The sequence below is a fragment of the Melospiza georgiana genome, chromosome 7 (assembly GCF_028018845.1).
Source record: "Melospiza georgiana isolate bMelGeo1 chromosome 7, bMelGeo1.pri, whole genome shotgun sequence".
NCBI classification, from domain to species: domain Eukaryota; kingdom Metazoa; phylum Chordata; class Aves; order Passeriformes; family Passerellidae; genus Melospiza; species Melospiza georgiana.
The window spans coordinates 16,400,731-16,472,819 of record NC_080436.1 but is presented as its reverse complement, the minus strand read 5'-3'; the positions used below and the strand labels follow the sequence as shown (position 1 = coordinate 16,472,819).

At 41.9% G+C, this 72,089-nt stretch overlaps 1 protein-coding gene across 1 annotated transcript; it reads left to right on the top strand.

Annotated features, from left to right (window-relative positions):
• The first annotated feature begins 40,639 nt into the window (after positions 1–40,639).
• Positions 40,640–50,391, top strand: CD28 (CD28 molecule). The gene is made up of 4 exons (XM_058028333.1): positions 40,640–40,703; positions 46,829–47,182; positions 47,441–47,559; positions 50,254–50,391. The coding sequence occupies exons 1-4, from the start codon at positions 40,649–40,651 to the stop codon at positions 50,389–50,391; spliced, it is 666 nt and encodes a 221-aa protein (XP_057884316.1). The 5' UTR covers positions 40,640–40,648.
• Positions 50,392–72,089: the final 21,698 nt, after the last annotated feature.

The window sequence follows — 72,089 nt, the reverse complement described above, 5'->3', positions numbered from 1 at the left end:
TTTGTGCTATACTACTGAACCAATACAGTTTGTATTTTCACTCTTCTTTAAAGATCTCAAGTTTCAATGATCCGATGGGCAGCTTAGAGCTCTGACACACTTCTTGTCCTCAGTTATCCTTATATGCAGCTTGGAAGGGCTGGGCAGTGGCCAACATCCCTTCCAGTCCCCAATGACACAGGCTCAGACATGAGAGCTGCATCAGAGCTGCCCATGAAACCACAGGGTAATCACACTGTACACTGTGAATGGCTGCACCATTCAAATAGAACTGTTTCGTGCATTCATTACATGTTGTGTTTGGAGAGTGCACTCAGGATCTAAAGGCACTGCCTGGCAGCTCAGCTTCACTTCAGAATGAAAATAAGGTGTATCTTCTATACTGCAGCAGACATGACAACTGAAACCATGCCTCAAGACACAGCTGACCTTCTCTGTGTTACTTTTTTCCTCTGTGCTGCTTTAGTCTTTTCAGACTGCTCCTTATGGGCAGCAGGCTGTGGGTATGTGTTTCTCTGCAGATAGCACCGTTCCCTGCCTTTGAAGCGCCCTCATGTTGTGGTTTGCTCTTTTCTTTATTCCTTCCCATGTAAATAGAGGGGCGAGTGCTTTATAGATAAGGGCTGGGAAATGGCTGAATGTGTGTCTATGAAACATAATCAAACAAAATGAAAGCTGGGGCTGACCCTTGAAATTTCACTGAAAACATTTTCATCCATACAAGTGACTTAGTTGACTTCAGATGGGCTGCTAGTTTCATAAAGGCTATCTGTGTGGAAGAGAAAGCAAGATGGACACTTTGTTTATTGATGTGATAATGCAGCTAGCTTGAGGCTGCTACACTGAGACTGTGATAAAGGAAAGATAGCAAGTTCATAAAGTGTTTCATTTTAAAGCTTGTAGAGTATTATTAGCAGAGCAGCTGTAGCTTTTTATATCATTTCGTAATGCATGTGATTTGGCATTTTGAAATTAAAACCCTTTTTATGGCTGTCTTTTGTCCCGTACATCGTGGCCAAGAGCTCTCCTTTTCCAGGGCATTCTCTAACTGAGCGTGCACTAAGACTCAGACATCTTTGAAGGGTAAGGACCTTTAAAGCACAAAAGAAAATTAAGTGACTTTAGCAGATTGAACAAACTAGCACTAAGGAAGAGGCAGCCTCTGTTTTTGCATCCCTGCAGTGGAAGAGCTGAGACATTCCAAGGCGTGGCCCTGGCAAAGTCCAGTGCCCACGTATTTCTGGAATTTGCCAGCTGCCTCCACCTCTTCTCACTCACACATTGAAACACTGTACAGTCCGAGCCATCAGGACTTGCAGAGAGCCCTGCAAATAATCTCAGGGGAAAGTAATCTAGGACCTTTTGCTCCTAAAAAAAGAGACCCCAGAAACTGGACTTGCATTACTAGAGGATAAGAGAGCCTTTTGAATGAAGAACAGAACCTGAAAATTCTTTATGTTTTCACTCCTGAAGGACCTCCTGGGCATTTCACCTCAGCCATTAGTTCTTCCAAACAAAATCAATGCACATTTAGAACTCATCCTGATTGCTTTAAACAAAAGGATGGGCTCATGGAAGTACCTAACTGTAATATAATTCCTAGGTCACAGAAAGGGTAAAGGTCTCCTGCCACTAGATTCAGCCACAAAACCTGCCATCTTCCACCAGAGATATGAAGTAGGTTCCAGATCATTCTGTGAACTTGCAAAAATCACTGAATCATTTCTTGGTTCAGTTTTCTCATCTCTGAATAAGGAAATCTTTTTGCAGAGAGAGATTTAGCTTAAAGAAACACGGAAAGCTCTTTCTAGTCTGAAGGAAAATATGACAAGTATATGACAACGTTGTGGCATGCACAAAAAAAAGCAGCACTCAACCCAGCTTCCCTGTAACAGTCTTGTAAACAATCAGCACCTTCCAGTGGATATGCTAAAATCAATGACATCTTCACATATACAGGTCCTTTCGAGGCTCAGCTGCCAAACATGACCTTGTAAAAACATTACATTTCTATGAAAAACAAGTCTGGACGCTGATAAGCAGTACTGGAAAATTACACTTGATCTGGTAGATGGAGAAGCATTAGATTGTTAATCTCTTATCCCTTCAAAGATCTTGTCCACTTAGAAATGAAAACCCATTGTTACCTTCTCACTGGATTAACTGTTGACTACATAATGTCTTTCATTCATATACCAAAGCCTGTGCTGCATTGTGCCTTCTCTTCTCCCACCTAAATTACTGCTGAAGATAAAGAGAGCAACTGCTCCCTGTAAGCTTCTACTGCCTGCAGGCCATCCTCTCTGAGCCACCTGTGAAACCAGTCATTTTGCCTTCTCTTCCTGCAGCAGAAGGCAGGTTCATACAGGCTCCCCCAGTCTGTCACTGCATATCTCTCTCTCCCCCTCCAACTGCAGTAATACCTTTGCCTGCTGTGTTTGTTTGGGGGGGCTACAAACCAGCACAACCCTGCCCAGGATGGCATCACCAGGTGCAGGCATCACCCTGCATCGGTGCCTCTTCTGCTGCTTGCCTGTGTAGTTCAGGGACACCATCTGTCCCTTCCCTCACCTTCCCAGGCTCATTCCAATCCCCACCCACCTGCACCCTAATCTAGTATCTGGCATTTAGGTTTAACTGACTTTCAAAGTATAAATGGGTCAGGTCATTTCGCATAGGCTGATAGGTTGTGATTGCAGCTCTTCATGTGCTGAGTCACCCTGGCAGCAGATGTCATCTGCTTCTCGTTTGAGGGAGAGGCACACAGTAAATTAAAAATGCAATATGCACTGCTAAAATCTTATACAGCTGTATTCAGTAGAGATGAGTGGGAGTTCAAGACAGTAAAATTACAGGGGGTTCTACTACGAAGGCAAAAATTCAGGGGAAAAGCTTTTGTATAAGCACTTAGTTCAGTTACCCACGTGTGCTTCAGTAACTGGCTAAATATAGAACACCCAAACTATTGGAAAAGCAAAGAAAATGGAGACCTAGGAAAAATAAGCCACTGATGGTGATGCAGGAAATACTTCTGAATTAAACCATTCCGCTGCAGCCTTTGTAATAGTCTCAGAAGACCACAGTTGTAAAAAATGAGTCATTCCTGGGCTCGAGTGTAACATCAGCTTGACATTATTGATGAGGGATTGCAAAGGATCCGTGTGGTAATAGGGTAAACTGTGTTTGTTTTACAGACATGTATAAAAATACACATCACTAGAAAATCAAAGCAACAACCACAACATACCAAAGAGTTTCCATAGGAGACAGAGAGCCTAATTCTCTGAGAGCTGGTGACCCCAGCTGCTCTCAGAGCTGAGAACGTCAGTCGCTGTCAAGACCTGACCCAGAAGAAAGGAAATCAGGGCTGCATTTCATTATTTTGGCACAACAGACTTCAACAGCTGCAACTAAGGTTAACGAACTGCAAGTCAACTTCCAGAGGCACAAACCACATCAGCCTTCCCTCAGAATCAGACACACTTGTTTCCCTGAAAATCTATCAAAATCATTGCAAAAACAAGGTCCTTTGTATGTGGCTCAAGCTGCTGGAGTGGAAAAGACACCCTGAGTAAGCATAGGTCAAATGGGGTTAAGCTTGCTTTCTTCCAGGAGTTATCTGGAAAGGATTAGAATCCAGCAGCACCACTGGCCACCAAATGTGCTCAGACATCTCAGCTGAACTCTTGGTATCTTCCAGCAAAAAGATTGTTTTTTGTTCCTCTATTTGTTCTCATATATGTTTACAGTACTTACTGGCAGTTAACATTGGAAAAAAAACTCCATACTTCTAGATTTGTATTTGTTAGAAAAAGGGAAGTTTTTGCCTCTTTTTCATAGGAAAGAAATCAGTAGTTTTTTACTGGACTGTGCAGCTTGTTGGCTGACTAGCTGGGTTCATGGTTACAGCCCTGTTGCACTCCCACACTGCAAATTCTCAAAGCAGTTTTTAACCTTTAAACAGTCATGATTGTAACTGTAAATGTCCTGTCTTCTTCCTCTCCCTTTAAATCACCTTCAGCCTGGTATCTCACTCCAAATGCAACAGGATTTCAGGAGAGAGCAGCTGAGCACTGTTCGGTCTTTTACAGCCTTTAAGACAAAGATTTTAGAAGTTTTTACAAGATTAAGGATTTGTTGGGCTAAGTAGTGGATTTGAAATACTTAGTTCAAATGAACAAGATTCAAGGCAGTAATTTCCCAAAAGGTGGCTTAGAAATGCCCTCCATGTGACAAAGAATCCCCTCCATCCCCTCCAAAAACCTGGGACACTCACATGGCTGAGGTTTGTCAAGCTTCCTACAGCTTCACCTCACCCCAGTCCGCCTCTACACTGCCCCTGCAGGAGTCAAGCTTGCAGAGCTTCCCACGTGTGTTGGGAGGCAAATTTTACACGGTGGAACTGGAAAGTACTTCAGATCCTACCATGAGATTTGGATTATTTTAATTTTGTAGGGCTTTTTTTTCTACTGAGATCTATTAATTAGCACATTTGACTAGACTGGAGGAAAAAAAAATTTAAAAAATAGACTCCAGGGAGCCATCTCAAATTAGAGCTCATGGATGACTTCTGTCTTCTTTTCCAATGATATTTGCTCTTTGAAGGCTTGGCACTCTCTTTCAAATTTACCAAAGTGAAAGCTATTATATTACTGAAATCAAAGTCCTTGTAAGTAATTTAAGAAGGTGAGCAATAGTTTTCTTCAAATGGTCATGGATTGCATGGTCTTGTCTGTGAAATTTCACTGGAGAGAATGTCATGTCCTGCAAACTTGCCCTAAATTTCCACCATTTTATTCTGCCAAGGACAAGATTGGCCACAGGGCCCTCCTCCTGCTGCAGTTGCTGTCACCCCCACAGCCTGGACAGAGCCCTGGAATAGAGTCCTTTGTTCCAAAGTGGTCCTAAATCAAGCTTTGTACAGCAGACAGGAGGTATTCACATCCAGCATTTTGGTTTGAGGCCTATCCTGAAATCAAAGATTTTTCTTTAAAATACAGTATTTGAATTTAGTAGTGAACAGAACACGTTGAAAATGACCATGCCAGTGTGCCATACCCTCCCTGTACTGTATTGTCAGGGAGGAAGTGCCCAGGAAACAAAAACCTGAGCTATACTGAATCCTGGTGTTAGCTCTTGCATCCATTTTATCTCATTATTTATTTTGCAGCCCAGAGTACAAGCCTAATCAGAGCTCCTATCCTCACTGCTTACATAACAACTTTCTCTGCTCCCCCTCTCCTTCTGTAAGCTTTACTCTGAAAAAAAAAAGAAAATTAGAGGATACAAATATTCTCCTAAAAATGCAAGTTGCTTGATCCTTGCTACCTTTTAAAGGATCTGGGTCTGTGGGAGACCATGCTTCTAGCAGTCAGGGCAAGTAAACAGGAGTTTAGGGCATGCAATTCTGTCTGATGGCACTAAGTCTGTCTTTTGGCTTAGTTAAATCAACATGAAATGTGTTTGGCACAGTATTTGTTGTGATTTTCTCTCCTCTTCCTTGCTATTTAGACTCGGTGCCTCTATGTATCTGACTGTTTTTAAAGAGCCAATGGGTGAGTTTTCCACATTTTTTCAGCTCTCAAAGTTAGATCACTGAAGCTATTTTCCTTGGATGAGTTTCATGAATACAGGCTATTAACTACCTTCTTGATCTGGTCTTCTGCCAGTGTGAATATTTTTGTCCAGGGATCTCACTTCTGTTGTAGTGCAGGCATTGCAGGTGGGCGCTGGGAGGTGTCCAGTTGTCTTTTGTGAAGTAACCAGAGGTGTCAAAAAAGAGAAATTCAGGCTATTCTGGAAACAGCTTGCACTCTCAGTAGCAAATGTGAGAAAAATAAACGGTCAATTTTCTGCTTTCTTGTGAAAGGTCTTAATAAGAATATAGAAATTCAGTTAGTGAAGAGTTGAGAGAGCCCCTGGTGTCAGCAAACTGGGGAGGCTTATACAATGTGGCTCAGTCATTCTTGATCTCTCATGTTAGAGATAGAGAGTTACAGTTTTGCAAGAGTCCTAGAAGATTATGTAGTTCTCAACAAATTAAAACATCCAGTAAATTAGCCCTAACTACTGCTTTCAGAGACAGCTTCCTTCTCCTCCCTCTTGTCTCCTTCTGACAAAACCAACATGGTCAAATTTATGATTTGTAGCTGGGGGCCCTATTTTAAATTTAGAGCCATAGGAAGCCATTTAAACCTTTAGCACAAGAAAAACTGGCTGACAGTCATGGGTTTATAGGGCAGCACCAGAGCTAGCTCACAAAGTATCCAGCATTTCAAACAGCTCATTCACAAAAATCTGTGTACTGCTTTCTGGAGGGAGTCAAATCCTATTTGCCTTTTGGGAGTTGTCACACTGAAGCCAATTGGATTACTCATTTGTTTGAGGCACGCAGGATTTAACCCTCCAAGAAACAAAATGGATTTGCTAAATGAAAGGGATTAGTTTCTTCAATGTAATACTGTGATAACAAAATAAAAAACAATAAAAAGAAAACAAAAGGCATCTCTCTTCATTCTTTTTTTTGGCCCAATATGAAGCAAGGACTCATCTGTGCCCTATGCATCTTAATTTTAGTTAATCGACATCTTGATTTCATTTAAATCAGCATGCAAGTGCCGGAGTATGCTTTTCAGTATGTAGGTCATAACAAGCTAAATTGGTTTAGGAGGGTGGAGCTCCTCTCTTGTGTTTGGGACAGGGTATACAGTTTGGTCTTAGGCCCAGAGTAATCTGTAGTGGATTTAAAGTTGGACATAGTTTCTGATCTGTCAGTGCTAGAGGCTGGCAAACCAACTGCCGGTACTTGCCATTCTTGGGATGTGCTGATGCTGGAAAACAGGCTGCCTATGATGATGGCTTACAACATAACAGATCCAGTCTTTGACCCTTTCTGGAAAGTGAAATAAAGTTTACATTCAAGGTATTAGTCTGAGTTAGCACTGCATATGGATTCATTCAGCACAGGAGGAAAAGGTAAAAAAATAGGCAACAGGTCCTTTTGTACTGGAGGAAATTTCATCTCCTGAATCAGCACACGTGAGAGAGGAATGGTGCTGTTCTATAAATGAACAGCCTCTGCATGGCTGGAGTTAAAGAATTTGCAGCCACACTGCACTACAACTCTCACCTTTTGTCATCCTTCCCCAACACCCAAGACTGAAGTCACTGAGCATTCCTAGACTCCCATGGTGTTCCTGGAAGATGCATATGCTTCCCGATGCATCCTGTATCATGGTCAGTGCATACTGGGCATCCTCTGGTGAGCTCTGCTGCAGTGCCAGCAGCCCCACATTTGATAAGCTGGGCTCTGACAGGTGGCGGGAGACAGATCCAGACCTTCCCCTCTCTGCTTTTACAGAAGCAGGGAGTGGCAGTCTCTACAGCAAGCCTCGTGGGCAGGGTGAGACCATCCATGCTGAAAGGAACCACCAGATTCAGCCTGTGGTCTGCCTGGTAGTCTCTGCATTTATACCCTCATGTGGCTCAATGATTCCCTTTTTTTGCTGGATCTGTGTTCTATCATGAAGCTTTTTGTCTTAGCGCTTAGGGTCTGTTCTGAAATCTTGAAACCCCAAGTACAAATGTGGAGCAGCACCTGTATCACATGTAATGAAAATTCTTTACAGGATTGGAATAAGCTTTTACAGCAAATTGAAATTTATGCTTCTTCTCAAGACAAGGGGCAATATTCAAATGAGTGAGATGGGAACCTGGCAGAATTATAAGGACCTCTGCTTGGAAGATCCCATACAGATTAAAAGTTCTTATCCTCCATCAATTTATGTAACAGCATTTAGGCAGAGAGAGAACAGTCTGCAGCCTTTCAAGATGAAAGTTTCTTAATCTGATCAGTATGAATCTATTACTGATTACAATGCTATCTTTAAATTAGTTTTTATTCCTCCCCCAATTGAGGGAGACCCAAAAGAGGAGCTGCTTCACAGTGGGCAGTGGCTTCCATTAATGCTCAAAAGTTCTGTTGTATCAGTTCATACCAAGTCCAAGATTCAACACAGGAGAAGGCAGTATATATGGGGAAAAGATTTATATGTACATTAGTTCTCTACATAAATCTGTCTCCCTCCTGAAAAACAGCTGTGAGTTGCACAGACTCAGAGTAACTGTATGACACAGAGGATGGAAGATTTATTATTTCTTTTAAAACTTTAGCAATGATGATATCCATCTGCCAAATGACAGATCTCTTGGTGGCAAGGATTTCATGTTCAACCAGACTGCTATTTGAAGTAGCCTGAAAAGTTTGCAGTCTGCTATGCAAATAAGAGAAGGAGAGAAAAGTTTGCTCAGGAGCAGCTGTAACCCATGAAAAGCAGAACAAATTCCACTCTGGCAAGGGGCTGCCCCTCTAAGTCCAGCTACTACAATCTGCACAGCAGACTAGGGACCTCTGTTTTCCTCTCCAGAAGGCTTCTGTTTTACTCTTTACTCCTGCTGGTACAAAGGAGGAGCAGAAGGCATTAACTGAGGAGCACGTGAGGTCAAAGGTAGGTATTTCCCATCAGTTGAATGATCAAACTGTGCTGCAAGCTAAATTCAGGCTGGTGTAATAGATCCCTCAAACTACCTCACTTTTCCTGTTGCTGCTCAGGCAACCAAAGCCTAAGGCCTCTGTTGCTGAGGAACAGACAATGCAGGATTGCTTATATCTCTGCTGTACTAATTATTTTTCCCCAGCTGCTGCAGAAAACATCTGCCCAGTGATGATAGCCCAGGTTGTTGCATCATCAGACAAGGTATCAGGAAAAGGCAGCTCTCTCCCCATCTCTAACACCTCAGAAAGATATAAAGAAGTTCAGCCAGGAGAAGAGCTCCTGCAACACTAGTCTTGCAATGGCTAGTGTTACAATGTTGGCTTACGGATTTCCCACCATTACTAGGAGGAGGAGGAAAAGCTTGTCCTTGCCTCAGAGGAACAAGGAAAGCACTGTGTGTGAGGGGATGCAGCAGCTGGTAGGAAGCAAGAACAGGGGCTCAATAAAACATGAGAGATGCTTTGCTGTGCTGGGTGCTGTACCCAGTCCTCAGTCTGTTACATGAGGAGAGAGCTTTGCCCACCCACAGCCAGCATTGAGTGTTCTTGCCCAGCTGAGCACTGACCCTCAGGCATTTACCCCTGTGGTGTTTCCCTTCTCTGCTCTGTTGCCCTGAGGCACAGAGGCACCAGCCACTGTACAAGCATAGCCTTCTTCAAGGTTGGTTTCACTGATATTTTAAGTCAGATGTGGGTGATGGTGCCTGGGTACTGCATTAAAACTGCTTATTTTTTCTTCTAATCTATCAGAAGACTTTGCTAAGGTATCTTCAAATGCAGCAGAAATGCCTGTTATTCTTGGGCTTTCCTGGTGTCCTTAGCTCCTATAAATTACAGGAAGGGTGACCAACACAGAATGTGCATTATGTTCTAAAGGAGGCTTTTTATTATTACAGTGCCAAGCAAGGAGAGGGCATGAAAAGAGCAAGGCAGGCAGTGACTATTTGAGTTGTTGTGCTCTTCAAGGCTTGAAAAGGGTTTCTCTGAGCTGTTGTCAAATAACCCTTGCTTTTGGTGCAGCTGAGTGGCTACTCCCCAGTACAGGGCTGGTGGGCTGAATCCAGCCCTAAGGCTTTGAGAGCAGGGCTGCTGCAAAGAGTGACACACAGCTTTTTCCTACATGGGAATATCAAGACAGGAGTAGCGTTAAATAAACCAGGTCAGAATATTTCTATTTAAAGTACTTGTCAAGAAACAAAAAGGTGCAGCTTGGTTTTTCTGGTTTGCATTTCAACATTTGTGAGGACTGTGATTGTGCCAGAGCTGAACTGGCAGCCTCAAGTCCAGGACACCTTTGATGGGGTGAGGCTGCCCAAGGCCACCCTGTGATACCACCTGCAGCCCAGCCACTTGCAGGCTCCTGTGCCTGGGGAGTAACAGGACACACAGGAAAATGTTTGCAATAGGTAAAAAAATGCTCTTACAGTCCTGGCTTTGTTGGGGCTAAATATCTGCCAGGCTGATCTGGAATAAAATAAAGCACAGGATCAGATGAAATGCACTAACAGCAAAATCCTATTAACTGTGCATTTTCTCACATACAAAGGCTAGTCATGGGGTCCTCTGTAACAGTGGTCTCATTCTGCACAGCAGATCTTATTTTACCTTCTTGGGGCCAGACACTCAGTTGATGTAAGTAACTATATCTGCAAGCTGTAGCCACCCAGAATTACGCCAGCTACAATGTTGACCCACAGTGAACTGCACACATTACAATTCTCTGGAATTTCTCTTGCCACAGACTGCAGTAAAAAAGCATTTTCTGGTGGTGAAAGGTCAGTAAACATATCTGAGATGAAACAATCTCTTTGTGATTATGCTTATGCTTTACGAATGATTTCGTCCTTCCACAAACATAACATATGTGGTCTGTCTAGAAGTTTTGAGCAAAAATGTTTGCGTACAATGACTACAAATAAAACAACAAATAATTTCCACTTATAAACACAATTGCTGTTCCTGAGTTGAAACCTATTTGCATGTGATTCATCCTCCTAGGATTTGCTGATGATTGCTTGCCTGTTTCCTTTACTTATGGGTTGTAAGACCATCCCCAGGGCAATGCCTGTTAATTTCTAATTTAGCCTGGTTTAACTAGCCCTGTTATTCAGCAACCCTTAGACAGACAGAACTAGATTTCTGAACTTGCTTTCCCTCAAGTCAGCTGCATTCAGGCTGAAGGTGAAGAGGCTGTAATCTCTTAACTGCAGTATCAATTTAAAGGCCTGGGCCTGTGTCCTCCCTGGAGCTGGATGGTTTGGCAGGAAGATCAGTCCCTGGTGCCAGGGCAGGGGCTAAAAGCCACTACAGCTTGTATGGAAGAGCTCACCTCCCTCCCTAGCCCAAACTGCTCTGGTTTTTCATGAAGTCATTGTTCCAACCTCATCTGCTGTTCTTGGGAGAAATGCTGAAGCAGCAGTCTAGGGAGCAGGGACTTGTGTCTCCCCACAAGGGGCAGGAGCAGGACAAGAACCCTTGGCCCACCTGGCCTGGCTGATTTGTCCTGCAGCCAGACAGTGTGGGTCACCCTCCAGACTGTTTTCTGTGAAGAGCTTCACTGCGGCCTGTGGCAGTGGCAGCCCAGGAGGAGACTGGCAGTGCACTTGAGCTGTTCTGAGCCATTAGGATACTCTGTGCCTTTGGTGTCTCCTCTTTGCCTGCCAGGAAGGCCCCTTCCAGTTATGTCTTGTTGTCCCAGGACAGGCAGGAAAGGCTCAGACACAGACCCTGTGATTGACAGACACCATCCCATCTAACCCTTCATCTGCCCAGCCAAGTAAACATTACGAAGCTATTAATATCCTGTGTTCCTTCCACCCTTCATGCCCACCCTGTTAAAGCACCAGTGCCTTTTTACACAGCTCAGAGACTGCCCCAGACGTGTGGAAGCCATGCATAAAAGCGCCTGTCAGGCAGTGTGCTGTGCAATGATCTCAGACTTTGGAGCAGGGGCTGTCATTCTGCTTGACGTGAGGCTGTTTCCCTTACTCTAACCTTACTAGTGAGCACATTCAGTAATCAGCAAAAATCTCCTGCATCACCTCCAAGAGAGTGGCAGAGGCGTAAGGCACACACACACAGACATTCATTAGTCCTCATCTAGAAAAGAGAGCTAAAATCAGCAGTAGACTTTACTGCTTAATATTTCCTCCTTGGATTTCTAACTTAATGGTATGTAATGAAAAGTGACTTTGTAAAAGAGAAGGAAAATAATTAGATCCCTTCAGTTTTTGCATCTAAATTGATGCAGACATTATAAACAAGTATTAGTCTAAGAGCTCCATAGGCATCTTCAATTTCAGAGACACTTTATATTTTACAAATCACAGAACTGAGTCTAGATTTTCATCAGAAGTATTAGCAATGATTTCTTACTAACCCTCAATCTAGTTGCAAAACAGAATAAATTTAATATCCTCTTTCCCTGGTTTGGATTTTAGCCCTTCCATCATGCTGCAAGGAGGTATGATTTATTTGTCCTTGTAAGAACCCATAATTAAAGTACACATTGATTACACAATGTCTGACATAGCTACAGACTCTGTGCACTGCAAGTGGGTTTTGAATCTAGCAAATGTGACACAGCTGAGACTGCATATGGTTTGGTGTTACATGGGAGGAATTTATGGCAGATACTTGGAAGCAGAAATCAGATTAAAGGAGAGAATTATCATTTTTTACTCTCCTAAATATGAACATAAAGAAGGTTGTACACAGATTTTCCGCATTAGTCAAGGAAAAGGATTATGAACGCTTCCTCTAAGGGATGGCATTATTAAATGCTCATTTGACATGTGAGAAGCTTTATTCTGTGATTTTAAAAACAATGACATAGTTATTAGGCCAAACAGACCTGTATTACTTGACATGTTAGAGTACCCATGAATTTAGATCATTCATTGACAGATGAATTCCTTCTTTGAATAAAGTTTCAAAAATACCAAAGAATGTAATCAATTTAATACCAGGAATAACCCATCAACAAAGCAGATATAGTATTCACTCAGACACTGTAAACACTTTGAATATGGAAATGTATTTCAGCCTCAGACTTCCATTAATTCCTTATATAGGATGGGGAGAAAATGGCTGTAAAATGCCAGATATCTTGATGGTCTTTCTATTAGGTGATGAATAACTTGAATCTGTTTTTCATTTAGATCTGGATTTACCTGTGTCATAAGAAATGATGGGAAGCCTTTTCTGTGAGTTATTAAAAAATGTAGAGGGTGAATTCAGTCCCTTCCCTGTCCAGCACTTGCTGAGCCTTTGTTAGGCAGCATTGTTCACATCTGCTTACAGGGAGCACACCGAGGAGCATGTGATCCAGCTGTTGCTATGGTATCTAGAGGGATTTTAAGAAAATAACAGAAGAAAATGTGTCAAGAAAAGAACCCCTCCAACTGACACCTGAGTTAAAGGGACATTGCCAAAAATGATGAGTTGAACATACTTAACCTTTATTTGTTATGGTTTTTTTTGTTTTGTTTTTTGGTGTTTTTTTTTGTTTTGTTTTTTTTTTTTTTTCCTGAAGAAATTGAGCATTTAGCACTCCAGTGAGAATTAAGAGCACCTGGAGCCTCTGGGGGCTAAGGATGTCGATATCAATACTAATAATGTGATTTATTTTTAAATGTCGCATTAATTTAGCGGAACATCTGCTTTGAACTGAGCTCTTAAAACATCAAGTAAGCTCAGCTTATCATCAGTGCAAGAGAACAGACACCAGTTTCTAACAGAAATCAATGTGTGGATGAGGATACAACAGCCAGCACCTTGAACCAACCTTTCCCTGCCTCCTGTTCATTCCTGCCAGGTTACAGACAATATAAAGACATCACAACATTGTTCCTCAGATACTTTCCAAAGCAATATCTCTTACACTGATGTCCTGCTGCTGCATTACACCTACAGCCCATCAGAAAAACTGACATACAGAACGAGGTACTGGTTTTCCATTTTCTCTTCAGAAAAAGGTTTTCCAAGAGTTGACCAATGATCAGGGAAATTCCAAGGGGCGTTTGGCTGAGTTCAATACTCAGCCTTTTGTGAGACAGACAACAATTTGGAGCCTGCAAAGCCTAAGGAGAGTGGGCTTTCCCCTCGTTTCTGCTGGTACTTCCCTGAAGTGTGTTGGTCAGAAATACTGGGATTACTGTTCTGGCTTTCTTGCATGCTTGTGGCCAGCCAGGCTCAGCCTATGATAATCAGTTTTGTAAAAGCAAGGTACTACAGATAGAGTAAACTTCTCCAGGGGCAAGGACAGCTGCTTCACAACCACTTTATGACCAAATATAATGTCATCTCAAATAGGTATTCTCTTATCCATGGATGTATTCCAGGGCCTGGAGCAAAGGATACTCTTTCTGTCATCCCATCCTTAAAGTCTCAACACCTGGGCATTAACTTACAGTCACCCAACATGCTCCAAGGTGGAGGGACTCTGAGGCAAAAGCCCAAGGGAGATCAGAGCAATGAGCACTGAGGAAGTGGCTCACAAGAACTCGCCAGTTCTTGTAAGCCACTGTACTGGGGGGTGCCAGCACCCTCCCATCTGGGAAGAGCTGAAGTTTGGGGTCTCACCTAGTTGTGCGTGAAGGTTCAAGTGAGGTTGATTTTCTCCTGATGCTTCCTCCATTTCTAGCATTAGCCTAATGATGAAAACCTCCCAGGGCCATCACCATGGCTTCTGTGTAGCTGCAGAACCACTATGTGTTCCTTGCAAAGACAGAGGACTAGACATGGTGCTAATGATAGAACAATGCACACTGTCTTGAATGAAAATTATCAAATAATCTGCTTTCCTGACTTGAACACAGATAGTTTGCTATGCCAAAGCTAGGAGAGGGCTTAAAATCTAATTTCTGCTCCCTAGTTCCTTTTGATTATAGCCTTCATGAATTAATCAGGAGAATACTTGGTGTAGTAGGTGGAGATATGAGAGGCTGTTTATGTTTAGCAGGAACACAAAATGCTTTGTAGAACTAATCTATAAAACAAAGACTTGGAAGAATTGTATGTAGTTTAATAGCTCACTTATACAACTTGATGATAAAATATGCATAATCCAATATTATATGGCTTTTTTTTTCCCCTGACAGGATATGAATAATTGAAGAATTTTTTTCAACCATAAACCTCTTGTCAAAACCCAGTCAAAGTTTATCATCTTAGAATGTTTTACCCTGCAAACCAAAGTATGAGACATTGCACTCTGCATGAGTGGTCCTGCTATGCACACATGACAGAGCAGCAAGGCTGGGATAAGAAGTGACTCTCAGGTGCTTCCAAGATATTCCTTATAATGGGCTTTGAAAGTTCATATGCTAATTCCACAGCAAAGAAAGGCTGTAACTTTTCTTAACACAGAAAGAGGCACTTCATGGAAACACTCAGTTCAGGAGTACCAACAAGCTGCCTTATCAAAATGCTGATAAAGAAGCAACGGCAAAGAAGTTTGGGAAGTTCTGCCAAGGGGTTGTTCAGAGCAGTGCTGGGCACAGGGAGCAGCAGGCAGGAAGCTGCAGTTTGGGAGGCTGCTGCCTGCCCTGTATCTGCCCCTTGCTCTCCCCCTAACTACTCAATCCCTCTCCCACCAAGCATGGCACTCAGCTCTTGTTTGCAAGCTTCTTCCTGTGGATTCCAAATCAATAATACTGATGCCTGATTTTCCTTGTTTTGATTAATTTTTGTCATCTAGGGCAAAATCACGGCCTTTCTTCAGAAAAGAACTTTGAGAGGGACACCACTGGATATGGGAATTTGTGCCTGATATCCACATATCTTTCTTTTTTATATGGAAGCTATTCAGTCCCACTGTCTACTGGCATCACAAATTACTATTTCCAGAGTCCAATTCCTCCTTTTTCAATGTATTTTTGCATCTTTGCCTTGGCTTTCTTAACTTTCAACCGGCAGAAGTGCTTTTCAATAAAAAAGACTATGTAAGCCAAAAGAATATTCCCTGCCTTATACTTCTGTATATCCTATGGACTTCTCCTCTTCCCACATCCTCTGCACCTTTGATTTACCTTTCTGAGCTTCTATTGCTGAGCCTGTGTACTCGTGTGATCTCACCTCTGCTACAGCTCTTACTCATTTCCTCCTGCCCCTTGAAATCCCATTTCCCTTCATTCCCTAGCTGCCAGCTCTCTACTTCCCTGCATATGCAGTAGACTCCTATTGCTATTTCCACATATACAGTGGGAGTTCTCAAATACATATATATTGATTCAATCAGCCCTTGAGTGGCTGCTCAGCTGCAGAGATCTCAGTACCTCCATATTCCAATGGGCATGTAGAATAGAAACCCACTGACATGGGACAATATGAAGGCACAGATTGGCCTGAGTTACACTAGTTACAGGTGACACTGTGCATGCCCTGTGTATCTCCAAACATATTCTTGTCTATTTTAAATTCCAGCTCATTTGGAGACCCAGCATATTACTCTCAAGAAACAAATTGCTTGGAAAATATATTTTGTATTCTTGGTGGTTTAGTGAATATTGCTCAGTTATCTAAAATTATTTCCTTTGTTACATTTTTATTAAGATGCTCAGTGTCTTAAATATGAAGTAGGATCCCAGGAATTAAAGATTAACACCACCACCATTTCTCTGGAGATTTCAGAACATGAAAGGGCAAATTGCTGGTGTACAGAAGGCAAACTCCTGTTGTGGCAATGTGTTCACAGCTGTTATGAAGGGAGGCAAAGCCTTGCAAAGTGAGGTCAATAAACCAGACAGTAAATCAAGTTTACTCTCAAGTCATGGCCAGTGGGACTACATTAAAATGTTATCTGTAAAATGTATGTCAGCCATAGATGAAATAACTTTTGTCTCAGGAAGGCAGGTGGGAACAGATCAATTCAATCTGTTGAGAAGCAAGGAAGAAACACTGAATATTGATACTTTGGGAACTATGGAATAAGTGACAGGGAGAATCTGAGGTACAACAAAGTGTAGTGGCAACACACAGAAGGTTGTGTTTAAAATTCAAATGCAACAAACGGAAATGAAGTTTTGCAAATAGAAGTTCTTCTGGAGAATCCCAATCTCTTTTGTTTCCCCTGTGTTTTACACTTTGTAGGGCTCATTATTATTTTGTTTGCCAAATGTACCTATCTGCTGCCCAATGAAGAAGCAATATTTTTTTGACAATACAGAGGGCAGGTGATTAGAAATTATCCTAAGCATGATTGCAGGGAAGTTGACTTTGTTGGATCTTTATATGAATTTTACATATGGTTTTCAGAATTATCTCTACTGAACATGAACTTTTGTTAAGAACTTAAACTTCAATTAGTACAATTTACATTAATGCTTAAATAGACAAATTGTAAAGTTAGTAAATCCAATTATTTCCTTTTTAAATACTTTAAACAGGCCTGAAATCTGGTAACTGACTGCAGTGATTTACTTGAAAAGTAAGTGGGCAGCTGGCTGGTGTATGGGAAGCAAATGTGCCTTCCCAAGAATTGCTAACTTCCCTGGAAAGCTGTAACTGTTGCTGTTTCACAGGGAGATAATCTGGATACAAAAAAGAAAGTGTTAAATGGCTTTGTTCCAAGCACACCTGGTAGTGGCTTTATTATGACCTAACTATACTTTCTGTGAGACAGTGTTTGTAAGGAGCAGTAATAACATTAATTAGACCAATATAATTGGAAAATCAGGCAAGTTTTCTTGAAGTCTAGAATAAAAGGTGCTGCCCTTAACACTAAACACAGTTTGAGAACAATTGCTGTGATTTTAATTTCTAAATCCCTGTAAGATTGTTTCTTTGAAGTTCCCTTAAGATTCACAGTTCCCAAAGAGAGAACTAATTTTAGCTTCAAATTTGGGTGTTTGCCTGATTTTCTGCATGCAGTAGTTTTACTTCCTGGCAGCTGTTTTAATCTTCAGGCATTAACAGTACACATGATATGTTGTTTTATAAAGAACACTTATTGTACAGCACTTAAGGTATAAACTCCACTGACAAAGCAGTGCTGTGGTTTCAACCCCAAAGAACTCAGGCACCTTTAAAACTTACAGCCTATGGCTATGAGCAAACTGTGTGCTGGGTTCGGGCTTGTTCCCCACACTGCATGCTATGGGAAGCTACAGGCATCCACAGAAACAAGACCAAACTGGAAGAAGCACAAATTAGAAAAGGAGAGATGTGCCAGGGAGCTCTCTAACCTGTTTCTGCCCCAGAGGGGGCTTGAAATGCACTACCATGGAGAGTTCACTACTCTGTAAATACTGAAATTTCAAAGATGCGTTGCCCTCAGTTACTGGAAACTCCTTCTAAAGCAAAGAAGTCATCTATCCTAAAAGCATTAACACTGGCAGATCCAAGTTCTTTGATCAAATAGTGACAGCCCAAAATATTACTCTGAGTGGCACCAGTTCTATCCTGTCCTTCAAGGGAATAGCAAAATACCATTATTAGAATTACACATTTAGTCCTCAGGCTGCACTACATCCTTAGAAAAGGCACTCAAACTTCATATCTCTTGATATGAAGTGGATGATAAAAAGAAAAACATGAAGGAAAGGGAAAAGAAAAGAGCTCTACCAAATGAGAAAAGACATATTAGACTTTGTTTCTCCTGAGAATGCTGTCTGCCAGGTTGGTCTAAGTGCTAGTGTTCAAACACAGATTTGCTCATTTAGAGTTCAGGCTGTAGGAGAGCACTTAGCCAGCAGATGTTTCTGAATGTAAAAGGACACTATTGTCTGTAGGACTTGCATGCTTCAATGGTATCTAGCCATTAAAATCAAATTATAGAATCAGGGAGAACCAAACCTCGTGTAGTAACATCTGTTGGATCCAGAAGTGAGGCAAGAGCCATTTATAATCACCCTGCTTGTCCTAAGAGCTGTATCATATTACACCAAGATTTTCTGTAGATGCTTCAAGCACAAGGAAACAATGAGAACAGAAGAGAAATGTGTTCAGCAACGCCTGCTCTTTTAGAGTCAGTATTACATACACAGGCTCACTTGTCTTCCTTGTCTCTCTGGAGTCAAAGACTAAAGCAGATTCAGCCAGAAGGTGGCCTAATTAGATTGCTTTTATATTTAAGGTGGCACCACCTGGAGTCATTAAAACTCAAAATTATAGTAGTTCTCTCATGACAGAGCACTACAGTACTTGGTAAATAGGAGGAGACAGAGATGAGTGGCTTTAGAAATCAAGAGGGAAGAAATCAGAAGAACATGGGAGACTTCTGGGGCTCCATTGTAGTGGGTTTTATGAAACACCATTATGTATTGAGAATTACAGGTTTAGACAACAGAAAACATCTACATGAACAGTGTTTCTGATTTATGTACTCATGAAGTTTTAAGCTCTAAATGTGCCATAATAGAGGGGGGGAAGAAGGCAAAGGTTTATCAGGTAGATAGTATTTTTAATACAAACAACACTGTTATTATGGATATCTTATCAAAATACCTGGGCCACATGTAATTTCCGCCTCCTCATTTTTCTGAGACAGTTCCAGTAGATACATGATCAGGTCAGCAACAGTCTTTGCCCATTATTGCTGCTCTTCAGAGGGATGAGAGGGCTAGGACATTACACAGAAGGTCCCTCAGCAGGGACTGGGGATACAGCATAGCTAACTTAAAACACTTTTGTGTGGTCTACTTTATAAAGACCTTGGCATTTAATATCATGTGAAAATAAGGCCTTGTTCTGCTGCCTCTCCAGGTGCACCCACAAGTCAAACCACTATTCAAATACATCCCTGTTAAGAGCTTTATTCACAAACAGCTCGTGCTACCTGCAACTGTCAAAAGTCTGACATCCGGCAAGTGCGCAGGTTAGCCTGCATATATGAACCAGACATAAACTAGAAAATTGAGGAAGATACAAAACAGCATCAGGAAGAAAAAGGAAGGTACAAATGTAGGAGTGTGTCTGAGAATGGACTGGAAAAAATCCTTGCCAAATTACTTTAAGTGGTATTTTACTATTAGAATCCCAACAGAGCAATAGACCACAGAAATTCCATACACAGGATATTATTTGCATATCTGAATTTCCAAATGTTGGAAGTATGGGATATTTTTTGAGATTCACAAGAACTGTGTGACCCTGCCACACCTTCCGTGGTGTGGCAGATCCATCATCTTAGGCAGGAACAGACTTCTGGTTTTTTGCAGTGTGGGAGCATTTGAGTTGGATGCCTATGAAAAAAAATTATATAATGCTTGGGAAGCACTTTCAACAGGAACTCAACTTTCCTTCACAGAACAGGAATGGTCATAGAGATGACACTGAAGGCCAGATTCTGCAGCCTGTCTGTATCAGCACACAATGGAGAGAGAAGAACAGGCACAGAAGTGGGTTTTGAGAAAGAATTAGGCATTTTTAACATGACCAAGCTTTCCATACAGTAAATGATGTGGTCATTTTTAAAATTACTTTCAAAGGCAATGGTGTGAATTAGCCCTTTGGGTATTTTGGTTTTTCCTTCCATTTCCCTTTGTGTCTTCACTGCTAAACATTACATAGTTTGAAATAAATAAATGTCAGTTCCACTGTGTTAGCCAAAGGTATTACAAAGCATAAAGGGGTTGTCATGGAGACAGAAATTCATAAGTGAAGCAATTGAATCACTAAAATATTTAAGCAACACTTACTCTGCAGTACAAACATGAAGCAGAATATTTGTGACAAGAAGCTAGTTTGGAATTTCTTATGTTGGAATTGAAAAATGAAATAAACCTAAACCCATCCTGAAAAATAAAACCAAGTGGCTGCTAGATATGTTTAAATGAGAAAAAAAAAATGTATACAGCCACCTACGTGTCTATACAGGGACAAGCAACTCATCACAAAAATAGAAATAAGCATAGCTACATCTCTGACTTTCACCTGCTTCCTGGCTCAAGTGCTGCAATGTGTCTCTTCTCATGAGGAAAACAAGTTTCTCTAGTGGTTCAAATCATCCATAAGAATTAATTATATTTTCATTTTGCCTGCCATTTCTTTTTGAGTGGCTGTTTAACCTGCTGAGTGGATGCAGTGAGTACAAAAGCATAGGCACCCTCTGAGAGGACACTTAAAAGGCAGCTCAGAGTTACAGAAATCCAGTCCTTCCCTAGTGTTGCTTTAGGACCAAACCTTCCCAGACCTGAAATAATGCAAGGGGCAGCTGCCCATTCAACAGATGCCTTTTTCATCACATTTAATTAAACTAATTTTGACCTGGTAATTACATCTACAAGGCAAGAGGATGTGTTTAGTGAGACAAGAATTGGATAGCCAAACTCAAAGTGTATACACCAAACCAGCTGTGTCCAGAATTGCTGAGAGGTATTAGGAAATTAATTTTTCCCAGGTTCCAGTCTTTCCCATTACTCTGAGCCCTTTCTGTTCCTTTCTGACAGGTTTCTTTGTCTCTTTACTTGGTATCACCTAGACATTTCTTCTCCTCACTTTGCACTAATCAACAAAGAGTCAAAGGAAAGGAGCAAAACATTGGCTGAAAAGAAGAACTAGAAATCTGAACAGATGTCTCAAGCACAACTCCCATGGCCCTTCACTGGGATATCTGCCTAAGTAAGAGAGCATGGGGAGGGCAGGAAACAGCCTAGAGAGATCTTTAAAATATCGCAGAGCTCATAGTTAATTCAGATCAAGTGTTCCTGAGGAGAGTTTGTGGTAATGAGAAGAATGTACTGAAGGTGTAGGAGGGGCACATGGTTTTTGCAATATCATTGCTTTCCCAGGCTCTCCCAAGTCTGTCACTTTGAGAGCTGTATGTTTTAATCCTCAGGAGAAAACTGAGTGGACTTTGTTGTGAGACAATTTATGGCAGGCCAAATACCATAAATATATCCATTTAGCCTTTTAATAATTTTCCCACTGATCAATGCAACTTCCTAAAGTTACTGCCCAAGGAGCCCCGTGTTACCTGACAACACTTCAGGGGTTTGAGTGCTGCAGCTCTGACAGCTGATATCCAAAGCATGCATCAAGCAACTCCCTCAACATCTCCCCTTCCTAACTGACAGAGCAAAGGAGAAATGGGCAGAAAGCAAAGGTTCCTCATCTGAGAACCAGCCTACCCACACATAAAGCATTGATAGCTGGTGATTCTTGGCATCCAATGCATGGGAATATGGGACCTTGAGCTTGAAACACCCAGACACCTCACAGTGTGTGCCCTCTCTTAATCCTGGCTTCCTGCTGGCTCTGCCTCCTGCTTCCTCTCCCTTTTGCAGCAAGCTCCAACTTCCTCTCCTTGTTTTCATGGCTGTCAATATTTCAAATCTTGCTCCTCTGTTTTTATTTTCTTATTTCTGATGAGGGCTTCTTCACATCTTCCAAATATCAAGTACTTTTTAGCACCAGCAGTTATACCTCCTGGTAGCAACTTGTCTTCCTTTCTTCTTTACATGCCAAATTTTATGCCACACTTTTTTTTTTTTATGCTTATTCTACTTGTACTATCTCTCTGACAAAGCATTTACAACAATGATGCTCCCCCAAAACACACTGAGTGTCTCAGTGTATTTTGTTATATGTCTCAGTCATTCTGTTATATGCAGAAGGATCCTACAGACTTGAAAATCAGTGGTTATCTCACACAGATCAGTGAACTGACCTCTGTATATGTGCAGATTAAATGCAAGGATTCCCTTCCTGAGCAGAGCACAATGGGGCTTTCAGGAGAGCAAGTGAGCAGCTATGTAGTGATTTCAGCAGTGCATCCCTGCTCTGTGTCCTCTGGGCTACTCAATTAGTCCAGAGCAATCAGGGTGCGAAGGCCTTCCTCTCAGTCCTGGTGCTGGTTTTGCACCCTGGGGAGCAGCAGGATCATCCTGATCACCACCATCCTTTACTCCATAAGGTCAGCCTGAGCAGGCGTGTCAGGCTGCCCTACCCCTGCCTCTGGGATATCCAGCATGCTTAGAATCAGGGCCTGGATCTTATAACTCACATCAGTATCTGCAGTCCTTGCACAGCCTTAAAACAGCCACACTTGGCTGAGCCAGCACAAAGATGACACTAATTAAACACTTATGCCAATAAAAAAAGCTGCTGATTAGTTTATCAGGCCTAGACAACATACCCAGCTCCCACCAAGCACTCCTCTCCTCATGGAAACACTGTAAATTTTGTATTATGCTGTTTCAGGAACAGATCATTCAGTAACCAGTCATTAACTGAAACATGCATGTCCAAGAGCATTGTAGTATCTCATCTCTGCATGTTCAGAAACTCTCAAGAGATGATTAAAAAGCCCCAAGTCCACAGAAATGTCTGGGAATCCCTTTGTTTTAAATGAAACTAAAGACCAATCATTTCCCTGAAATGCCCAGCTTGTTCCAAATGTCTGTTTAAATCAAATACAGAAACGCTCTATTCCTTCTGCAGAGCTGTTTGCCTGCTCAGAGACAGAGAAAAGAGAGTTGCAATGTAAGTGAACAGACACCTCCATGTAAAACAAACCCCACACCCGAGCTGGTGATCAGCTGGGTGCCCCAGAGGATGAGGAGGTATCTTAAAAATGCTTCAGCTTGTTGGAAGAGAAAGAAGGGAAGTGGAAAAGGCATGGAGGTGCAGAAAAAGGAGAACAGATTTTTCATTTTAAGGATGACATTTACAAATACCATTCCCTTTGGGTGAGGTTACATTCAAGAGACAGCTCAAGGAATAATTAATCTGAGATGAGGTTCTACTTCTATTTGCTTCTGAAGAAACCTGAAATTCTTTCAGAGGAACATGAATTAAGTCTCACAGCAGCAGCATGTATGAAGCAATGACTATTCCCCATTTAGTAGACAGGAATAAAAATGGGTATAAAAATGCAAAGGGGCCATGTAACTGGTAGAAAGGCGTACAGGAAACCTTGGAACAGCACAGAAATAGAATCCAGACCTCTTGACTCCTACACTTGTGTTTAACCACCAAGTCATTCTTTCCTTAAATATTCAAGAAGTTGAAATCTACACAGCAACAACAAGTCAAAGATCTGAGCAATGCTTGCCTTAGGTTTTGTTAGTATATATCTAAAATAGTATATGCATAGACAGGAAGAGATAATTATCTCAGGTATCACATAGAAAGTGTAGCATAAATGGCAAGTTTGGTTCTTTTTTCTTGGTGTGCTGATGGAGCAGGACTCTGTAAGTTCATTCTCATTCCCAGCTGGGAAAGGATTTCAGGAAATGGAGTAGGGGGCAGACAGTTAGTGCAATCTTGTTGACCTTGGGCCTTTCTAAGGACAATCAATCAGATATTTACAAATAAATATATAAATAAATAAATACACAAGTGTTTTGCTTTGATAAAGACAATGCTACAAGGAGGAGGAAGGACCAAAGATGAACTTTTTATCTCTAGTAAAAGCTTCTGCAGGGTTTTAAATATATAATAAATTATAAAAAAAATGAAACAACAAATAAAACTGTAAAGATTGCTGCTTATTATCATGTTTGAATGGAGGTATGGCAGCAAAGGTCATCTACTTCTGAATGATAGGTGAATTATTAACATATTATTAACAGTATTAAACAAGAAAGACTACTCTCAAAAAAGATTTCTAGAACTAAGAGTTGCTTGTATTTTGACTGGTTAACATTTAAAATCTCTCTTCTGGGTTCAATTCACTGAGTTAAAGCATCATACAAAGAAGGCAATTTTAACAAGTCTAACCTTTCATGACTAAGGAAAACATCTAGTTATGTTTTCCAGCATTTAATCACTATGCAGGTTTTTGTGACACTGGCTATTTACTTTTGGTCTGAAACAAGGCCCTTCAGAGAGGGTGGTATATGCTCTTTACTGAGATATCTTTGAATTCCAAGACAGCTGTATATCCAGTACTGCTAACTTAGTTCGAAGGCATCAGTCTCAGAAGCAAGGAGAGACAGAAAACATTTGCCTCCCCTAAGTGGTTAGCCTAGAGTGACCCGAAATAAAGATGAAGAGAAGGAGAGGCCACTTGTTTTTCGTTTCAGTTTTGTTTCCTAGCTCTGGCATTAAAGATCTATTAGCCTGAATGCATGTGTGTTCTGTGTCCTGATTTCTAGCCTCACTATTTTTCAGTCTGTTTTGAAAACACATAACAAATTCCTTTCAATTGCTGAGCTCACTTAGTGAGCAGCCTATTGCACCCAGTAATTGAAACACCAAATTAAACAAGACACCAATGCTTCAAAAGCAGTGTTCCAGCTCAGAGATATGCAGAAAAAAAGCTAATTTCTTCATACAGGGATAAAGACACACCTGGTTTTTGCCTTGTTCCAAAGGAAAGGAGACCTTAGGCCAGGCTGGCATGGGAGCTCTAGACCAAGCATAGCATCTGGATGTTGGCCTTCGTCCCCACACTGGAGCAGCTCCTGACTTTGTCTAAACAACAAGATAGGGATGAACAAACATGAAGGGAAGGGAACTGGCACAAGATCAAGCTACCAGAGCAGCCACATCCATTACATATCTCCTGGGAGCAGAATTGCCACCCCTCATTAAGCTGCAGTCATTATTTGTTATTACTGAGTTTATATTGCTTCATTGGGGTTTTCAGGAACAGAGTTTCTGGGAACTGGCTGTGGGATGGTTTAGATTCATTTTCAGATCAGAACTAAACTGTGCCATGCTGACAGACAGCTGAGGATAATTCATATTAAAGAGAAAATGCACACTCAAAAATTCAGGTAGTGGCCCCCAAAAAAATTTTGTTTATCACTGACTTCTGAAAATTTGACATTTTCCACAGCCCCATCCTGAGACTACACTGTGATTTGAGGGCTGTAGCCTAGTTATGATTATCCTGTGGGACACAGGTTAGAAAATGGTGCCTTTTTTCTGCTAAAAATCATTCCTACATTCAAGATTGATACTCATTACAGCAGGTGAAGCAGGTGAACCTCTAAGCTAGGATCCCTTGTAGTCTAATAGCAACATGAATTACTGGATTTACTAATGAGATACTCCAGGAAATTGATAGCAGTAATTTTTCCAAAGAAGTAATCTGCCCAGATAAAAAAATATGAAGTGGAACCTTTATGCAAAACTCATTGCAAACCTGAAACAAGCTTTGTCATATGTTATTTGTTTTTAATTAGGAAGAGTACAGGGCAGATTTTCTAAACAGCTGTATTTGTCTCTGTCTCATAGATAAAATTCAGTGTCTTCAAAACGCACTACAATGAAACAAACCTGAAGTGACAATAATGAAGAGACTAAAGGCATAGTAAGAATGGTCTGTGTTCACAGCTTTAGAGGGTATGTCCGTGCATGTTGTGGTGCTGTGACTCAAACCACTACAGTGTTAAAAAACCAAAGGGACTCTTCTGATTCATGGGTCTGCATTTGCACCAAGAGAATGATTATATTGTAGCAGAACACATCAGTATTTTCAACTCAGAGGTAACATTGAGTAGCGAGCAAAGGTTAAGCTGTATCTGATTCAAAACTAGAAGAAAACAGTACCTTGAAGATCTCCGCTGCACTCTGACAAGCATTCATTCCTCAGGTAAAATTACTGTTGTTCTTCGGTGCAGCACCAAAAATACACAAAGAACAGAGATAATTTCCTGGGGGATTTTAGTTTTTCACCTTAGTAGCACAATCCTATTTTAAAAGGCATTTGATTAATTAACTTTGCAGATAAAAACCAGTGAATAGTATTTTATTTAAGCCTTACAGATTTAACAATCATTGGTCACCCAGAAAAAGCTTCCTCTACTTTCCCATTGGGCAATATTGTTTCCCTGTAGCTTCCAGAAGTTGTAGAATTGCTATGATACATCTGCTACCTACCTTCATCTTGACATGTCCTATTACTTGTATTGCAATCATGTGTAGTTGACCTGAACAGAATGTGTTTGTCTGGGCTGGCCAGTTCTTGACACAGAAACATCCTTACTCAAAGGGTTATGAGAAATGGACAAAACAAAAGAGAAGACCACTGAGACTGTCAGACTCAGCTCCTCAGACTGTTCATTACCATGAAATGACACAGCAGTGTTTTCTACTGTTACCATGGCATTTTGCAAACAACTCCAGCACACTGGCTAGAAACTAAATGGGCAAACCTCAAGGATTTTGGCAGCTTGAATAAATGTCTGCAAAGATCTGGCTGGACTTGGGGACAGACTGTCCTTTGCAAAAGAAACCACAGAAACTGGTAGAGATGCACTCATTTTCTAAGGGCCTCTACAAAGTCTAGAGGAAAGGGTATGAGGCAAAAAACAAACATCCAGAAAGCAAGCAAGGCAGGGCAGTGACTGGAAAAAAGTGTCCTGTGGTGTGCAGTCCTGTACAGTGAAGAAAAGCAAAAGGGAATAAGGAAACAAAGAGGTGAATGGAGGAGACTGGAGAGAGAGATGCTCCTTGTGCATGAAGAAGAACAGGATGCAGATGAGAGCTGCACTGCCTTGTGTATCATGTGATCACAGTCATGGGCATATTCCCAGAGAACCTCTCAAAAGGTTTCCAGGCCCATGATTTTGGAGAAGGGCAGGTCCTCCTGAGAGATAGGACCAGCTGCAGGAGAAGCAGGGACCACAGAGCTGTAAACTGAAGATTATAATTCTGTAGAGTGGGCAAAGTTTAGTGGTTTCATTTAGGAAACCACTGGGGCCAGAAAGAAGCAGAGTCAACCCTGCTAGGTCACTAAATCCTAAATATCTAGAGTTGTCTGGCTCTTTTTTCTTTTCTCAAAGCTTCCTATCACAGGTTATGTGAGAGTTTAAGACTGTCTCTTGGGTTGGGATGAGTATTTTCTGTTCTGAATAAACACTACTTATAGTAAGACTTATTGCTTCAAGTAGTGCCACCCTTTCCAGGAAAAGAGTTCAGTACATAAGGAACACCCTGTGATGACACAGGGACAGTGAGGCCACTGGCCAGCTGCTTCTCTGGGGTGACTCGGCTGAATGTGGCAGTGTCAGATGCCTTGCATCTGTGTGCTCCCATTCTTGTGCTATTATGTACACATCTCAGTCTCAGCTGAGGCTGCAAGCAGGAATAACAGAAAAATACCACAACAGCTGTTTTGCTGGATTTTATGGAATGGAAGCCCAGGAGTACTGGAAATCTTCAAATAAATCTTTTTCCCATAAAAGAAACTTCCAGATCCATGAGCCATGAGTGCTTGTGAACAAGCAATGTTTGGCTAGTGAGTTTGCTCTATTGATGTCTACAGCTTGCCATTAGATCTATAATCAATATGTAGTAACTTGCCACCATCTACCTGACTGCCTATATTTCTTCCCTAGAAAGACTGTTCTTTAATGAAAAATTCCGAAACTGAGAGCAGTCCTTACAAAAAATGTAATGGGTTCAACAAGCTAGTGAACAACTACATAATGCTCAAAACTATATGTGAGGTGTACTGTTTTAATTTTAAGAGTCAATCAAGGAACCTCTTTTTATGTGAAGTATTTCAAAGAAAACCAGGTCATTTGTTCCACGTGTGGCAGGATGCTGTGTGCAAATATTCTCCCTACATTTAAGATCTTGTAGTAAAATGAACAGACTTAACCTACAAAAGATTCATGAAGCTTTGCAACGGCTATATCGGCTCACTGTGATGTGTTGCACACTTTTCAATGTCAATAGAAAAAGGTGCATAAGGGGACTGTGATCCAAAACAGGATTTGTTCAACATCTAAATCACTCTGGAGGGATGACTCCAGCACCAGAGATGGAAACCTGTGGTCACTCTGCTGCTATGCTGGGGTACACTTGCCCCTTAGAGAGTTTCTCCTAATGTTGAAATCTGGCTTGCTGCAGTGCAATCCCATCAGTTCTTGCCTTGCCTATGACAGACATGGAGGACACACAATTTCCTTCCTCTTTGCAGCAGTCTTTGGTGCATTCAGTGACTGTTATTCTCCCCTCAGACCCCTCTTCAGTGAGTGAACACACTCCTCAATCCTTTCCAGACATATGACTGATCTTACTGCACCTCTCTCATCTCCTTCCAGCTGGGCACAGCTTTCTGTCTGCACATTGCCCCAGCCACCACTTGTTGCTCTAGCTAAAGGCATGGCTGATTCAGATCCTCACAGACCATTTTTTCCCACCACAGAGCTGTTACCTCACCTATTGCTCCTCACTATGTACTTGTGCTGCAGACTGCTCCTGCATGGCTGGTGAACCTTGCACTTTACTGGTTTGGTGCAAGACCAGTTTCTGCAGTTTGTCCAGTTTTTACCATTTGAATCCTATCCCCCAATATGCCTGCAGTTCCCTCCCACCCAGTGCTATGTGTGCAGATTTGAAAAGCAGATTCTAGTAATCATCTAAGTTATTAATGAAAGTAATGAACAGTGCCAGACCGACTCCCATGGAACTAAGACCAAGGAGCTCACTTTATCCCTCTATTTTTACAGCAAACTGCCTGTAACTACTGAGCCTTGATTCCAATCAGTTTGATACTTTCATCTGACCATGTTTCTCTTTCTTGCTTACGAAAAGCTCTGCCAGAAGCCTATGAAAATCAAGATATATGGCATTTACTGCTTGTCCCTGTCAGCATGGTAAGGATTACCTCATCCAATGATGAAATCAGACATTTTGACGCAGTTTGTTCTTCAGAGAGCCACAATTTTTCCTTTCAGTACTTATGAATAATGGCTTGACTAATTTTTCCAGTGTTTTTCAGGAACTGAAATAAGCTGAGCTCTGTCTAATGCTCTGACTTTTCTTTAAAAAGAGAGAACAACAAGTATTATGTTTGCTCTCTTTTCTTCTTGATACCTCAGCTTTCTTGAGAGAACCATAAATGGTTTTGAAATTACATCAGGTAATTCTCAAAGTGTTCTAAGCTGTAATTCATTTGAATATATTTGGCTTCTTTATGCCATTTCCAACCACTTCTTTCCTTACTCTAGGTGCAGACCATACTGCTTTGCTGTGGTGTCTGTTGTGCTGATTATCTGCCTGCAGTGGGGTGGTGAAGCCCCTGAGTCGAAAACAGCACATGGTTTTCTCAGTAACATTTCCCCTTTCTGTTCAGTAATGACCCAGCTCCCTGGGATTTACTTTACTGTATATTTCTTTTGTGTACCTGCAGAAGTGTTTCTTCTTAGTCTTTACATAATTTACTCATGTTACTTCATTTTGTGCTCTTGCAGTTATGTTTCAGTCCTATATGCTAGTGCCACACTGATATACTCATGTTCAGCAATCCTCTAGTTTCTTAATACCTGTCTTTTCTTTCTTAGCAGACTTTCCCTTATGTCTGTCCAGAGGAGGAGCTTCCCAACCAAATCTCTGAACATTTTAAAATATGCATTCTGGAGGTCTACACTCCTTATTTTGTTCTCTTCCTTCTCTTTCAATTTCCAAAAGAACATCATGGAAGCTGGAAGCACTTACCTCCTCCACAATCCTCCTGATTGTGTTTTTATTATTCTGATCACAAGGCCAGTATTTTAACTGAATAGCAAGAAGAGCTCTAGGCCTTCTGTTTCTTCAGCATGTAGAGATATTTTCTGCCAGACAGCACTAAAGTGTGGATGCCTCTCATGCATTCTTATCTGTGCATGGTATCTGATGCAAGGTGCAGAGAGCGCTTTGTGAAAGTTTTAAAAAATGGCAGCATCTCCAGCTGCAAAAGTATCTTGTGCTTCTAGTCCCCATCACAGAAAACAGCCTCATATCATCAGAGTTTTCACAAGGGCTACAGGGACAGCTGACTATGTCAACTCTTAGAGACATTTGGTCTTGCTGAGAGAAATACAATTGTCTCTGTGGGTTTTTAGCTATATCCATTAAAGTGCATTTGCCCAAGTATATAAATCATCAATGTCAACTGCCCACAAGGTAGCACAACTGTATCTTCCTGAAATTGTATTTAATCCAAACACATCTGCTACCTGATAGCAACAATGGCTTTGAAAATTTAGATGACAAGCTAGACAAGACTTGTGCATTTGCTCTGTGGTGAGAGAGCACATTTAGAAGGCATTAGACCTTATGGCTTCAAGAGCCAAACTGCATATTTTTCAAATTCTGATCTGCTTGGATTAGAACCTGATCTCAATCCTTTCAGCTGGTGCCCATATCTATGCCATGTAAGATGATATGTCTGAAGGCATCAAAATTCAGCCCATATGTCTTACTCGAACAATGAAATGCTGACGGAACAACCAAAGCCGAGTAACAAATCAACATGCTAATCTACATCCTTCCAGCACACTTCCTAAAGAGTGATGTAACCACACAATAATACCACAGCCTACAGTTAACATGTCTCACACAAAATCTGAGTACTTGCAAACATTAGGGAGGGCAGACCTAAAGTAAAAAGTTGCATCTTTACATTCACTGAAGAACACCTACACCTCTTCTTGTTTCACGTCCTGTCCTAGAACTGAACTAGAATTAGGATTAGCTAGTTATTACAAAGTGGGGGAGAGGGTGGGAAAGCATAAAAGCTTTAGAACATTTCTGACTATGATGGAATATTCCAGAAAATAGATTATAAAAATGTGGGAAGACAGTCTTCTTGCAGGGTCTGCAGTCTAGGCTTACCAGTTTAACAGAATTCAATAGGCCAAATGATAAGTGGGTAAGAAATCTTGACCCAATTAAATCCATGTCAAAAATCCTATTGATTTTTCTGGGACCAGGATTTCAGTCTGGTCACAGTGTGTTCAAATGCTGACCTTTTTTAAAAAGCAGCAAATATCATACAGTGTTTTAGACATTTACACAGTCATATTCATACAAACCAGAACGTTTTTTGGGTAAGGAAATATACATAGGTGACTTTGCTGTGTGGTTAAAATGGGCTGCTGTTCCAGTATACACACTGCAGATGAAAGCATGGACAAAGAAACACACTGCAGTGCAGGCAGATGGTGGCCAAGGAGGGTGCTCTTTAGAGCTATGGTTTTTGTTATGAAAGCCCATAAGTCCCTAGATCCATGTGAGTTATATTATTCTCAGCAAGATGCAATGAACTCAAATGCTACTCAGGAACAGAAGAGGTCTCTCTGTTGAACAGATTAAAAGAGGCCAATGCTGTTTGCAAGAGCTGAGTGGGGTGTTCTGGAACTCCCAACATTGGCACCCAGACCCCAGATAATTAGCCCTCCCCCAGCTGCTTAGTACAAGATCACTGCTCTTCTTCAACAGGCAGGACCATTACAAACAGGCATTCCTAGCAAGGGGGCAACCCGGGTCATGGCTGTGCATTTGTTCCTTCTGCTTTGAAACCTACCCTGCAGTCTCAAACAATGCTTCCCCACCTCAGCTGGCTACAGCTGCAGCACAGTGCGCTCCATCTGCTTGCAGGCTGCCTGTGCATGCCTGCCACGGGCACGTCCTGTGCTCTGAGCACTTCCTGCCGCTGTTTACACCCAGGCTGCAGAGACAAGGCAAGAGCTCCTGTGCTGGCTCTGGCTCCCCACACCTTTGTAGGCTTCTGCCTGTCCAGAACCAATGGTGGCTCTAGGACTCTCATATTAGCTTAAACTCAATGCATTACTCTAGGCTAATGAACAAAGGAAAACTAGTACAACCTACTCCCAGGGATGAAAGGAAAAGTCAAGAGCCAAAAATATCAAAGTGATGATGTCAGTGCAGCCTCTTTACAAAACAGTCAAGTGGAAAGACTGAAAAGGAAGGCTGCTCTTCTACTCCAATACAGGTCAAATAAAGAACTAAACACTCTGTCTCCCTCCCATTGTTACAGTAGTACTAGAGATTAGGCTCTTTCAAAAAGTTTCCCTGCTACATTCAAAGATATTTACTTTCTTTATACAGGTATGTCCTCACACAGTTAATCCCCTCTAGGCATTCAGAAAGAGAGATAACTATTTCTACTAGCTGTATTATTTCCCAGACCCGGAGCTGGATGAATTGTTTATGGTAATAAGTGATTCGTTTAATTTAGCACATTTTTCCTACTTGTGACTTGACCATCACATTATCCTGACTCCTGTGTTTGTAGGACTAATCATAAATATTCACCAAACAGATTATACAAATACATTTCAATTGATGAGTTGTTTGCAGACCAATGTCTCTGAAAATACCCAAATTACTTTTTAAGTCCCCAAGGGTATGTGACTGTTTGCATAACTCGCATGCCATAATTTCTCACAGAGGATGTGAAACCTTTAAAATAGGAGAATAATGATGAAAACATATCAGTTCCTGAACAGATAATTATTAATACTAATCTGTATTAAAAAATCATTTTTAAAATGTTTAGGACACTCAAATGCATTGTTTAACTAACAGCTTAAGCAAACACGACCCTTGGAAATCAAGAGGGAGATGGGATTATGAGAAGAGTTATGAATTACTTTCTTCTATTTCCAAAAGCTCTGCTACTTCTAATTTGTCTATTATCAGACAGTGCTGCTCTGCAAAGACCTCCAAGGATACTACATATAATACAAAACCCACATGCAACTAGTCATGGAAATTTAAGTAATATTAAGTAAGAGAAATTTGGCTGAACAGGCAAAATGTTATATGGAATCATTTGTTTTGTAAAAAGCATTTACAAAATTACTTCCAATTATGAAAGGTGGACTGAATTAATTATTGCCTTTTTATGAACCACATGGACACTGTGGAGACTTTCAGAATAATTTTTAAAAAAGCATGTGCAAATAGAATTCAGAATTAGGGTAATAGGGTCATCAATAATAATCTGCTGAAGCCATAGAAAAATGACAGCAGAAAACTTCAGGTTTCCAAGGCATAAAACTAAAAGCTCAGAAATTTAATCATGAACTCCAATTTTATCATGAAACCTTAATAGATCTGGCTACAAAAATGTACTTCAATTCTTATAAACTCTCAGACTGTCCTAAAATCAGCAAAACCAGAGGTTTTACATTGCTTTTAATAACTTCCAAAGCTTAGTGAGATATTACAATTTGATTGTATTTTAATATCATCTGAAAGATTATCCAACAGCTGCAATAAGCAATACATAGCAGGACCTCTTCAGGGTCAAACTTTGTGTATAGGAAGAGATGAGATTATTCTGCTTTTATTAAAGAGGAATTCATATGCATACAGGGCAGCCGCAAGGCGAAGCGGAAGCTTTCCAGTCCTAATAGCTGCCTACGGGCTCAGATTCCCCAGGCTGTTCTGGCACATGGTGCTTGGTTGTCAGGCAGTTTGGGATGATCTCTGGTGGGAGGTTTAGCTTGTAAGAGCAAGTTGTGCTGTCTGGTGGCCATGCCAAGGACAGTGAGTGGCACTTTGCATTGTGGGGCTGTGTGTGCGCCTGTCACTCTGTGCTGAGGGACGTTTCACTGCCACATCCGAGGAACCAACACCTCTTGGGCTCAAGAGACAGCAGGGGAGACACCTAAACATTCTGGTGGCTACCTACAGGACCCTATCATTGCACCAGTAGACAGACTGGACACCTTTGAAATAAAGGATGGATATTTTCTCCGCTTCTTGTGTGGATGTGACTTCTAATAAAACACCATATGATTTTTTTCTCCTCCTCTTTAAGCCAGCAAGGATTCCTACCCTCTGAACCCAGTAAGGTCTTGGTAAACAGCAAAGCAATTGTTTTCAATTTCCTGTTTAAAGGAATAGTTTAAGGGAATGCTGGCATGCTGAAAAAAATGCAGGCTTTATTTCCTAAGAAAAAATTCCATTATAAAATTAATAAACACTTATCAGAACTCACATGCATCTCCAAATGAGTAAGCAGATGCTTCCTACTGTGATTTGAAAATGATCTCTCTGTTTTCAGTACTTTTCAGTTAAGAATCAGGAATATTGTTCTTTAGTTCCTATATGGAAATATTTAAAACTCTTTCTAATGTGTTTGTGATGTTTTCCTATGCAGCCCTGCACAAACATTTCCAGTGTGCTATGACTCAGTACTTTTTTGAAGCAGCAGAAATACAATGAAAAGTCTGTTTCTCATAGTATTTTGGCAGAAAACATCTCTGTGGGTTGGTGTTGGCAACACCACAGTCTAAGAATAGGGCACTTCTCAGGCAGAAAGTTGTTGAATTTGGACATCAGCTAGGTTTGCCTAGGCGTAAAGAAGCCACTGTCTTCAGGGAAAAGACTAATTTGGAAATGCTTATCCAACAAGTTAGTGTGCTAGTGTCTACCAAAATAATTATTTCCTGTGAGGAATATTCAGAATGAAGTAATCTCAAAGAATATATTCCACTGGATGAGTGAGGTTGCTGGGCAGCACTTTGACACTTCCTCAAAGAGCCTCTCATTGTGTGGAGTGCTCTATTCCAGTTTCAATTGTTCATAAATATGAGTAATGCTTCCTTCCAAGTTTGTGTAAATGGGAAGAACTGTAAAAGTACAGTGCTCCACCATGCATGCACTCTGCTGATAGCACTACCACCAATCATTGTGAAATTCAGGGCAAGACAAAAAGTAACACAACAATGAGGATGTGAAAGAGTGAAAGCTTTTAAAATGAGCTTGAACATGACAGTCTTAAAGCCTAATATGCTGAGCTGGTTCTGATGAAGCCAGAGGAGACGAAAACGCTTTCTCTGGCTAAGGCTTTATCCATAAACACAGGCGATACAGATTGCTCTCTACAAATAAAGGCAATTCCTTGGAAGCCTCAGCTACAGCATTCCCTCACTATGGGTAACATTTGCCAAGTGACTCAAGTGTCTACACCACCAGTTTGATTTCATTCTTACTTTGCCCCAGGGCTCTGGATTCCTGATTTTCCATACCATTCATGCCCTGCTTTTGGCAGCACAAATTTTGGTCTATTATTTCCCTCCAAAAGGAAATGCTGGCACAAATGGCAGAGAAGCCAAGTCTAGTCAGATCATATTGGATGTGTAATTCCTAGGCTGGGGCTCCTGTTCCATGGGACTGCTATTCAGTACAGCCCCCAGAAAGCCTTCTTTCCTCAGCAGCCCTTTACAAATCTTCAGACAGGACCTCCCATGACACTCCACCTTGCCCTCAGATATGAAAACGCAGTCCCAGCAGACAAATCTTTGTACTGGCATTTAGAGATCTGTGTAACTTCTGAAGAAGATATAGACAGTCAGGTCTGGAAGCTGTCTTTTCACACAATGATGAATTTTGAATTTGCCTGCTCAAGATTTCTAGGTCTCAAGCTCTTCAGAAGGTGCTTCTTATTTAAAATTGCTTTAATATATCTGCAGTGCTTATTATCTCTTTTGTCTTCAGCAGGACAAAGGAGAAGGAAGTAAATTACCTCCCTTTGAAAGAAAGGGACATGCCAAACTCCTTCCTATTCTGGACAACTGCTTTGTTGCTGTGTCTTCCATGGTAATATGTAGGGTTCTCCACCTTCTCTACCCAAGAGGAAAAAGCACCAAGCAGTTCAGTCAACAAAAATCCTTCCTCCAGCCCTAATCTCTAAGTGCTTTTATTACACAAGATTTAGCATACATATGTACTCACCTGTGGGTCTTATTTCAGGTGTTCCTACCTAAACACTGGCCTCTAATGAAGCAGCAGCCATATGTCAGATTACAGGCAGGTGACAGAAAGAGTTAATCATGCAGCTTTGAGCCATTCGTCTGCTACTCATTAATCAACCTCCTTTAAGACTTGTTCTAACAGTTCAAACCAAGAACACCAACAGCCAGAAGAAATGGTTACAACTTTGAAACTTGGATGAGATTTTTAACCTGATAAGAGCCAGAAATGCTCATGTGTGAACCCCTGTTCCTTGCCCAGCAAGCACTAATGAACAGCTTCATCTAGTAGCATTAAAATATTCAGTCTGTCAAGGAAATGTTTCTTTTCTCAAATAGGGAAGGCTTCTCTTAAGCTCTTTCAGGTTTATATGTGTTTGATGGCAGTACTTTGTCCTATGCTAGTGACACAATAGGACTGCTATATATGAAGAGCTTCAGGTGACAAATGCAACATAGCTCCTTGGGCTAACTTACTGGACATAGTAGACACAGATGGAAGAGAAGCCAAGTCTACTTAAACTATTGTAGGTTAATAACATACTTTTTTTGGTCTTCCTATTTAAGAATAACACACCAGCACATTACACTCTTTCTGTCACCCTACCTCTACAAAAACTAGTTGTTGCCATCCTATTACAGGGATTCCATACTGTTGCCTCCTTATCACAAAAGTTCCATACCTTCTTGGTGTTCCTTGAGGGCAGCTCCTCAGAGCACTGACTCCTCTTCACAAAGCAGCCAACTGACTCCAGTTCCCTTCTCAGCCAGCCACCCCACTCTTTTACAGCGCTCTTCTTCTCATTGGTTACAGCTGTGGCCTGTTGAAGTCAGGCCTGTTCCTAATCTTTGATAATGGGCCCAGCTGCAACTCCTTAGGGGTAAGATTACTTTCTACACTATCTTTATTTTCTTATATTCTATCCCCCTACAGCTAGTTAAAGCACGCTTGCTTATAAGCAAGATGTGAAAGAATCAACCTTCCTTCTGTACCAAGGGTACATAGCACTGTTCAAATTAAATCATTACTTGCAGCAGCAATGGAAGAATCAAGATGTTTTAAGAGTTGCAGTTGTAAGAAAGAAAGCATTTACTTTAGCAGCTGACAATGTACAAGTATGCAGAACAAGCAAAAGAATGCTACCTAGATTTATTCACTCAAGGCCCGTGTCGTGATTCTTTATGGTAGGGAAGCAAGAGGAAGATTGTCTCAGACAACTGTTAAATTTAATTGTACTATGTAGCTGCAGGACAATATAGGGATATTAAAGTTATTTGTCTATAGTAGTTAAAAGGGAATTTTAGAGACCTATTGTCTCCCATCAGACTGGACTTTTCAGAAATAAGTGAATGATAGTATATTAGTGCAATTATTCTTGTAGTCTGCATATACATTTTTATTTGCTGGAGAACAAGAGTATGTGCTGGGAACAATTATGGTACTATGCAACTTCCAGTGCCTGAAGGAAGGCTTAATTTATTTTAAAATTGCCTTCTAAACTATCCATTTGTTTAATCATAACAAATCTGGAATGTCCTTCAACAGCTGAACACTTGGCTGAGGATATGCGGGTCATTACCTCCTCATTCTCTAATGTAAAGGCAAACTGGCAGCCTGCTTGGGATTTCCTGGTACTCTTAAAGATATCCAGAAATATCCTTCAAAAACCTTTCAGAAGGATATTTTCCTTCAGAAACCATACTGGATCCTGTTGGATTTTTCTGAAACTCAGGTCATAGCTCATGTCAGTGCTTAGTTTTTAACAGTAGGCATGAAAAACTATGCTCAAATACCTAGACTGTTGTTTTATTTACATACAGTAATGAGTAAAAAGCCCAAACTCATACTCTAGATTCTTGTGTACCCTGGAAAACTATTTACAAACCTTTAATTTACTTCTCTTGGACTGCAATTTCAGCCATTTTGTGATGGGATGGAAACTTTTTTTTCCCCAAACACGGCCAAATGGCATTTTTAGCTCTTTCAGTGCTCACACAGCTCTCATTCTACTGAAATTAGAGTGTTAGTCTGGATTTCCATTGCTGTGACAGCAAGCAGATCCTGTCTGCCAGTGTACAGACAGACTCAACAGACTGAAATATGAATGGAAAATGGGGCAAGAATAGAAGTCAATACTGCCTGAATTAATTTTACTGCAGAACACCCTTGGGTAATGCTCAGGATATAGAAGGAGAGATACTTTGAGAGGTGGAAGAATAATGAAAATTTAAAAGTGAGGGCATACTGACAGAGATTTTCACATTCTTTTTTCCTAGATAAACTTTTATGTGGTTTGCCCTAAGTACAAGACGGTTTGCTGAAAGCTAAAATATCTTCTTCCCCTGCCCTCAGGATAATTTTGGCAAAAGAAATAGATCACACATGCAAAGTGGTGAAGCCAAGTATCTAAGTGATTGGAAACTAACTGTTTAAATTAGAGGAAGAGATGCAATTTTGAGAAGGAAAGGAGCCATACCCTCGGAAACACAAGGGTTTCAAAGTCCTAGAAAATCAAGAAGTGCAGATGGGCCAAAAGCTATTTGGGGAAAGAAAAGCACCTTTCCTTACTCCAGAGATCAAAGAAGAAATGATTAGGCAAAACTAAAATCACAACTAAAAAAAGATTCTCTGAAAAGGGCAATACTATTACCCCTATTCATCAACACAGAGAGAAATGATCCATCACAGCTTGGTCTCCAGAGCCACAGTGGATAATTTCCCAGTGGCCCCTCTTTCCTCTCCTCCATTCCACCAGTCCAGTCCCTGTTTGCACTCAGTGCCATGGTGTGTTCTCACAATGGGAGAGGCACATGATGAGCAAAAAGGGATGAAAAGGAATAAATGGACCTCACCTAGAGAGTGCACACTGTTCCCTCAGGTTTTTGTTAATGGTACTCTTAGAGCAGGATCTCTTCCTGCACAGCTGTTTCCATAATCTGGTTTCCACCTGAATGGGGTCCCTTTGCCAATGACAGGGAAATGAATGGCACTATCTCTCTCTCTGCAATATATTCTGCTAATTCTGTAATGAGGGTAAAAGGCACTCCTTGTGTATTTCCAGTCCATATCCCAAATACAGAAAGGATCTGACAGCCAAGATGCAGATTCTGTAAATTGAGTTACCAGAGCCAGAAGATGCTACCAGAGCCAGCAGTGGGTTTTCATCTCTGTGACACAATTCAGCAAAAAGGTACTGAATTTTGTAACTTTTTTGAGGGATTCTCAGTACAAGTTAAACAGAGACTATTTCATTGGTAACTGAAGGTACACTCATATGACTAAAAAAAATGTGTCAGAACATTTATCTAGATACAACAAAAGTGGGCTAAGAAAGAGAGAATCTTATTTTTTTTTCCTCTTTTATATTTTTAAAATAATTTGAGGAAATTCCAAAACTTTGAGTATTGCAGGCAACTAACACTGATTATGAAACAAAAGAATATTGTTTAAATTTCTAGACTGCAGATAAATATGCCAGCTGAGGCTGTTCATAAATTGCGTTTGCAATTTCTGATAAAACATGGTCTAAAGGCTTCAGATACTAAGGGATATGAAAGAATAGTACATGGTTCTTCACCTCTCTCTATAACTGCCCAATTTTCTGGAAAGTCTTCCTGCTAAATGCCTTCCCTTTCCTCTCAAATAAATCAAAGATAGGGACAGGCATTGATACGGTTAAATATTTCTACTTTGGCAAGTAGAACTACTACTATACTACTTTGTATAACTACAAAATAAACAGTTAATAACCAGAGCTCCTCACAGTTATAAGTGCCATCACCTGGCTCTCACAACATGCTCTTGCAAGGGAGGAGGTGACATTGAGCTTGCAGAGCAAAGGAAGAGAGAATGTTTACCTGATGAGCTCAAGAAAAACCTTTACATAAGGCAGCCTCCATGAAAGCACTGACTGAGCAATGTGCTTGCTGCATGCTGCCTTTACTCTAGATGTTAACTGGATTACAGTTGCACTCATCATAAACTGGGATGTTTTTCAAAATGTGAGGGTATTCCAAATCACTATATCCTGCACTTTTGGCTCTGCATTCAAGGCAACAAGCAGATGCAGAGAAATTACTATGAACAAAAAACTGCCCAAAAATGTCAGTGTTCCCAGGGGCTGGGAAAACAGGCAGAAGCAACATGGCAGGCCAAGAGAGGAAGATTTCTGCTCCTACGAGTGAGGAAAGGTGAAGGTTCCTGAGCACACAACTTCCTGAGGGGCCAGATCTGGCCACCAGGAACTTAGAAACTGGTGTTTGCATCTCCCATCATGATGGAACCAGTATACATGTGTATGTACTCTTGGTAAATAAAGAGCACTGCATCTCTGGGGAATTCCATTCCTCCCTCACAGGAGCAGCCTTGCAGAGCCCCAAACATAACCACTCCTTGCAATACACGGCTGGCAGTCCCTTCTTGAAATGAAGGCTTCCAGCACTTTTAAAGCATTACTGAGCTTCGCAGAGGTAACTTCCTAAGACTAAAATCATCAAACAATTAAACTTCCTGTTCAAGCACTGCCGTTACAGTTTTACTTGGCAGTGTACCACGTGCTGCAGAGAGAGGAGGAGAGAGGTTGTGTGAGCACCTGAGGGTGCAGCCCGGCCACAGAGGGAAGGAAGGCTGGTGCTGCGGGGCCCTGGGAGTCGCAGCAGTGCCTGCAGGGGGTGGAGACAAGGCAGCGGGCCCACCATTAAGACCATGCTTCTGGGGATCCTCGTGGTGCTCTTCTTCATCCCCACTGCTGATGTAACAGGTAACAAAAACCCCCCACATTTCAATCCTTTCCCCTATTTTTTTCTCACTTTGAAGGTCTGGGAAAGGGGAGAGGCAGCATGCTGCAATTGGATCAATTTGATATAACCAAGAGGCCAATTTTTCTCCTGCCAGAAGTATCCCTCCAAGATGAGACCCAAGAGCTTTCTTTTATTTTGACTTCTCTCTAGATCCATTTGGAAATTGCATGCATGGGTAGAGGGGTGTTTATTTCACCTACACCCTGGGTTTAGCAAGTTCTGCTCACGAGTGCCTTTTCTTGGGGGCAGCAGGTCTGAGCAGACCCGGTGCCAGTGCCTGTCTTGGGGCAGACTCTCCACATCCCCAAATCTACTTCTACAGCTTTAGGCTTCCCCATGGCCTGGCTTGGTGTCATGGGCTCCAGTGCTGAGTACAACAACATCCTCACAGGTTCAGCAAATAAATGCTCTAAAGGAGAGTTGCTTACTGAGCTCAAAGGTGGAAGGATGGGACTTGCCAAGTTTCTGATTTTTGCATTGTTTAGCAGTTTACCAATACTAACTAGACATCTAGTTTCTTTCTGAAGATCTTCAGGAAAAAAAACCAAAACTTTTTGAGATTTTGAAATCCTGAATCTTAATGAATCTTCCTGACTCTTCAGTTGTTGTGCTGAGGGTGTTTATCTTGGTGTTGGCTTGCTGATGTAGTGTTCCTGTGTTCAGACCTAACACGTCTTTCCAATGGGTACATTGAAGGCAAAGCAAAGCAAGAGATGCTGGCTTTTGCTAGGATAATCTTGACACAGACAATTTTTCAGACTGCTGGCTGTGAACTTCTCCAAATATCAGTGTTTTGTATTTTCCAGGGAAGTTACAAATAGGAAAAAAAATCTGGTTTCCAGTACAAAATTTATAACATAGAGAACATCTTAAAACATCACTTTTTCTAGTATGAGAGATGCAACTGAATATATTTTTTTCTTATTTCTATATTATTCTTCCGTAATTCTTTTCCTTAGTGAAGGCATTGTTGTTTGCATGACACTGTGATATACATTTTTTAAGAAATCATAGGGGTTTTTTTCCTTGTCCTTTCCCATGTTTGCAATATCATAATTATTTCCAGAGCAGGCCCCTGGATTGTCAAAGAAGACACTAATTCCAGGAGGGGATAAGTATCAGCAGTAGGTTAACAGTTCTGAACACATTTCCATGAGGTGTGAACAGCTTTTAAGCAGTGCTTTTGAATTGCAACAAAATAAATCACAGTGTGAGGTTCTCGGACACAGGTGTTATGCCACGGCTTTATAGACACACATACACTTGCTTTGCATGAAGACCTTGTGTTTCTCCAACAGATTCACCAAGATTGTACAACTTCTTAAAGAGAAGCACATGAGGTCATATGCTACTCAGGGCTCTCATCCTTTCCCCATCTATTTTCTTCACTCTTCATTTTCAAGATAAGTGGTCCTTAGTACATGGAAAACATTGAGGCAGGTCAAAACCCTGCAGGACTTCCGCAAGCCATGAAGTGCACTATAAGCCTCAGGTATTTTGGTTTGGGAAAATCCACAGAATTCATCCTGTTGTTAGACTATACCAGTGGCTGCTGCAGGTTGAGTTTAAATCATAAAAAAGGACTTGAAATACTAGTTTAGTCATTTCCCTTTTGCAGAAACACTAACGTTTGCAAAGTTGGTCCTCCTCCCCTTTTTGTTGGCTAAATAATTACCTTGCTGTGGACTGTCAGAGAGGCAGCTAGATCAAAGATCAAGTGTCTGGTATTTTGTGAAATAAGGAATATAAGGAGGTTCCCACTGCAGTGTACCATAACTGACCTCATCTTTTTACTATCCACATAACCTTCTGGCTTATGGTCTCTGGGGGTTAAAATCAACTTCTAACCTACCCAGATTACCAGAATGCAAAAGATGGATGGATATGAGGCAAGGTTAGCCGAGAGTAGGATGACATCAACTAATTCCTGTTTTAAAAAAACAAATCACAAACTGCCAAGAAAAACCCCTGTGCTCACACTGGGTTTGATTAAAGCAAGAGTGTCACCTGGGCTTTCTGGAGTACTCCTGCAGTACTTACAGCAAAGCAGGAAAGAGCCAGAAGGAGAGGTTCCCCCCAGCTGCCCATCACACAGCTGGGTGGCCTCGAACCAAAGTACAAGAGAAGGAACCTTGTATCTGGGAAAGAAGAGTAAGCATAATTGAACAACAAACCAGCAACAGCAAAAACAAAATAGCTTTGTTTATAACATACCTGTGTGCCTTTCTGCCTGTGGCTTAAACAAATTCCTTTCAGTTTTTTCATTTAGGTTTTTCCCTATCCCCCCAGGGAGTTAGGTGGGCCATTTTTTTCCTGTGCTTACAGAAATGCCAACTTATTTTGGATACTTTGCTCTGGAAAATAGCTTCTTGAAGACAGCTGGCATAAAAAAGGAAGAAGAGCACTAAATATTTTAGCAGAATATTTTTTTCCAATAGCTGATGATGATTCATGAAGAGTTCTGGTGAAAAAAAAAAAGCAACACCTCAAAATAGTTATTTTCCATACTTTGTCAACTCTATTTCACTTTCTTGGCAAATAGAAAAAAAAAGCTTCAATGAAGTTTTGCGTGCATTGGGTTCAATGATCAGAGAGTCAGTATTTTACAGATATTAGAGATGGATGGCATTTTGTTTCATGATCCAAAACCCCTTCACATGTGATTACAAGAAATATTCAACACTACAAATAATCTATAAAAAGCTTAACAAGCATTCAGAGATCTTACACACCATTGCATATAAATCCTAAGATCCTGAGAAGGCTTGCAGCCTGTGTACATTGACTGAAATGATTTTACATTTTTAAAGTCACTGCTTTTTGAAACTGTAAACAATTATTTTTCATAACTGGTATTTTCTTGGCTGGGTAAGGCCAAGATACAGACATTTATTACTACACAGCATGGCTGAACAGAGCTCTGAAGTGGCAATCATAACCCTACTTAGGGGAATGGAAACACCAACTAAATGTTTCAGAGTTTCACCATTTAACAAACCCAAAGTGACACTTATTAGGAAAAAACTGTCTCTGTGAAGGCAAAAGCAGCCTCAGCCCATGTTTGCTTGGAATGGGCTACATCCTACTAAGAATGTAGTCAAATCCTATTCAGATCATCTGGGAAGTGAGGGATGTTAGGCATTACTGTCATCCCCATGAAAGTAACACACATTTTAGTATGACTGACTTTCTTCAATTTAAAACAACCTCCAAGTCCAGAGCAGGAGGATGACAGCAGGGCTTCTCCAGCATGCCAGTGGAGTAAGCTTGCCTTGCCCCTGTTGGCATTGCAGCCCAACCAATTCATGTGGTGCTAATGAGTTCTTCCTATAAATGAAAACAAAAATATCTCCTTTAATTTAGATTTGAACTGATTTGTGAAAGTAGATTTGGGTGCTTAGCTTCAATCATGTAGGAGCTGTCTTCATTTAATGACCCACAAATGAGCATTTCCCACTGCTCAGCCAGTCTCCATCCCAGCATCAGCAGCACAGAGCTGGGTTTTCAAACCTAGCCTGCAACACAAGGCAAGCAGAGTGGATTATAAATACAAGAGGTGAAAATAAATTGAAGAAATTTATCATTTTAGTTAAGTGTGTCAGAAGAGACTAGTTGCCAATTAGCACTGTGTCATGGCAGGGAAATAAATAGTCCAGAGCTGTAGTTAAACAGTGGAGTTCAAGGCATGAACTCGCAGGTCTAAACATCAGGAATACAGGTTAGCTGATGACACCAAAAGAGAGGGGGATAAGTCATTGAGATCTGCAGAAGAGTCTAAATATCTGAAGGCAGTCCCTCAGGGATGGGATTTTCAGTGTTCTCTGACTTTCCTCTGGCCACAGAGAAAATATGATGAGGCTGAGCAATAAATATCCATTAGTTTTCTGTAAGTACTAGCAATGAAAACAGGCAAGCATTTTTAAAGTGTAATGCTTCTGTCTGTTCTGGGCCCCTATTTTGGTTGTCAACTCTGAGACAGAAAAGGTCTCCCCTGAAGGTGTATTCAGTCCCTGTGACAATCAGGGTTGTAGTAGTGCACAAATACTGCAAAGCAGTAGAGTAACTCTGTCTCAAGTGAGATGTGTAGAATTAAGCTCTGGTAAAGGTGGGAAAGTTCTACTGCAGACTTGCAAACTGCCACACAGGCCGAAGATCAATTTTCTCGCCAACAAAAATACGATCCAATACCTTGTCTAAAGCAGTGGAATCCAAACCTCACCCCTTACTAGAATGCCTTATAAGCCTATGTGAGAGCTTTTGTCGGAAAATGCTGATTCAAGGAAACCAAATTGTTTTGCTGAAATGTCTTCATTTTGATGAAAACTCACCACAGGCACCACCTTGAGTAAAGACTTGCTTTCTTACTCTCTTACTTAGCCACTCTGTCCTAGGATTCAAAGATCCTTGTCTCTTTCTATTGGAAAGCCTGGAAAGGTTATCCTTCAATCAAAGTTTCACAGTGTTTTGGTTGCCTGGACATGGAATTTCAGAGCTGTTATGAGCTCTCCTCCACTCCCTCACTAACAGTGCTGAGCAAAGAGATGCAAGGAGGATAGGCTACAGTCTTTCTTTGCTAAAGATAGCCAGTAAATCATTCCGTGTCTCACATCTCCTTCTCTTATTTGTAGCAAGGGCTGGTAAATGAGACTTTCAATAAGAGAATTAACAACTTCAGCAGTTTCACAAGTTCTGCTGATAACAGGAGAACCTGCTAGCCAAAGGTTGTTTTTACTACCCACACCTTAGCACTAGTCCTTGCTGTCTCATGCATCTCTTGTGTTTACTTTCACATTCATCCCAAAGGAGTATCCTGCTTAAGAGGCTGGGATACTTCATCTTTTTGTGCAGGCATGACTACAGTAAGCATAATGTGGTCCTAAATATTGTTAAAAACAGTTTTAAACAGTAATTTTCTGGTCATTCTGGTTCTGGCCTCCTTCCCACTTCATTTCCCTTACTAGCCTTTTTGAAGTCTCACCACATGGATTAAGTAGAAAGAATCTATGTTGGCACCCCATTTTGAGGATAAGAGGCACAATTGTCATTCTAACAGCCATGGTGATTCTCAGGGATCTGTAAAAGACCATCCAGACCTCATATGAGCTGAGCTTGCATGAAGACTTAAGCAGTCATATAAAAGCTTTGGCAAGTCTCTAGATTGAGAGCCACAACTCTCTTCCTCTTACTTAGGTGTCATCATTTGGAAAGAAGGGCCTCATTTGTGCAGGATGGCTTTTCTTGGAAGAAGTTGTTGTTCTGCATAGTCCTTGCTATGTTTCATTGTTTGGCAGATGATAGCACAGAGGTCTACATGTCAGAAAACATTTCCTGTTTATGTATCAGTCTGGTCAATTAAAATTCAATTATACATTCATGTGACATGCTTTTTTCAGGCTTTTTTCAAGTGCTAAGTGCCAATGCAGTGTCAGATTAATCAGCTCCTGTGTCCCTTGAGAGATTAAGAATCTACTACAGCTGCTGGCTAGAGAAATTACTTATTTTACATTAAAATGATAGCAGTTCATGCTTTTAGTGTTCATTGCCCAAGGTCCAAACCCTTGAAATGGTTCAGCAGATCCACCTGCAAATTTTCAGGAGTCCTTGAATTAAAAAGAAAATGTATAAATAATATTCTCTTATCTGACTGCAGTGTCAATTCATAGTATTTTCACTCCATAATGTTCCTCAGGAAACTACTGGCTAAGTAAAGGATAGACTAAGAAGGCCTTAGGTGTACACACAAGCACACAGGTGCAGACTAGGCTTCTGAGCTCTGATGTTACATCTTAATCACAGGCCACTGTCTCTGCTAGTGTTCTGACTGAAGAAAAACACTCTTGATCTCAGCCTCCCCTAAAGACTGTAATATTATTTACATGCAGGTGGATTGCTGCAACAGTAGTTGCAGTGAGAAACTCTGTGAGAAACTGCTTCTGCAGATGGGTGGTTTTGTACTCCCTGGCAGGGAGTGTCAGCAGGGGAGAGGAGATATGGAGAAGAGTTGCATGGGAGGATGTGGGGTTCTGAAATCTCATACTATATTTTATAAACAAGTGCTCTTCTCATTTTCTCCCCTCCCTTCCAGAAAACAAGATTTTAGTGGCTCAGCATCCTTTGCTCATTGTAACTAACCAAACTGCAACTCTAGTTTGCAACTACACATACAATGGGACAGGGAAGGAATTTCGAGCTTCGCTACACAAAGGAACAGACAGTTCAGTTGAAGTTTGCTTTATTTCATGGAACGTAACCAAAATTAGGAGCAATTCGACTAAAGAATTCAACTGCCAGGGGGATCATGATAAAGACAAAGTCATCTTCAATCTTTGGAACATGAATGCCAACCAAACTGACATCTACTTCTGCAAAATTGAGGTCATGTATCCACCCCCATATGTCTACAATGAGAAGAGCAATGGGACTGTCATTCATGTGAAAGGTAAGCTGAGAAACCTCTGTAGGCCAATATCCTCCCTATGCACACTCCCTACATAATGACTGGAGGAAGTTTGTTTCCTTAAAAAAAAAAAAAAAGTTGGATTGCCTGGTAAAACTACATTCCTGCTCTGGACTTCCTGAAGAAGAGATCCTAAAATGATGATTAATAAAAATGACACATTGGAACAAGGAATAAATAAGCAGAGATTGATGGTTTTAATTTCATGTACTTAAAGGTTTCTTTGCTCTTTCCTTAAAGAGACACCCATCCAAATACAAGAGCCTCAGTCTACAATGCCTTTGTGGATTCTGGCAACAGTGACTGGAATTCTTGCACTCTACAGTATGCTAATAACAGCAGGTTTTTTTAACTATTGGGTAAGAAACTTGTATTTTCCTTTTCTCTGTATGTTCTAGTAGTTCATTTCTCAGGCTATACTTGCCATGTTTACCACTAACTCACCAATACCCCTTCAGTACAGGACGACAGTGTTTCTTCATCCCAGGTATGTATGCACACCCATGGTGTACCCCAAGAGAGCTGAAACACCAGATGCTCTCCAGGTGGGTTGTCAGGCCTCTGCAGTAGAGTCCTACAGCAGATTGTGATGCCACAGTGTTGGCAGTGCCCTGCACACCCGCAGTTCCAGGACACCTCTGCCAGCCGAACCCGTCAGGGAAATCTAGAACTACAAGCATTTCTGGCAAAACCCTATGAGACTATACTGACAGGAGCTCACCTACAATAAAACAATCTATAGGGAGCCCTCAGCCCAGGACCATCTGCACTGGTGTCTTGTGTCTATCCAGCAATTCCCCTGAGCAACCACTATTTCTGGCAGCTTGACTACAAGGGAGTAGGAGCATCTGGATCTCAGTAGCTCCTTGTCTGTACATCAACAGTAAGAAAGCTGAGACAGCCTTATGGCTCATAATTTTTACTCTTTGGAGAGTTGACTGGCCCAAGTTGCATCCAGTTCTCCTCCTGGCATGATACAGGGGCAGCAGAAGGACATTTTCCTTGACAAGTCTTAGGACTTGATCTCCAGAGCCAATTTACACTACTTACTCCATGTGAGAAAGACTTGAACATAGAGAACTCAATTCCTTCCACTCTGACTTTCCCGTCTATTTTTGTTGTTAAATAGCAATTTTAAACACAACGATTATTAGGTAGCCTGTATAAAGGGTGCAGTCTCTGCCAGGTTAAATGTTGCATGTATACAGAAAGCCACTCAATGTCACGGCTAGCTGAAGCTTAAGATCTGCTAAGTGTTTCACAAAAGGCCACTTTCTCAATCTGTGGCTATTTCTAATGGAAAACAAAGGGGGCACTGCTGCAGGAAAATGGAAAGGCCAGTTAAGTGGTTCTTCTTTGTGCCCTGTTGTAGAGGCTGACTGAGAGAGCTGAGAGGATTACTAGAGCAGCTGCTGGTGTTACAGTGCTGTGCTGCAGATGAGATGCTATAGCTTCAAATCCATCATTTACAATCTGAACCATTTTCTCTGTGCTATGTTCATTTGCTACCTAATGGCTTCACACTTTGCCACTAACACATCTGCCCCCAGCAAGGGTGACAAGGCTGCATTGCCATGTGTGCTGTTTGCTGCATCATTTTTTTACCTGCTGTTATTACTGCTAGTAGTATTTTTCAGATAATATGTATTCTAATTGTGGATGTATTTAGAGTGTTGTTGAATGTAAAAACAGCTGCCTAGAAGAACTGTGAATTGTAAAAAAAGGTACTAATTGTGGTACTCGACAGACATGGCAAGCCTGATCAGTTCCTGAAAGCAGCTAAAGATTTGTCTATTTTCATACAGTTCTGCCTTCCCTGAAGGAAAACTGCTTTCCATTGCAAAAGTAGCAGTCTTTCATCCTGTAACAGCCCAACAATCACTCATGCTAGCAAAATGTCTTTCTCCCATGCAAAAATACCTTCTAGGTGAATCAGAAATCCTGTATTATGGAGATGAACACAGAGATAAAGCTTTGTATCTAATGCTCTACATGCACTGACTGCATTACATGGCTTAAGCAGTATGTAACTCACATTCAACCCTTTGCATATACAGAATATTAATGTTAAAAAGCTTAAAATATTTCATAGTAACTGCCCCACTCTGCACATACAACATAATTCAGCCATCAGATTTTCTAATGCAAACCTCCTCCAATTCCACAGCATCACATGCATGTATACTGCAGCATATGCAACTATTTCTGTCCATGGGAAGGGAATTTCAGTAAAAAGGAGATCACAAAAGAGGGTATGATCACTATTAAGGAAAAAGCATGGAAGCACTTTACTTTACACCTGATCAATAAAGCGTTAAGCTATGTAAAAAACACCAACCTTTTGCACAGCCTGCAGCAGTCAGAGGCTGAAATGCTGCTGTAGCCACATATTTCCTCTGTGATTTTAGGCAAATTATTTCACCTGTCTTCTGCTACTCTTATTTCTAAAAGAGTTGATTCTTCCCTTGTCTCACAGGGGCATTATAAGCAGGAATCCAACTGTAGAAATAAGATTTTTGAGGCCTAGATTAGGAGACATAAAAGATTAACATCAGCTCTGATTCTTTCACTTCTTGAAGGAAGGTTCAGAACAACATATGCATTGGGTATTACTGCTGTAAATAGTAGGAAAATCATAGTCTGGGCTGATTTTTCATGCTCTTATTCTGTTTGAGTTACGCTAATTTCTCTTTACTTCCTAATAAATGAGGACAGCCTTCACAGCTTAAACTCTGTTTCTGCTGAATCATTCCACAGATGAGAGAGGCAAGATGATGGTAAGAGGCATCAGTTTGTATCCTTGGTGTGTAGCATTCCTTTACCTGAAGAACTAACACTGTTAATCTCCCACCAGATAAGATGGAGACTTACTTTTAGGTTGGGTAAATTCCACAGATTACTTGATGAGAACACGTGTTCTAATTCTTTTGTAAATGTATTTAAACTGAAGCCGCCTTACAAATATGCCTGCTTCCCTGAACAGGGACCTAGGGCCAGAACTGTCAGCAGCTAACATGAGAGTTTTCACAGTTGTCTTCCCCCTCCTCCCACAGCAGAAATCCAAGAAGCGTCTGTACCACCAGAGTGACTACATGAACATGACTCCCCGGCACCCTCCGTACAAGAACAAGGGTTACCCGTCCTATGCCCCAACGCGGGACTACACCGCCTATCGGTCCTGGCAGCCCTGATCCCACAGGAGCCTCGTGTGCTTCTGGGCAGATATGTGCTCTGGGGCATGGAAGGAAGGACAGCCTCTCACTTTCTCATCCTCTTTGTTGCTATTGATTACAGACACCTACACCTAGCAAGTGTTAACTAAACTTTGATCATTAAAAGAAAATCCAGACCAACAAGCCAATATAAAAAGGGGGGGCGGAAAGGGGGAAGTAAGAAAAAGAATTTTTCTCCATGATGGCTGAAAATGAGGCCCAGCTTGTGTTGAGGGTTGTCAGTGGATAAGATGGAAAGATGGCATCAGACCTCAGAGCTGGTTTCTTCCTAACAGTTGTGGTTTTGCTTAACTGTTGGAAGAAGCAGAACTTCTGATCTTTTCCAATTATTACTACCTTAGATTTAATCCTTAATTTCCTTCCCTGTATTGTTACTGTTAAACCTAGCAAAATGTAAAAAATAATATTTTTTTCTCTGTAACACGAAGACACAGTTTGAAGTTCAAAACACATGCTTAAAAGAAAGAGAAAAAGGTCAGTCAGAAGGCATCCAAGCTATTACGCTATGGAGCAAATGATCTGCCAGGACAAATCAAGCTAATAGAAAACTAGTAAACCTTCAACATGTGAGTCCTTAGGCTGGACACCTTGTAAATGTTCATAAGGCCATCTGCAGTCATGACCAAGCAACTCCACAGACCGAAAGAGCAAGCAACCTGAAGACAAAATCAAGACAAGTGGGAGAGGAAGAAAGATGTCTTAATCATGAACAAGCCCATTTCTTTTTTGTTTGCCTTCTGCATCAAGGGAATGCAAAGTCATATATGAAGCATTAGAAACAGAGAGCTCAGATTTTGAGAAGATTTTTACTTTATTCTTTAATTTGAGATTTCAGAAGGTATTCCCCTGAGTCCTCCTGAAAATTCATGCACATCTTCTGGCACCTAGGTTGTACCAGAGCTCTTCCAAAAATTTGGGACAAGTTATGAGTAACTAAAGACCACTTAAATTTTTTTCCTGTAAGTATCTGGTTTTTGGAGTGTGAGAGGACTCTTCATTCTCAGCATTGTAAATTGGACATGCAAGTTCTCAGACATCTTCAGGATCTGCTCTGGGCACTTTGAGGAACTTTGTGTTACCTGGAAGTTGCTTTTCTCTCTAAAGATGTTCTTCAGGGCTGCTCCATGCCAGAGCAGGACAAAGTCATTAGCAAAATATGATCCATTCTTTCAATCTAGTATATTTACAATAACAGGACATCCTAAATTGTAAATGGGGTTGCCTTGGCATAAAATCCCTTTTCATACTGAGGAGACAATGTTTATTTTGTAAAGACTGCTGAATAAACAATTTAAAAAAACCACATTCCCATCTTAAAATAAAATTTGGATTGTACAACATTTAATTTCCTTCAAGCTAGGATAAGAATATTCTTTCTCTCTTTGAGGAGGCAGGGTGAAAGTAGAGATGTGGAATCATGACAACAATCTACTTTGATGTCTTAAGCCAAGAAAACAACTTTGGCACTTCCAAATTGGAAGGTTTTTTTTGAATTTGCTGACTTGGCCTCAGATCTTCCACTCTGAGTCTTATATCACCATGGACCATGTTCCTGGAGGGCGCTGTGCCACCTCTGAGCAGCAGTGAGGTGCCCCTTGCCCCAGCCAGGGACAGCAGCATCCCGATGGCAGTGGCAAACAAAGGCAAGAGGCAGTGCTGGGTCCTCAGCATGAGAATCCAGTCATGAACCTGGCAGGCCCTGAGAGCCTTGGTCTGGTTCAGTTCAGCAAACTCAAAAGCTTATGGTTGAACCAAAGAACTTCAAAACAAAGTCTGATTTATTTCTTCTCCTTTCCCCTCACCACATTGACAAACACTCCAAGGCTGACATTTTTCCACATACAGTTTTTTCACTGCACCTTTGTAGTGCAGCTGAGGCAGCTAGGAGCATGTGCACAGAGCAGAGGGGAGGGAGCCAGGCACATTGGCATCGCTGCATGGTGCCAGCCTGGCCCTCCTTGCTGGCACTGACAGAGGGATGCTAATGCCTTGCCACCTCCCTCCTTACTTGGAGGGGAGATATGAGTGATCCTGTGCTGGGGCACCCAGCCACTTCCAGCAGAGAGCAGCAGGCTGAGCACAGCTCTCTGTCAGGGTATGGCACTGTCTTGCCAATTTCCAGGCTGTCACTGTGTGGCACAATGACACAATGACATGCATGATCACATAGAAAACCACAACTTCTAGTACAAGTATAAGATGAGATGGCAATGTGTATCACACCCACAAAACAGAATGGATGTTCTTTGCATAAACTGCGTATATACATATTTAGGTATAGATGCATCTATTTATTTCACTGCATATATATTCCCTAGAGTTTTATTATACTTTTGGCAATCTCCTTTTAAAATTATTAAATAGATACAGTAAATTAAATCTTGAATGAATGTATTAGGCCTGAGGCTAGTCAGAGGAAACTATTGCTTTCTAAAACAAATATTGGTATAATTTGCTTTCCTTCCCCTAACACTTTTGTACTTTCCATATTTAAAAAATACTGGTAGCTCCCAGGACATGATACTGGAAAGTAAGACCTGGAACATCTGCAACAAGTATTAATTCATTCAACTGACCAAAAAGGAAGGGAGATACAGAGAAATATCCTAACATGAAAAAATGAGGAGAATCAGGACATGAGAAATCCCAGCACTGTGTTAAAATGGACATTGCTGTTACATCAAAGCTCTATAGGGACATGAATTGCAGACTATTGGAGATGGGATACCAGCAAATTGCTTTTATCCACCAGTGTAAAGGATGAAAATAAAGTGTTTGCAGAAAAGCAAGCCAGTTAAGCCTGGAGTCTGCATATGTGGATCAGCATAGTCGACAAGCAGCAATCCTAATTTATTCCATCTGGTTTTAGGCAATGCATAACATGCCAGGACAGTCCTGTCCCTCCCTGGCCCTGCCTTTGGGGTCTTTATGCTTTTTATGGGATGATGTAAAAAGAAACCTCCCTCTGCTGCAGCTCTGAACTTGGAAACTGTGCCTCATGGAGGGCAGAGGTAAATCAATAGGGTTTTCTGCCTTACACATAGGTTTAAATTCAAATGCAAATATAATCCTGCCAAAGAGTGATTTAATTTTTCATCCTCCTTTCCCCCACTTTTGGGTGTCAGTGTCAAATGAACATCTGATCTGCAGTCATCACATCTGAACAGCAATCAACATATGTTGCAAGGGGTCAACCAAGGGTTGTGCAGCTCCAGCCCCCTGCATGCTGATTCCTGTTCTGCACGTCTCAAGCACAGCACAATACAACAGCCTGCCTCTTCTTTGCTTCCAGGAACCAAAGCCCTGGAAGACTAAGGCCAAGGAGGTAGCTTGTGTTATCTCTGCAGTCTTGAACCTTCCCCATTGGGGTGGTCAGGCTTACTAAAGCCAAAAGTCTTGGATGTTCCTTCTAGTCTGAATATTCCAAATTCCAATATCATCCCCCTGTATAACATTTTCCCCAAATGCCTCTTATTTCTTCTGTAGCTATAAATGTGAATCCTGCATCTCTGCCAAACAATATCATATCTTCCTTCTTTGTGCATCATCTTTTCCCTTTCGTTGCTATTCCAGACTCAGCAGTTCAGGAATCCATCCTATTTGTTAATCTCTAACACCACTGAGCCTTCCACATGCACTCCTTCCTGACTGGTTACTTGCTTCACAAAGACTGTCTTGTGTGCCACATTCCTCCTCAGCTTGGGGTAGGGAGTTGCCATAGGAGATTGAAGCCATGTGGTGATTGGATAGGTACATGTTTTCTGTTTGAAGGATTTGGAGGGTCTTTCATCCCTTTGATTTTTCCCATCATCTTCAGATTTTCAGTTGTGCCAAACAGCCACGTGGGAATCCCACACACCACATGCTTCCCACGGTGCATTTAATTTCTGTACATTTCATTTCCTGTGCATAGCAGGCTCTTGGCTATGGCCAAGTTCATTATGCCTGCAGACATGCTCTGACAGCAGAAGCAACTTTGGCTACTGATGGTTTGTTTGACTAATAAAAACATGGTACAAAAAGCTTGAGTTTTAAGAGCACACAGGCAAAGGCTTCAGTGGTAAAGATCAAATCTTTCCACTCTCAGCAAGGCTTTTGCTGTGTGACTGGAAAATGCGTTATGCAAGATGAATCACAGGCCAAGACATAATTTTGTTAGTCACTCATACTAACCAGAAAACAGGTTAGGGTGTTGAGAACAGGATCAGCTTTGTTAAGGTTCAGTAAAGACTGGGAAAGGCTGAAAACAGCATTAAGCAGTAATTTGTAGCCGAAGTCAGTATCTTTAAGTGGCTGTGAGAGGGAAACAAGCTGCCTATCTTGATGCAAATGGGTTGTTCTTCCCAATTAGGTGCTTTTGTTAGAGCATCACATTACAGTATGCTACTATTCCAGCCTCGAGGGCATGCAGATAGTATGATGTGGCTAATTTGGCTGACAGAGTATTAGGAGGCTGCCAATTTCATATTAACCCATTTGCAAAGAAACAAAAAGTTGAAGGATCTCAAATTCATGATGGGGTTTTGTTTGTTTGCTTTTTTCTTTTTCTTACCAGATCTTCAGAATCAAGGCACTGGTTCTTCTTCCTGCTCCTGCTGCTGCTGTTGTTCTTTTATTAAAAATAAAATATAACTTTAGGTCACATAAACTTACCAGGAACACTTCAGTTTCATTCATCTGACTATTGAGATTATGAGGAATTTTCAAATGTCACAGTTTTCATAGCCATTGTATCATTATGTGGCTACATCATTCCTTTTCCTTATTGTCTTCTTTTTCCTTCAAGGGAACTTTTCTGGATTGGTTGAAAGGTTCTCATGGGTTGGAACAAATCTAGTTTTTCAGACAGGAAAGATTACTACCTAACCAGCAAAATCAAAGATGCAAGCAAGCAATTAGTAACAGTTCTGTGGAAATTAACGTAGTGGTTTCAATCTGGTAGGAGGATCAAATAGCCAAAATTTTTATAATATCCTTTTCCTCTAAAATAAAGAAGCTTAATAAATTATATACTAGAGTACCTTAAAAGACAAGAGATCAGGTTGCGAAATTAAGAAATCAAAGACAGGAAATGCCCGAAGGAAGCTTTCCTATCCAGCCTCCCTTCTGCCCCCTCGTGTGCCCGGAGCGGCTCTTTACGCTCGCTGCCTTTCCCCGCTCAGCCCAGCCCTCCCCGAGCGGGGCCGGCGCCGCTGCCTCGCAGCGCTGCAGGGAGGCTCCGGGAAGGGCCGGAGCAGCCCCCAGCGGCGACACATTCGACAGCAGCTCGAGCCCTTCGCATGGAGGCTGCAGCCGGGCACAGCTAGCAATCAGGCTAGCTCAGATAGTAGCCAAATTAGTGCCCGACAGCCTCCACAGTGCCCCACTAAATTAGATCACTCTGTCGTGAGTCAGAATGAACTAATTTTCCTGCTATGCTTGCTGCCTGTGACAGCCCTTGGGCGACTTTAATCTTCAAACACCAGTGGTCAACATGAGAGCTGATTTATTTTTTTTCCTCGTGAAAATGATTAAGCAGATTGCTCACATTTCTTCCTGGGCTTCTCAATCTTCCCCAGACAAATCAAAACTGGCTGCAGAAAGGAAATTATTTATCAGTTTGTGTAGCTCATCAGCTCCTGATACTTAGGGACAGAGGCTGAAGTCCAGGCTGGAACGACGCCTTTGGGAGCATTATCCTGTCTTTGTAGCTTTTTCTCTCATTAGCTGATTGTTGAAATAATGCCAGTGTTTTATCTCAACAACAACAAAAAAGTGTAAGACTATGAAGATACAGAACTGGACAGCAGGGGAATAACCTCTCTCCTTCCTACAGACACACAGTTGACATTACTTTCAAATCCAGCCCTGTAAGGGAGAAGTTCACCAGTAAGGATGGGAGAAGCAAAAGGGGTTAAAGGAGAAATCACTCTGAAACCTCTTAGTGAAATTCTGGAAAAGTCCCTCAGGGAACGGAAATGAACAAACCAGCTGCAGGATGTACTACACAGCTCAGATTTTTGCCTCTCCCTAGCCATACACTAGAAAGAACTCCTAAAACTCCCTATTCCTTCTTGCCTCAAAAAGTACTTTTTACTGTTTGGCTGCTCTGCATCATTGAGACATAAGCTGCATTGATGATGAAAGCCAGGTTAGGTCCTGTGTGTGGACTTGGGTGCACAGTCAACTCCCAAGAAACTCTTGAGTTGAAAGCACAAATTGTGTCCAAAGGGCAATGGACGAGCAAACTGTCTGGAAAGGTAGGATGGATGAATGTCTGTCTGCAGGAAAAGGGAAGTTAAGCAACTCCAGAGCTTTCCTCCAGCAACTCAAGAAATGCATTAGTTTGAATGGCAGCTGTAGTGGATTTCCTCCAGTAAAAGCAGCTCTTGGAAGGATGAAGTGATTAGTTCAAGACCTTTAAGTCAAAATAACCGTATATGTGCAAAAAAGAGATTTTAAAATACCCTTAATTTTGCCTTTTCTCTTTTCTTTACTAAATGATTACTTACTTACAAATCCTACATTTAACCTGAAGTATGAGGTTTTTAAAATCAGTGTTCCTTTGATGCCCCTTTTAAATTTTTTTTTTAAATTTTTATTAAGGCATTTATGTTGTAGTTCTGCAATCTGATTTCAAACCACTGAGCAGAGGCAAAATGAGGACTGGGGTACAGGCAGAGTATATTGACTGCAGCTCAGTCCAGTCACAGCATAGCAGTACCCACATGCTGTAAAAAGACTGCAGGTACAAAGTGGAGTTCAAAGAGTCCACAGGTTACATGAGCAACCTGGTGAAGAAATGTCAGTTAGAAATGAGCAGCAGAAACCAGCTCTATTTTCCTACTGCTGTGGCTTTGCTTGGTGACGATGACATACAAAGATTAAGCCTAACTGCACGAGCTCCAGTTGTTTATCTCCTTTTTTATCATCGCCAGTAAGTGAAGGAGATGTGTGGGTGTCACCTGCAAAAAAAAAGAGGTTGCATTTCTGAGAGAAAAATATCTGCAGATCCAAAAAGGCAAATGGTCTTGTTTAATTCATGCATATCCAGTTTCCTTCCTGTCACTAATCAGCAGCACTGAATTTAGTCTTCTGGATTTCCTTAGGTTTATTATGCTGAGAGAGAGTGCAAGAGAGAGGGAGACAGAGAGACTTGAGCAATATTAAGTGCCCAGAATGACTTCAATCACTGGGGTCATTTGTAAATCACTAAGATAGCCTGGCTCCCAGGGCATGGAGTTTGAATTTCCCTCCCCCCTCCTCCAATCTGCTGAGCTATGGAGATTTGCAACAAGAAAAGCTATCTGCTGTGCAATCAGTTTACAGAGTAACTTTTTTTTTGGTCTGCTATTGATGGATGCTAGCAGGAACTCTGGGTTCATGACACAAGTGAGGGTCCATGGAGAAGTTGTGGTTTTTTTGTCCTTGCATGTTTATGCCTGTGACAGAATGAACCTCTGCACACAGTTAAACACTGTTTGCTGCATACATTACACAGAAATCACTAGTTAAGAGATTTAAAGGAAAGGCATCTCCTACATTGGATACTGAGGGATACTTCACATATGGACATGTAAACAACTGTACAAACACAGATGCAAGCTTTGGTCTTTCCTCTCCATTATTATGTATGTATGTAACTATGAAATAAAAAACTCCAAACAAGTGAGCATATGTCTTGAATTGCACATTGAGCACAGTATGCTCATTGCATCTAAGGTATCTCTAGATTAATAATGTTTGACTTGGCTGTGTGCTGACTTGTCTGGGTCAACTAACCAGCCACTGAGATATAAGGAGTATCAAAAAAATTATAAATTCAGACTATCTGTATTTAGAAGTAAGGTTTTCTTACACCTCCAAATTTGCTGTAATTTGCTCTACCCCTGGACTTGAGATATATAGTCATAAGACTTTTATCACTAAGCCCAGTGACAACACTGATAACCATCCCTTTTGACTGCAGAGCAGAAAGTGGGTTCCCTGTGGCGCTGCTACAGCTATTCTAATCATCAAAAGTGCATGTTGCACTCTTCTTGTGCCCCAGCTACAGCCCAGGAAAACCAAGGTCTTGAATAACCCTTCTTGCCCCAAGTGCAAAATGTGACATTCAGCTTCCCCACTAAACAGACCTCTTTATAAAAATTAAACTCACTTGTTCTCCATAGCTGCCATAATGAATGCTTGGTCAATAAAGATTAACTCCTTGCTCTTGTGAACCACAAGTTCTTGTGTTCGTTTACTGAGAGAAGGAATCCAGTTGATGTAGCATTAGTTGTGTGAGGAAGTTGCACATCTGTGCAACTTGGTGTGGGAGTGTCGTCTTCCCTAATGTAAATGCTGGGTTGCAATCTGGGTCAACAAACTAAAGTTTAGCACTTTTGACTACAGAAGAGTAGATGAAAAATATCAGAACCAAAAATCTGTGAAATTTGAGGGACTGATCAATTCAGTGCTGCCTCTGTTGAATGACATGAGCAGAAGCAGCTGAGTAGCACTCTCAGATGCCTTAGGATTGAGTTAATGCTGTAATCTCTCCAAGTTTAGCATCTCATACACATATGGATTGCAAAGACACAGTAAAATTCTAAAGGATCCAAGACAGTGGGAAAATAAAGAGAAACAAAGGGTTTTACTTGCTAAAGGCAAACAGGTTTTGTGCTGGCAACAGGAAACCAAGAGACAGTGCAAAGGATGTTGTGGCTGTTGGAAGGGCCACCACTGTATTGCTGTGCATACCTGGGTGACTCATCATCCCTGTGACGCTGGCTTGCACTCTGATGTCCCTCCTCTCCCAGCTGAAGCTGGCTGGCTCATCCTGCCTGGCCCCTCCGTGTTTCATCTCTGCTAGGGTATCATCTGGAAAGCACTTGGGCTGGCACTAGGATGGACAAGAGGCTGGAGTTGTGACACACACGGGAGTGATGTGCCAGTCCTTGCTTGAGGAGATGAGAAATGGAAAAAGGAAGTGAAGGGGCAAGCAGAGGTATGGTGCTTATGTACATGTATGAAGCTCAGCAGTTGTGAGGACAGAAAGCACAACTGCAACATTCTTCACACTGCTTGTAAACTCCACCCACTGCACCCACCATGTGTACAAGTGCATCTTGTGGGGGACTCCGTGCTCCACAGCAACTAGAGGGGATAATAATTTCATCACTTGTAAAGCTTTGGGATTGGGATTTTTTTGCAATGAATTTTTCTCTGGTCACACAGTTGACCACCTCTCACAGGCTTTCCATAAGTTGAATTGTCCCCTAGCACTATGGACAGAGGATGACAACCTTTGGCTATCAGATGACAGGATTGGGAAACACGATTCCATGAAAAAAGGAATGTTGGCTGCTGTGGGAGTAAAGTAGTAAAGCAGCATGGCTGTGAACTGTCATAATAGAGTATGGCAAATTGAAGGCAGCAGAAAGTCAAAGATGTGTGTCAGAATTTGTCTGTGCCACCTGGTTGGACGCTTGTGAAGGTCATCTGTTCCACTGCTTTTCAGGAAAGATTGGGAATACATCACATTACACAGCAAGAAGGCAAGTGAAGGTAATGAGTCTGATTTGGGAGCAGGAGCTTCAGACTGACTCACATTTTTTATTCCTCAAGAAGATTGCCAGGGTATTGAGAAGCATCCTTGGCATATATTCCCTCTTCAAACTGCGGAACTCGCTTTGCATGCAAAGGATAAATTAGTCTGCAATTTATTCTTGCACAGATTGCAAGCAAATCCATGTACAGCAAGAATAATGACTGATGTCTGTTCCTTCATCTATTCCTGCAGATGCCCTGTACCTCTGGGTACCTGCTGTCCCTACAATTCAAAAACTTGCTGACCAAGATCACCTGTACTGGGAGGTCATCAGAAAGTCTTGGCAGAAGCAAGATGATGTAAAGATGACACAGATAATGTAAAGATGACACAGGGAAGCAGATAGGTGAGCTTTGTTGTAAGCACTGCCTCTGAGCTTTCATTGGCACTTTCTATGTATTCTCCTTATTGTGACTGCAAGCTCTTTGTACAATGCCTGGGACTCCAAGTCTTGGTCAAGGTCCTCATTTTGTAGTGCAAATGACAGGGATAACTTCAGAAGATGTTTTGTCAGCTCCTCATTCCCATCTTCAGTAAATGTCAGCACTAAGAGCAGCAGAGGGGAAAGTATAAAACCAAACCTGCAAAGTTGCAGGGGCTTGGACAGAAACACCTAAATATTCTCATTTTCTTTCTTCCACACATTTCACTTCCTTTCAGACATATCTCTTATTTACCACTTGGAACACATCTGGCCATCAGAGCTGTGGTTTTTCCAAAGCTTATTTTTCACTTTATCACTTATTTATATGGCTGCACATGTCAACATCAAAGGGAAACCAAAAAAATAATATCAACAGAGAGCTCTGTAAGTGATCTCTCTCACTGCACAACCCAGAAACCACAGGTGATCCCCTCACACTGAATTCAAGCACAGTGCTGCTCTGAAATAGTTCCACGAGAGAGAGAGATTTGCTGATGCTTGACTCGCAACAAATTTGCAACATCATGGTACTGGGTGAAAAACAAGGAGGAAGAACAGAGTTTAGATCAAGCACAGGTACACAACCCAGAAGACAAATGAGTGCTTTTCAAAGGGCAGAAGGAAGCTTTAGACCCACACCCCTTCTGCCCCTCACCCCCACTATTAGAACATACTGAAAATGCTTTATCCTATGGGAAATATCTGTACATGGTTGAGAGGGGGTAAACATTTACACATATAATCAGTTCTGTGAGAATTTAATGTTTCTTTTAGAGTTATGCCAGCATGGTTTTCTATTTCCCCGGCGTTGCTTGGTGTAAGGTCTCCTTGCACAAACCATCCACCTGCTCAGGGACTGCTGCCTGCCCTGCTCTCTGGTTGGCAAAGTGTGTCCCTTTCTAATGGAAAAAAACATGCCTAAAGAAATTTGCTTTCTGAATGCATCAGTCACTCCTCTTGCAAACTAGATCATAGGAACTCTCTTGCCTCATCCTGGGGGACCCAGAACTCATGAGGCTTTTTGCAACAGAAAGAAACACACAGACCTGTGCTCCATCTGGCAGTGGTATCTGGTTTCCAGCAAACCTAGCTGCTCCAGTGGAAGATATTAAGCCTTTATGATGGCCTAACTTGCCCTAAAATAAATGTGTTTCTATCATCAGCTAGCAATCATCTCAGGGCCTTTAACAGGAGCTTTGAGAAATAACATTTATGATTTTCATTTTATGCAATTGCAATCACTGTGATCACAAATACACATTTATATGACAGTAATAATCAAAGATCAACTTTTTTCCATGCTGTACCAACTGAAAAGAGAAATTCCATGCCCTCAAGAGTTTAGAGGGTAAAGACAAAACAGATGACAGCTGATTGACTGGGAAATAGAATACAAGAAAATGTAAGGAATTGTAATGTGATTGGCATAGGTAGCTGCTTGCTTTTAAATTGGGTGTATAACCAGTGAGAAAGGAATGAAAAGAGAATATATATTGTTACTACCTGTTGGGGTTAGCTGGCTTTGTTTTCAGTCAAACACCAGTTTAATGCTTGAGAAGAGGAACACAATCTACATCTCTCCGCTACACAACAGTGAACAGTCAGCAGTGACTGTTTGGGATTTACACTGGTGCAAGAGCATGAAATTTGGAACTGGAAACAGTTTTTTGTTTCATAACACCACATATAAACTGCCTGCTGCAGCCAGCAATCTGCAGAGGAGTGTCTCTAGTTTCTGGCTAATTGGTTGAATGGTCTTTTTCTTCCTCTGAGCCTTCATTAACTTCCTCTCTGCTCCCAGCTATCATTCCTGGAGAGTTTTAGTAGGATGCTGTCAAATACATGCGAGGGAGAGATTTCTTTTCAGTGATGAGCTGATCCCATTTTCCTTTCCTGACAAACTACCGTGCTTTCTCCTGCCAGTATGTGACTGGCAGAACTAGGCTCTGTATTTTATGCCTCGCCCAGATCTTGGCTGCAGCATTGTATCCACTTCATTCATTAATTGCAACAGTTCTCTTTACTGCAAGCTGTAAAAGCAGAGCAATAAACCTAATGGCATTAGGTATGTGGACTCCAGCTCATGTTGTTATTCTCTCAAAGCAAGGACAGCTCAGGAGAAGTATGGTGGCCTAATTAACCTCCTTCTGTACTGAGGAAGTCTTGGCAATTCAGTCATTTTAATTTAGATTTCAACACCAATTACTTTGATTTCAAAAGAACCCTCCCTTCCTCGGATCAAAACAAATTTGTCATCTCCAGCCCATTGGCCTCCAGGTTCCAGCTGCACTCACAAATATCAACTGACAGAATAGGGAAATTGCTTACAGTGATGCTGAATGAAACCACGAGTACTATGCCCTCTTTGCAATGTCAGCATGTGCTGGTATTTCTTTAACAAATATGGAATCTCACTGCTGACATGGAGGAAGAGATATCTCCACATTATAGCAGGAGTCCCATCCCCAAGGGAAATAGTATGGCAACATGGAAGTTGCTTTGAAGAACTAATACAAAAATACACAGAGGCTGTGTAATGGTTCTTTTGCCCCTAATCAGAGATCTTTGCCACTGAAACAGAGCCCTCTTGATATGGCTTGGCAAGTTCTGTGCACAGAGGGGACAACCATGGGAGGAAGCATTCCTTCAAAACCTCAGAAGAAATTTAGCCATCCACGGGGCAACAGCCTGTATCATGAGAAGGTGAAGTCTCGAAGTCTCGCTGTGAAGAGTGAGACAAAGAACAGTGGCACATCAGAACAAACTCTGAAGGAACAAAATCAATGTGAGATCTCTATTCTCCAGAGTCAAGTACCTGAAAGCAGCTTAAATAAATCAGGAACTCCTGAGCCATCAGATGTACAGAGACCATTGTAGGCACTACAAGGCTAAACTATGCATGCCACCTAAATAATCCATTAAGTTTTTAGGACATGGGTTCTTTTAAAAGCCTTTGACTTCTCCATATACTTGGAAGGAGTCAAAATGTGAGGTCATCTTATCTTTTCCTAGATAAATAAAGCAAATAATTTTGCAAAAACTTTTCAGATGCTCTTACTAGAAAAGAATTTCAGGAGATAGCTTGAAGCTTGAGTCTTTAATGTAAATGAAGAGACTGACAGTCAACTTTTTATGACTTTCAAACAAGGAGAATGGAGAGAAAGTGGAAATGACTCCATTATCTCAAAAACAACATGGCAACCCTCACATATGTAAAACGTGTTTCCTTTTCTATTGAGATGTTTTAGGTTTTGAAGGGTTAAGTCACCAGAACAGAGCAACTCCAACGCTGCAGAAAAAAAACCTGTGAGACCTTTTTAGTGCTGTATATGTCTCTGCAGAGTGATGTGTCTGCAAACCATACTGAATTATCTGATTAGAAAGTGTGAAAAAACAAAGGCAGCCTGCAGTGAGAAAATGAAACTGTGCAGAATCCATCTGCCAGCAAAGCAATTAAAAAGATGGACTTAGAACAGCATTGATTGTCATTTGTGTGTGACAGTCAGTGGGCTCTGATTCCCACAGATACACTCATGCATCGCAGCACCTGAAGACCATGTGATGATCACTATATGGCTCACTATATTTTCAGTAGCTAGCACTAGTTTAATCCCTAACTAAGCCATTTAACAGGTGTAAGACTAAACAATCTCTTCACACAGAGAGTAGTGCAGAAAGACTTGCTTGTTGTTTTGTATTTCTTCTAAATTTATTTCTCAGAAGGTTTGTGGATATGTATCTCCCTCCTCTGGTGCACAATAAAGTAACACCCTGGTGGAAGATTTGGAAAATTAGATGTGGGAAAAAAGGAAAAGAGGGAAAGGGTCCTCAGTGAAGGAGCACTTCATAAAATTCATGGGAGATAGTGTATTTATTTGTTTCTAAATTTCATTATACTAATTTCATCACATAATATAAATGTAATAGCTGTCTTCTACACCTGGGCACTTTGTATTCATTAATAGTTTGCCTTTGAAATAGTTCAGCCCTGATTTGATGCCAAATCTCCATGAATGTCAAAGAAAGTGCACACTGGCCCCTGGCAAACTGGTAACAATGGAAGAGGAGAAGGCTGAGCTACTAAAAAGCTTTTTTTGCCTCAGTGTCCACTGGAAAGCTCTCTTCCCACATCTCGAGTGGGTGGACTGCATGGCAGGCAGACTGGGGGAGCAAAGTGCCTCCCACTGTAAGAGAAGATCACATTTGTGACCATTTAGGCCACCTGATGAGATGCATCCCAGAGTCTCAGGGAATTGGCTGATGTAGTTGCCAAGCCATTCTCTGGGATATTTGCAAAGACATGGCAGTCAAATGAAGTCCTAGGTAACTGCAAAAAGGGAAATACTGCACCCATTTTTAAGAAGCATAGAAAGGAGGACCATGGGATCTACTGAGCTGTCAAACTCACCTCAGTGCATGCGAAAATCATGGAACAGATCAACACAGACAACCTAGTGTCCTTCTATCATGGAGTGACTACATCAGGGTACAGGGGAAAAGCTACAGATGTCATCTATCTGAACTTCTATAAGGCCTTTGACATAGTCCCCCCTGTGCCTTTCTCTCTACATTGGAGAGAGATGGCTTTGATGGGTGAACTGATCAATGGATGAGGAATTGGTTGGTCAATGGAATCCAGAGGGTAGAGATCAATGGCTCAATACTCAGATGGACATCATGACAAATGGTGTCCCTTGGGTCTGTGCTGGGGCCTGTACTGTTGCACATCTTCCTCAGTGACAATGGACAGTGCAATTGGGTGCACCCTTGGCAAGTTTGCAGACACCACCAAGCTGAGTGGTCCTGTTGGCACACCTGATGGATGGGATGGCATCCAGAGGGTCCTGGACAAGCTTGAGGAGTGGGTCCATGGGAATCTCATAAGTTTTAATAAGACCAAGTGCAAGGTGCTGTACCTGGGTCAGGGCAATCCCTGTTATAATCCAGGATGGGGCACAAACAGACTGAGAGCAGCCCTGCTGAGAAGGACTTGGGGTGCTGCTGGATGAGAGGCTGGACATGAGCCATGTGCTCCCAGCCCAGAAAGCCAGTCCTGTCCTGGGCTGCATCCAAAGCAGTGAAGACAGCAGAATGAGGGAGGGGATTCTGCCCCTCTACATTGCTTTTATGGGGTCCCACCTGGAGTACTGTGTCCTTGACACAGGAAAGGCATGGACTTGGTGGAGAACATCCAGAGGAGGGCCACAAAAATGATCAGAAGGATGAACATCTCTCCTATGAGGACAGGCTGAGAGAGCTGGAGTTGTTCAGCCTGGAGAAGTGCAGGCTCCAGGCCACCTTACTGCAGCTTTAAAGGGGCCCTACAAGAAAAATGGGGACAGATATTTTAGCAGGATCTGATGCAATAGGACAAGAGGCAATTGTTTCAAACTAAATGAAGGCAGACTTAGACTAGATATAAGGAATAAATTTTTGACAATGAGGGTAGTGAAACAGTGGAAGGCTGTCCAGAGAGAGAGGAGATGTCCCAGCTCTGGAAACATCCAAGGTCAGGTTGGACAGGGCTCTGGGCAACCTGTTCTAGTTAAAGATCTCCCTGCTCATTGCACAAGGGTTAGTCTAGAGATCGTTAAATGTCCCTTTCAACCCAAACTACTCTATGATTCTGTGATCATCTCTGAACTCAACTCTTTCATTCCTATCAGGGTGATCCTGTTTCGTATCAGGATGATAAAAAGACACATTTTCACATTTTCCTGGTTGTTTTGTTCAATCACAAAAATGGCACGACTGCCAGTTGCCAGACCACATGTTAAAATAACCTGCATTTCACTAATTTTTAGTAATTTATGTAGATCTATACTTGGCACTACAGCGAGTTTATTAATGGTCTATGAGAGAGCCTAAGGAAACCAGGTTCATTTCATCTAACATCTGACATCAGTAAACATAAGATTGCTCTCTGATGATTTGAGGGGGCTCTGGAGAACTGCCTGGAATACAGACATTTGCACTGGCTAGCAGACTGCCTTAGGCAGTTCCCAGAAAAAGACCTTCCCACCTCTTGCTCCACTCTGCCTTCTGTTTGGTTCATCTTCAGTTTGAGCTGGGTACTCTGTCAGAAATCCTAAGGGAATAATATCATTGCCCTAGTCCAGAACATCAGCTGGCAAGGGAAAGTGATCTGGGCAGGGAGTAGCAAGCTATCACTGCTGACATCCGTCTGCAGCAGAGCAGGTGTTCCCTCACAGGTGGGTAGAAAACTGCTTGCTGCTTCTCCAAGCAAGACTACTCAAGCTGGTGCAGAGAATTCAGATTAGAAGAGAAATCCTTCATCTGCAGACTTCTTTATTCTTTGACACAGTTAAAGGAATTTAGAAGAAAAACTCTGTGGGGTTGAGTGCTTGCTAAGAGAAAAGGAATTAAAAGGCTTTACAGTATGCAGAGCTCGACAGAAGCAGACAGCTGCCAGAGAGCTACTTAGCTCAAGTGGCCTCACAAAATGTGTCTGTACTATGACTGCTCAGTTAACCATGGCACTGGTACAGCAACTCTTACATGGTCATTTGGGGATGGGGGTACGCTGCTCAGCCAAGCCCAGCCACCCCCTAAGATCTACAAACACCCAAATGGGCCTGAGGTGTTGCCTGAAGTAGTCACAGTGGGAAAGGCACAAGCAACAGCTCTTTGGTGTTTCAGTTTTTACTTGTCTGCATAGAATTTCAGCTTTTCCCCTTGAACACATAGGCATGAGCTAGAAGGACATAAATAAAAAGTCCCAGAAGGAAATAAATTAATCAGGAATTAAAAGGAGCATCTAATACTAAAAGAGGAAATGAGAAAATACAGAATATGATCCTGAAATGTAATGCACACCTATGCCTTTACTGCCTTCAGAATAAAATGGCAACATTTATAGAAAAAAGATCACTGTGTGCCCAATAATTGGAAACTCAATTGCTTTACTAAGTGTAAGCGATACAAGTGTGCAAGACAGAGTTATTTTAAATTACTGAAATGATATTTGAAAATTCTGTGTACCATTTCTCTGCCTTTAAACTTGTAGCATTTGTACAACACATTACCCCAGTTCCTGGGGGAGGGAGGGAAGAAAAAAAAAAAAGTCATCTTTATTCTTGCACAGGAGCTTTTGAGTGATGGACATTAAATAAACGAATGTGGACTAAGTACGCTGCTATTTGCTGTAGGTCTGCTTGTGGGTGTGCTGATGGAATAGCAGTGGGCTTCAGCAGCATCCACAATTTACAACAAGCTGCATTCACACTGTCATCTCCTGCTCCCGAGCTGCGGCGGCAGTCAGTGACAAGAGGCTGAGGAATGCACTGCCCCAGAGCTCGCACACGCCGACCACTCCCCCTCTGGGGGTGCACAGACGCACTCCGAGCCGTGCCGGTGCGTGCCCGGGCTGGTGCCGTGCCGTGCCGAGCCGTGCCCGGGCTGGTGCCGCTCGGGGCGGGAGCGCGGGCGGGGCCGGGCGGGGCCGCGCTCTCCCTGCCCGCGGCCCTGGCACCGAGCGCCAGCGCCCCCCCGCGGCCGCCGCCCGCCGCTGCGGCCGCTCCTCTCGCCCCGGCCCCGCAGGTCCCCGCTGCTCCGGCCACGCCGGGGCCTCTGCAGAAAGCCATGAGCTGCTGTTTTGCACCAAGAGTCTGCAAATCGCACCGTCCCCCTGCGCAGCCGAGAGTTCATTCTGGCTCTCTTCACATTCACACTGATTCACAGCCCTTCTGCCACAAGCTCTTGGGGACAGGAGGGCAGCTACGGAGGGGGCAGTCCCTGGTATCTCAAGAAGCAGTGTTTCTCTACCTGCTGATCCACGTAGATCAAAATTCTCCTGCCTTTACAGGCCCACAGGGAGCTAGTTAGCAGCACCAGCACCCCACAGATTCTGGGATGTGCCTCGCCTCAGCTTTGCTTCATGCATCCAACTGCACTGTTGCAAGCAGAAGAAGGCTAAGTTGGGTAGCTGGAAGAAAAGCTGTGTGTCCCTTTCGGAAAACCACCTACTCTGATGGGCTGTTGCACACAAGGGGCTGCAGTCCTCTGTGCAACACGGGCGCTTTGTGAGCTGAGCTGAGGAAAACTGCATGTGGGAAAAGGAGCTGGGAGGTGCCTCTTCAGCTAAGATCCCATTCAGCCTTTCCCCAGGGTCCAGAGGAATTTGATGCATTTCCAAAAGTAACAAATGTTCTTGAAAGCAGTGACATCAGTGCGGAGTACTAGAAGTCTCCCAGGACTGGCTTGGATAGTTCCCACATAAGAGGATGTGGGGAGGAGAGAAAGAGGTCAGGGGTCTGTTTGCTCATTCTTTATATGAAGGCCAAATGAGGTAACTGGAGGCTTCAGAAGGTTCACTACAGTTCTCACAACTCTGTTCATTCCGTAGTGCTCACTTGTCTCAATTGACAGAAAAAGCCCGATAATACAAACCCCAGGAATAAGCTTTACTCAATTTAGTGAACTATTCCAGGTCTACACTTCTGATTCCCAGTTTAAGACTCTGTAAGACAAAGAATGACTCCATGCTAGGACAGCAGGAAATATTCCCTACATTTCCCATGAGCTCCCAAACTACTGATAAACTTTGGGTTTTCACCTCACATTCTTGTGCAGTGTGCCTTCAGCCTCATAAATTATGGAGACATCAGCTCTGAGCAATGACGGAATGTTCCCTGGCAGGAGAATTGGGCTCTGCACAAAACTGGCCAAGGCACAAAGCCACTATTGTTTTCCTGTGTGGTGCTCCCACCAGAACACGTGCCAGGATGCTCCACTCTCCATGCCTCACCTGCTGACTGGGGAATGGTGTAGTGACCAGTGAGAAATGAACTTGACGTATTGGATTTGTTCGAGCTTTGGGCTGGAGCCCCACAACACTGATAGTACCTTTTCCCTATCCCATGCAGCTCCTGCCATGATATGCCTTGTGGGCTTTGTCTGGGGCTGTGCAAATCTCTGTGACTGGACCCCAGTGCAAATATTCTGTGACCTGCAAAAGGGCACTGAGCTTTCAGCTCCGGTGCCCAGCTCTGTGCCCAGCACAACTGTGAGCAACACTGAGTAAAACAAGCAGAGAGCACATTCCCTTCTGGAGGACACCTGAGAGGGGCATCCAGCCATGCAGCCATTCCACACTAAAGCAGAAAGCACTGGTGCTGAGGAGGATACGAAAGGAAAGACTCGTCTGGCTCACACGCATTTCATAGTTACCCTCGATATTTCATCATTCCTGCCAAGGGCACGGTATTGCTGGTTCTGAGAATGTAGCATGTCAAGTGACATTTGGCTGTGGTAGACCTATTTTACAGTGACGCTTTGTACAAACCCACAGCTCTCAAACTGAAAAGGGGGAGGCTTGCGGGAAATGAATTCTTCAGGAAGGTATGGCAGAGGCTTTTCTAAGAATATACTGCATGATAACACATAACACTCTTGCCAAAGGGGAAAGGCCAAAGATATAGATTGCCCTGTTCATCTATCAAGGAGGCCTGATAAGGACATTATTGTACACTCAACTCATTTTTTTACTTCTAAGTTATTGTTTTCATTACACATTTACACCAGAGTTTTTACCTAATTGGCCATGCTTGAATATTTTGGAGGGATGCTAAATTTAGAGAAATTAGGCTTAGATTCACTGCCCATCTCTTTTTATCTTCTCTTTTCTTTGGGGCTGTCAAGTTATAGTGGTCAGCAGTTGTTTCTTGTTGCACCCCACTTACAAGGACTAGAGAAAAGATTACAAACCCGGTCCTAATGAGAAGATGACAACACCATAGATGTGAAGGATAAATATCATAGAATCAGAGAATATCCTGAGCTGGAAGGGACCCACAAGGATCATCAAAGTCCAACTCCTGTCCTGTACTGGACAACCCCACACATCATACCATGTGCCTGAGAGGTTGTCCAAATGCTTCTTGAAGGTGTGGGTGTATTTTAGAGGAAAAACTAAAAATGCTTTTAAGATTTGAGGCCCACTCTTTAAGGTAAAAGGTATGTTCTTCCTAGAAGGGGAGAACCTTGTGAGTTCCTTATAAAGCCTCAGGGTTCCAACCGCCAGAGTTACAGGAACATCGCTCAGAAAGCTTGCATGAAAAGTTCCCTTTGCACCCTTTCCTTGGGGCTAAATCTTGCTCTGTCTCTGTTAGTAAATCAAATGGGCCCAAGGACACTCCTGTGAGAACCTCTCAGCCTCCAAAGCTGGGGGGCTGTATCCAAACTGCTTATCTGGCTGGGGGTGGTACTGGAACATCCTCACTCCACAAGTGTGAGGCCCTTTGGTGAGGGCACTTGATGGCTGCCCTGGGGTAAGGGCTGGCTGTCCCCCTGCCAGAACTGTCAGACGGTAACTAACACTTGATCTTTGAGTTTAAATACCTTACAACACTCAGGCATGGCTGATGGAGAATGGTGTGGGGACAGACAGGATATTTCTGGAGCCCAGATCCATTCATTCCAGAAACAAGTATCTTGTGGCAAACAGCCAAAGCTGCATATGCTGTTCACAGAGACGAATATCAGAGTTCCTCACATCTCCATCATTCCTATGGCTATGGCTGATCCAACAGGATTTACCTTATAAACAAAGAACAACTAGAGTGAAATTCTGGGCACCCAGAGCTCCTTTTCCCTGACCTCCCTCTTGAGGTTCCCAACGTGCCCAGATTTGGCTTTTTCTTTGGAGAGAGAGGTGAGCCCTGCTTTAACCCCATCACATTCACTTGATATGTCTGTCTGTCTCTGTAGTGAACTGTGTGTTTCTGGAAGACATTTCTCTGTTCACATTAAATAGTTCTGATATTTTTCACAGCCCCTCCTTCAGCCCTTTCTATCAGAGCAAAATTATCATTTTGCCAGAAAACTTTATGATGGCAGTCATTGCCTAGAGGACCTTTGAAATCAAAGCTGAGTAGACCTGAAGTGCCACACCAGACAATTGTGCAGAAATAATTTCAATTTCAAAGACTCATTCCATCCATGTATTCCCTGAGGTGACACTGCTCACAAGTGTGTGCCATATCACACTTGTGTGTCAAGCCATTTAATAGACTACGTGTTTAGGATTTAATTATCTTCACTGTATATTCGATGTACTATGTACTATTTACAGTGTGCTGGAGAGTCAAGACTCAGAAAGATTTAAACACAAACAAAATGTATGTGGTTTAGGAGAAAGCCTTGAGGAATTGTCCTGACTGTCAGGAGTGTTTTGTGCTAGTTAGTATTTTACAACATGTTTTCATGATCTGCTTTACCTGATCTCAGTCAGCATTATCAAGGAAAGGCAGCACCATCCAGACTGTTTCTCTGGTCTCCAGCTGTACCACCACTCTGTTGTGGTGGCACTGGGACTAATTTGGCAGTGGCATGAACTGGAGCAAAGAAAGGATTTATCTTACACAGCTGCACAATGGCTAATGCCACAACAAGGGAGAGAGAGGCACTGGGCTACCTGGCTGAGTATTTGGGAGGGCAGGAAATGATCCTGCCCATTCTGGTACAAGTTGCTCTTCCATGGGATCAGGCTGTCAGTGAAACCACACCCACATGACAGGGAGCCTTCCTTGTCTCTGTGATGAGACAGTTCATGCACTATGCAGTGTCTTCTCACTTGGGTCACAATAATTTATACAGTAAAATCCCATGAGTTTAATCAATTAAAAGGTGGTGGTTTGGGCT

What these genes read in the sequence shown, in the direction of transcription:
- CD28 (XM_058028333.1), top strand. Translation starts at nt 40,649, where the DNA reads ATGCTTCTGGGGATCCTCGTGGTGCTCTTCTTCATCCCCACTGCTGAT. An exon ending in GACTGTCATTCATGTGAAAG is followed by an intron (nt 47,183 to 47,440) that starts GTAAGCTGAGAA and finishes CTTTCCTTAAAG; the next exon opens with AGACACCCATCCAAATACAA. An exon ending in CAGGTTTTTTTAACTATTGG is followed by an intron (nt 47,560 to 50,253) that starts GTAAGAAACTTG and finishes CTCCTCCCACAG; the next exon opens with CAGAAATCCAAGAAGCGTCT.